Raw genomic sequence first — 70,755 nt, 5'->3', positions numbered from 1 at the left:
AATTCTGTTAATTAATGTCCATAATGTCACCTTGAACCATGAATGTAGTGTTTCAGTGGGAGGGAATTTTTATACCAGATGATGTGTAATGAAAAGAACTCAGTATATTCATTTCTGGATCACAGTAAGATTTATCCTGTCTTAAAGAATAGCTATTGGAAGTAAACAGTTTAGCACACACTCACCAGAATATAGTGACTTGAAGACTAGTTTGTATTTTCCTCTCAGTATCACAGTCTTGACTTTATTGTACTTACAACTCTCACAGTATAGGGTATTCTCAAATTGGAGCTAAAAATACATTTTCTGTACATTGCTCTTCCATCACTGTGTGAAGGGTCTTGGGAAAGGTAAAACAAGTTTCATGTAAAGATACTTGCTGGGTAAGAATATAGTCCTCACTGTGTAATCATCTAATACTGTGTATTTGTTACACAATCTCTAGCCAAATAGTAGCTTTTTCCTTAGGGAAAAATGAGCCGTATAACGTGATGTCTTCTCTTCCTTCTGATAGTCTCATTCAAAAAATAATTCTGCTTTTTATTCCAGAACCATGCTGAGGGCAAAAATCTTACAGTAATGGGTATTTGGACCTTAGAAGAAAGAAAACTAGGAATATTCATCTGCTTCCCTGAAAGTTATGTTTTCAAGCAATTAGATCTACAGTCTAATTTATCCTGGATGTGTGTATGGAACGCATAAGGGCCTATTAACATGAAAAATATATTTTCTTTATTGAGTAATAAGCTTCATACTCTATAGTGGAAAAACTTAAGTTTTGAAAACACAGTCAACACACTGTTATTAACATGGGAAAGTAAAATGGGAGCATACTAACCTTCGAAGTTTTCAAAACCTTTAGTGTTGAGAATTTTTTTGTTCTGTTGTTGTTTACTAAGTGGTTTGGTCCTGCCCCATGCAGACAGACTGTGTTACCAACTGTCATAGATGTCTAGACCTTAATCCTTGAAGTAGAGATTTGCAAGTACACAGAGGTGTAATTTTCCCTGTTTCTACACCTTTTCAGTGAACTTCACTTAATAGTTCTGAAGAAACTTAAACTGGACATGTGACTATCAACATGTATGCTGTTATATGTACTGCTGCTTAAGTAAGCTTGATGAAGTTCAAAACATAAATTTAAAAGTTTAGAAATGATTGTAAGCCTTTAAATAGGGAGAGATAAGACAAGTTCATTCATAAAGCTTACCAGTCAAGTAAATTTGTCCTGAGGGTTGCTTTAGACAGTCTCTGTTGTGCTTTGCAAATTGTAAAACATCTCTCTTCCTCCCCCACCTTGTTTCTACTACAGTATTTATGAAACTATTGCTAAAATCATAATTGTGAATGAATAGGTAAGGCTTTTAAAAATACTTTCATTGTGCTACACTGATGAAAATTCTCAGCCAAAAATTTAAATAATTAATTAGAATTAATGGAAGTAGTAGGGGGCATCTTCTTCAATCAAAAGTTTGCATCTTTCAAAATATAAATAATCTGAAAGCAATTAGTTCAAAGCTCAAAAAAGAAAAAGAGTTAAAGGTTTTTAATAAGTTTTGGTTGCATAGAAACAAAGCTACTGTTGGTAAATTTCTTAATGTTTTCATTCAGTAAACACTGACTGTTTGAAATGAACAGGCTGTAAATCTTCATGAGGGGTTAACTTTTACTTACCATAATAAACAGTACCTTTTGATTTTCCTTTTTCTCTTTTTTTTCCCTTAAATGAGCTATCACCAGCTTCCACAATCAAGAGAATGTTTTGTGTGACCTAAATTCCATGCTTTCACTGATCTCAGTTTGAAAATTCTGGAGCCACACAGCCCAGAGTTGCTGCTGTGGTAGGTGGAGCTCTAGCAAATCCCAATACAGTTGAAGCATCCTCAGAGCAAGAGTAGATACCCAACTTTGAAGACTGCAGTAGATTGAAGAGAATTGTCGTGACCTTGTTCTTTTTGCTGGCAGTGACCATGTAACTCTTATGATGACTTGCCATAATAGCTAGATGGAATTTTCATGCTTTTGCTTTCCCACTCAAATCAGTTAGGAACTAGAGGAAGATAATCTAGAAAAGATCTGGATGATCGTGTATTTAAGGAAACATGAAAGGCCTAGACACTCAGTTTTTTTAATTAGTTTGTTTACATCTAGCTATAGCACTTCCAATTATAAACTACATTGTCTCATTTTTATTGCAGGGATATTACAGTTCCCTAGCTCATAAGAATATTTCAAAGATAAGTTTAAAAATGGACGTTAAGAGTCAGCTATTAGGTCCTGATGGAGATGCAAACATTTCTGAGAAAATAACTTCATTTAAATAGTGGTTAAGTATTTGATACCACTTTTGTAAAATTCAGGCAGGTTAATCTCATGTTGTTTTTCCCTGCCCTGTCCCACAGTCTTTCCTCTCTCTAGTTGGTAAAATGGCTGTTAGCTTTTTCTTTTTTATTCTCTCTTTCTAAATGGTTCTTAAGGGGATACTGGTTATAATACAAAGAAACATTTTTTGACATCTGCTGTCACTGTCATGACACTGACAGTGTCATGCTAAACTAATAAAAACTTATTTTTCAAGCGAAGATTTTTCTGAGTCATTGTCCCTGCATGTGTGTCTCATCTGAGACACAAATACATACTCTTTGCCCATAGGTAATATTTTTTCCCTTGCTGTTCCCAATGGGTGGCATGTCAGGGTTCAGAAATGGAAGGGTGATTCTAAATACAAAGGCTCGGAGTTTGCTGTTGTCCAGTAGTGGTAGGTATAGCAGATGCTCTGGCAAAAAGTTCTGCATGCACCTTTCTAGCTCTGACGGAGTAAACACCCTTTAGCAATCTTCTTCCAGTGTCGGCGTTCTCTGACAGTGGTACAAATTCTGGTACCAAAAGTACCAGGTATATTCATTGGCCCTTCCTTTATGGAAGGTGTCTGTGGGGTTTTTGCTCCCCCTGCCCCCTTTCTGTTTTTTTTCTCCTCCAGACTCTGAGCAGTATGTTCTTCCACTTCTGGTGTGTGACTGGAACTCTGCAGGTTCTGCTTACGGACCATCAATGCATAAGCAAATTACCAAACAGTGACATGGTCAGCATAATGCTTGTGCATCTATTTGAAGGTACTGGTGCTGGTCATCTTGAAGCACCTGTGAGCCATTCAGAGCTTGCTGTTTGAAACCTGGATCTGTTCAGTAGATGCTTGGTGCTCCCAAAGTATTGAGACCTGCCCTGTGCACTCTGGCACTTTGTATTTGTCTGCGTAGCAAGCGGCACTGTCCTTAGCACAAAGACAAGGAACATCATCTTGCAGTATGTATGGAGAAATTCCAAAGATAGGAGAAATATTCTAAGATATGAAATAGATGCCAGATGTCTCTGGCAGTTTGTGTTTTTCTCCTCTGCACATACAGTTCTTGAGACAATCGCATTGATATTAACGATAGTTCAGAGGAGACAGTCTTCAGAATCACTTTTACCCTGTGCAGCCAGGTTGGGCTTGCTGTGATAATTGAGCCAAGCTGACCTAGGCTGTAATCTCAGATATTTGTCTACCTAGTTTCTTGTATCTCCTTGCTCATCTTGCTTCACCAAGCACTTTGGGGGTTAGGAGTCTCTTGCTAATAAAAGTAGCTGGTTTGGCTAGACTTGGGGGAGAAACTCATTTGGTGTTTGGAGTAAGCAGGGAGAGAACAGGCTTCATATTTATACATGAGAGATCACTAATACTGGATCTGCATTGGTGTTACTTGTTTCTGTCATATTCTTTTTCAAGTGATCCTTGTCTTGCAGAATATGTGATCTGCTACTATTCTTTTAGGTTGAGAGAAAGGTATCTTGAGATTCATCCAGCCATTTTTGTTGCATGGTTTTATACTTCTGGCCTTGCATAGTCTGTTTTTATTACAAATGTGATATGGTGTCACCTGCATTTTTAATGAGTGCCTGGCTAATTAGCTTGTAGCAGAGACTGGGATAGCTCAAGATTATATCCTTTCTGATTTTATTTTCTGAATTTGTGAAGTAATTTCTCTTACTGGCACAGGTTGGAATATCTGCAATCAGTTCTGGTTTCTCAAAAATCAAACTCCGGTGGTCAGATACTGAACTTTTCGAACAATGATAAGTTTGAGGCCAAAGCATTTTGCTTGGAGTTACTTGGCTGTATGTTGGGCACATAGACTTACTAATGAATATTGTTGTTTCCTGCAGTTCCTAAACAATGACCTTAGTCTTAAGCACAACAAATTACTTTCAGTCTCATATCAGTCCTATGAAAACTTCCTATGTGTAGATGCAGTGAATGTATAAAATGCCTGTTTTTTTCTGTTCTCGTTCACCATTCCTCTTACACATACTGCTGTCATTGGTGTCTTGGTTCAGGCTACAGTATTTAGCCCTGCCACTTGTAGATACAGGAATCCTTTTTCTGAAATACCTGGATGACCTAGAGCTCTGTCAATAAGTTTGTTTTTGAGGGGTCCTTCCCAAATCCCCTGTTCTCATACTGACAGCTAATGTGTTGATGAGTTACATGAACAAGCAGGGTGAGGCACTTGATTATCATCACTTCGTAAGAAAAAACATTGAGTCTTGTGATGAATGTCTGTCTTTGGGAACCACATTAGCTTTGCATGTCTTAGGTCCCAGCAGTGCTCTTACAGACTTCTTGAGTAAATAGAATAGAAGAGAATAAAGATGTTGACTAGCTCCTGCTACAATCAGTTTTCAACTTGGTATTCCAGTTGGTGTTTGTCACGTTTGTTTGCTACAAAAAAGGGGATACTGAATAATTAGACTTTTGCCAACATGGCAGAATGCCTCCTTTCTTTGTCTCAAGACATTTTTTTTGATTCCTCGGAATTCAGAATAGCCTAAAAAATACTGGATAGGTCTTTCATAATCACAGTTCATTCTGCAAGTATGAGAATGTTAAGTTATCAGACCTGTTTTAAAAAAAAAAAAAAAAAAAAATTGTTCCAACTCTGACTTATACCTTCTGGCTTAGTTGTTTACTTACTGGGCAGTGCTTTCATCCTGTTACTTTGCAACTGCAGTAAACTTATGCCAAGTAGGTAACTCAAATAGAAAAAAGTGTTTTCAAAATAAAAAAACCCTACAAATTGTGGGTATATGACTCTGTTTCTGAGACATGTATGGCTGGTGTTTTTCTGCAGTGTTTCAGTTTGTTGCAGATCAGTGTGTTTCAGTACAGTGTTAATTTTTCTTTCCATCTTGAAATTTCTTAAGAGGCTTATTTGTATTTGTCTTCCAATTAGCAATTTACCATTTTGCTCTGACTAGTATTACTTTTCTAATGGTTAGTTGCTTTAAAGGGACTGACAATAACCATGAAGTAGTTCTTTGAATTAGTCAGAATGATCTGTGTGCCATTAACTTCTAGCTACAGTTCTGCTGATAGCCGAGCTAGGTGGAGGATAGTGGGGTTAGTGTACTCGAATCTAAGCTCGTAAGTATGGACATCTTTTACATGTCTTTCTAGAAGGACAAAATGGTGATGAAATCAACTCCGAATTAATTTAATCAAGTTGTTTCAGAATTCGTCTTGAACCAGTTAGCCACTTTGTTGTCCTCCCACATCAGGGTTTGACACTGTAAGAAGGGCTGCATGCTTGGAACACTTACAGAGCCGTTCTTAGCTACCTCCTCTAGTCTAAGCAGTTTGTTGCTCAGCTCTTTTCAGCCTTTATGAGCCCAAGCTACTGCAGAGTGGTGGAAATGGATCAGGGAATGCATATGCAGCAGTGAACAACTACTTGGACTGCTGAGTCTCTTTCCTCTAACAGGCACAAATGATATAGTCTCTGTTTCAGAAAAGTCTAAAAAGGGTGGAGTAACTCATGAGCTTCTGCTGTGCCTTCCGTGCTTTAGGTGTTTCAGATACTAAATTCAGGAGACTGGTACTTCAGTGTTGTTTCCTGAATGTGGTTAAAATTCCTTATGTTTCTTATTGAAGGAGAGCATTACCTTGCTGGTCATCTCTGCGGGGAAGGGGTGCTATGGATCTAGCTTTTTGATTATAACTATTTACCCCATGATGAATGAGGTTCCTTGAGTTATTGTCAGTGAGGACCTGTAACCTGTTCTCTGTGGTTCCTTTGTGTTACCAACTTACTGGCTTTAAAATAATGTAAGTGTGGGTCATGTCGATTTTGGCCTTTATGCCTCTTATAGGATTTTTGAGGAGGCAAAAAGAATGTGTGCAGTTCTCCTTAGTTAATAATCCAAAGTGCACGAAGTATGTGTGTGCCTACAGGTGGGACCTGTGTTGACTGCGACATGGAATTACTGTGTTCAGACCCACAGCCAAGTTGCAGCCCATCAGTTGATTGTGGTAACTAATGGTGTGCACAACTCTTACTTGAACTTGCACAAAGCAGTTTGGGGTTCAATTTGAACTAGTTTGTATTTGTTGTAAGGAAAGTTCATGTAAATGTATAATGATTATGAATCAGTTGAAGTGTGACAGACTGAGCAAACACAGTATTTAGGTTCAGTGATTCTTACTCTGTTAAGCAGTGTCCCAAATGACTGGATATGAGGACAGAATGTTGGGTAAACTGGTTCATGAAAGGAAGAACACTGCTACTTACAGTGGCTGTTGACTAAAAGATTGCTTTAAAAAAATTGATTAATTAATTACTTGTTTCTCTTTCTTTTCTTAAGTATGTATAGAAAATATGATTCAACTAGAATAAAAGCAGAGGAAGAAGTCTTTTCAAGTAAGAGATGCTTAGAATGGTTCTATGAATACGCAGGTAAGGGTGAAACGCAAATTTCCTCCTAATAACAATTTAATGTACATCAGAATATAAAAATTGCGTTAACTGAGCTTTTCCAAGACTGAATATAGAGGCTTTTTTGTAAAAGTTTTAAAGAAGCTTATGTTCTGTGTAGTGTGAAGCTGAAGAGTTCAAGGGGCAATTTTTTCTTTGTCTCTATTCTATAAAAAGAATACAGAAGGTGTGTAACTTAAAATATTTTGGAACATGTATACTTTACTATTCAAATCTGTAGTTAAAGCTGTACTTCTGTCCAAAATGTTTTTACCTCTCTGGCTTTAGAAGTTCTGTCATCTGCTATGTCAGTGCTGAATAGTACAGAATTATGCTTCAGGAGAAGTGTATCTTTAATTTAAAAAAAAAAAAAAAAGGTGGGGGAGGTAGTAACATCAGTTTTCTCCCTGCTCAATCTTGTACTTACGGTTTCAAGCAAAGAAGTGAATAAATTCAAGTATCCCATACTAGTCTTGTGTTTATATAGTGTTCCATCACAGGGTGTAGGGAAGGCAGACTGAATTATTTGTTCTTGCCCTTGTGTATGAGAACTTTCTTCAGATCTTAACTTTCTTCATATGTTAATTACGATCTGCGGTCGCAAAAGATGATCCTTTAATAGTGAAGTTAGTCATCGTATTCATTTTTTACATGTGGTTTTCTGAAGGGGAGAACTTTAAGTATGGGGAAGAATTATCTCATGACTGTTAAGACCAAAAGGAAATGAAAGAGATGATTGACAAAGAAAAGAAGGTCATCTTGCAGTTTTCCAATGCTGTCTTGGGTGATATTGCTCACAGCTTGTTCTGTCTACTACTTACGCATAATGAAGAGTGACTTGATGTAATAAGATTTTTTTTTTTCTTCTAATAAAATTCTATAAATTAAATACTTGGAGATCTCACTTGTCTGTGGCAGTCTATGAGAGGAGGTTCAGACAAATTCAAGCCAGATCTAACCTGTTAGATTCTCTGCCTTTCTGACCAGCTTGATTTATTTTTTCACTCTAGCAACAGGGATAACTCGTTTTTGTCAAGACTTTCATGGAAAGAAGGGATGAAAGGAAGGCTGTATATGAAAGAACTTTTGGGTTTCCATTGGATGCATACACCAAGATAAAACAGAGAAAAGCGGAGAGTATGATTCTGTTTACAGTATTGAGTAACATTCTAAAAAGTGAATTTTCAAAGAATAATCTCTTTTGTGTTCTTGCTTCATGAGTCTTCTCCTTTATATATGCAGAGGGCTGACACTACGTTTGTTTGTTTTTTTTTTTCCCTAGTGTGTCTTTACATTACAGAATGAGGTTTTTTTTAAGGACTGTTGTGTACACTCGGAGAACTGTGAGAGGATGTCATGAGAAGATGGGAAAAGATATAATTAAACCTTGTTATTTCTAGAATAGTAGGTCATGTAATAATAAAACATAGATTGATCTTCTGTTTATAAAACCTTTTTCTTGCACATGTGATCTTTATATTGGATGAAAGTAGACATTTCAGTCTCTCATGTTTTTTTTTCCCAAATGAGCCCTTGTAAATATGAGTAAAATAATTCTAAAAAAATAGTCCAAATACTTAAACAAGTACTTAAAAAAAAATAGAATTGCACAGTACAATCCTTAATGCCTGTATAATTTTTTCAACAGTGTATTGTAGAAGTTACAAATACTTTGATTTGACAGCATCTTTTAATAGTGCATTTTAATAGCTTCTATATGTTGAATCTTTCTTCCTGTTAAGGCGGCAAACAAATAGCTGTAATTCATGTCTTCCTTCCCCCTGCGGTTACTAAAATTCAGATAATGTGTGGGCATGGTATAGGAATATGAATAAACAGGAGCACAAGATTTTTATTTTAGGGTCTTTTTTGTAGATAACATTATATAAAGATAATATATGAGACAATAAGGAATGAGATTCTGGGAATGATAATGTCTTGTTTCCTGTATACCTATCCATCAGTGAGGACTTGGTAATGTTAGGTTAATGGTTGGACTGCATGACCTTAAAGGTCTTTTCCAACCTAAATGATTCTATGATTCTATGATCACATTTTTATGTGATATGATCGTATGGTAACAGTAGAGATTCAAGCCAAGAAATGAGTTTCACTAACCATTGTCCACTCATTTAACCATGGTAATATTACATGGATGTTCTGCTAGTCTTAAGTGCACTCTTAAAGAACTCACTAATTTACTCTTCTAAGATTATCTTGGTAAATGGGTAGAATAGAGAATATTGTCAGGAATGAAAAGTTGTTTTACAGTTTCTTCTGTCTCTGTTTCCAAAGGTGAGATAAAGATTTAAGTGTATCCAGGTCTGATAGTAAGTGTAGAAATACTTACTGCGTGTCAAAACAAACAAACAAACAAAAAAAACCTGTATGGAAGTTCAAGTTGTACTGCGTGATTGCATTTCTCTTGTGCTGTAAAGTCAGGCTGTTTTAATTTTCAGAGATAAGTAAAATGCATTTTGTTTGCAGGCACTGATGATATTGTAGGGCCGGAAGGTATGGAGAAATTTTGTGAAGACATTGGAGTTGAACCAGAAAATGTAAGTTCAAAGTCCATTCAAAAGGTGCCTAATCTGTTGTGATGTACATGAGCCAGTCTTATCTCTCTTATTTTTCCATCAAGAATTTAAAAATTTTTGGTAGTTTTTTTAAAAATTAAAGAAATATAAACCAGGGAGGTTTATGTACACATTCGGAAACAACTTGCCTTTATTTTAAACCCCAAACTGTCAACCTGTAAAAACTCAATTTGTCTTTCACTTTACCACCCCCTCAAAAAAGAGAGAGGTTTTTTTTTTAAAAAAAAAAAAAAAAAGGCTGATGGTTGCCTTTTCTGAAACAATGAGACAACACTGGAGATTTAATGTAGCAACTACAAAACTACAAAGTAATGTTTTCCTTGGTTTTCTGGGAGAGAAAGGGATTTCAAATATTGTAAGCTATATTAGCACTCCCATTATGCCATTTCAAAACACAAATAAGGGAGATATATATATAATTACATATATATTTTTTATATGTATGTATATATAGAAGTAAAATTTAAAAAGGAATAGTTGTGCCTTTTAGAGGCTTTTTCCTAGTGCCTAATTTTTGCTGTTTATATGCAAGTCACATCTTTTGCAGGATTCATAAAGCATCATCTCTAAGTAAAATGAGAACTGTGGTTTTGAAAGATTTACTGAAAATATAAGATGTAATTTGGTTTTTTTGGAGTTTATTAGTATAATAAACCCTTGAGATGTATGCAGACATTTGGGTATATAAGTAGGTATTCTGATTTCGCATTAAAAACCGTATAGCGCTGCACTAACATTAGCTAATTAATGGCTGAGTTGCAAATTTAAATGACGTGATTATTTTTTTCTTCTAGTCTGCAGGGTCAGTTGTCCTGCAAGGTTTTCCCTGTATATATCAGAAGTGGTTTCTTAAGTTCCTGAATAAGATAGTAATCTTATGGTATCACTTCAACTAAATTCTTTATTGCTTCAGTCTTCTGTGTGAGATGTGAAAAGGACTTGTTTCATTTTGGGGAAAACTGAAGTATTTGTGTATCAGCCTGTGTTTTGGTGTGTGTTAATGTTAGTTCACCCAGCTTTACTCAACATCTACTTGAATTATACTGCATGTTCAGACCTGCAAAATTAGGTAGGCTGAGGGTACCCTGGGGTGGCTGAATTCAGGTGGGATCATTATTAGCTTTAGAATAACTGGATTTCACAGAGCTCATGGATTGCAACTGATGTTCATCTAGATGAGAGTTTAACAAATGTCAAATGTAACTTGTCATCAAATCGGTACTTAAATTTTGTAGTTGTTTTGGGGAACCTTTTCTGTAGCTTTTGCATCATCTCATCTTCCTCATTGTACTGCTCAATAGATGACCGTGCACACTGTTTAGAAGTAAGGTGACTACTGGTAACTTGGGTGGGTGTTCACTCTGTAACTTTGCACTGTTGTCTTCTCTTTGTTTGGATTATGTACAGGTTTGAAACTGTCAAGTTTTTTAACTTTTAAAATAGTGTGGCAAAGATCTGAACATCCCATTTACATGAGTAAAGCATTTGTAGCCTACGAAACAATAGCTATTTGAAAAATGTTGGAGCTTTTTGTTAATTCTTTTCAGTCTTCTTTTTTCTTTTTAAAACAGGTAGTTATGCTTGTACTAGCATGGAAGTTGGATGCACAAAACATGGGCTACTTTACATTACAAGAATGGTTAAAAGGAATGACATCACTACAGTAAGTACTTCGAAAAACCTCTCGAGTTTGTTAGAGTAAACCCAGTTTTATAGAAAAAACACACTTTGTTTTGACTCTTAACACCTAAAACAGAGAGCTCTACTGTGGAGTAGAAGCCATACACTTTTGGTCCTGTTTATGGTGATATGACCACTTAGAGACAACTTGAAACCTGACAGCTGCATGTTTAAATACAGTTGGATTAAACTGTTTGCAGTCTCAAGAAAGCAGAAATGTCATGAGGTTCAACACTGTTGCTGTCCCCAAAGACATCTATGTTTGTCACTGGATTGGACCTATCTATTAGATGCTAGTATGTTGTTAGAGCATGTGTAGTTTAAAATGCTAAATAATACAAACCCTTTCTGTGACTCTGCATTGTCATGTTCTTTCTAAGAGATGCTTTCTCCAGTTGAGAGCTTATCTTCATGGCATAATTAACATAAATGTAGTTGCATAATCATGTTTCATAGAGAGTTGTAGAAAGAACTGTGTTTTGACTTATCTTCCACAACAGAATCAATAAAACTGTGTAGGAAGTTCTATAGTTTCAGCAAAATTACGGAAGTATTGTTTCACTACTGTGGTTTGCTGGTTGTTTGCCATGTGTAGACAAGCTCTTAGTTTAATCTGTTGGAGTGTGCATTTTCTACAAAGCCAAACAAATTTTTATCAGAGTACCAGTGTAAGACTTTGCTATTTTATCTAAATCCATTTCATGCTGTGGGTTTAATCAAGGCATTTTATGCAGACAAACTCATAAACGTGCCTTTGTACAGAGTGATGTATTTTGAACATATTGGTGGGGATACATGTTAGAGATTCTTTTTTAAAACATCAGGCATCTGTGTAAGAATGCAGACTCTAAATTCTCTTTGTGCTTTTCTTCTAGATGTGATACTACAGAAAAATTGAGAAATTCTCTGGATTACTTGAGATCTTTATTAAATGAGCCTACCAATTTTAAACTTATTTATAGATACGCATTTGACTTTGCACGGGTAAGTACTGTGGAAGACCAGCATCTGAAATTAAAACTTTACTTTCATAAGTAATAATTGAAAGACTGTACGCTTCTAAGTATGTTTCTCTTAAGATACCACTCAAGGTTGCTTCTAACAAATGGAACTGTGTTCTAAAAAAATAGATGCAAAATGCCAGAACTGGAGAAGAAAAGTATATAGGATGCTTGATGTTCAGTGGTTTGGTGTTTTGACATGTTTTGTTACCTCTCTGCTTCAAGCTATTTTGTGACTTCAAGGAAATAATTTAGGCCCTATTCAGTTGCATATCGGAGCTTTGCCACTTAGTTCCACTGGCTTTAGAATTACCCTGTTTTTTCTTCTTATTTGAATTTTGTGAGCATAAACATATTTAAAACAGGAAGGCACTTCAGGCATTTCTGCAGGTGGTAAAAATAACTAATATGATAAAAGCTGGATATGATCCAACATAAGTACTGGTTCAGAAGACTGTTGAAAGGTCATTGATGATGATCTCAGTATTTATTTAAAAATATCCTGATATCAGTCTTCCTACTATAAAATACATATTGATAAAATTACACCTGGTACTGGAACCCATAATATGCATAAGACAATTCCTACTTAAAGGGAGCAATAAAAGAACTTTAATTTTCCGAATTAACATTTTGACATGGAATTTGGACATCCATCTTGCTAATATGATGGAATGTACAGAGGATTTAATATAAAAATTACCACAGGCAAAACTGAAGCTCAGATTTCAGTGTAGGAGAACCAAAAGCACCAAGAAAATTTGCAGCAAAAAAACTAACATGGGAAATACAAGAAGAAGAAATTTAATTAATAACAACTCTGATAGTTAAGTCTGTCAAAAGTAACTCGGATTTGTGGTACATCAGTGCTTTCTGCATGTCAGCATGCAGAGATTCATGGTAGTTCACTTTTAACCAAGGAAACCTACAGCTGAATATGACAGAATGCATGGTATTAGTATGAGAGGAAAGAAAGCTGTATCAACATCTTAATTCCTTCTCTGCTGTGTGAAGATTTATTCTGCCAGTTTTGCTCAACATAAAATGCAAAGGCTAGAAATAACTAACATTGCCAAAGAAGTTCAAGATACTGATGAAATATTTGGAATAGGTTAACAAACATTTTACTAGTAGCAGATCTGCGCCAGCCGATTTGCCAGCCGTCAAAAGTGAGTGCAGAAACTTAAAAAGAGGATAGTGGGTGGATTTTTTTCAAGAGGTACCAAATTGATGCAACAAACAGTGGTCTTGAAAAATAATTTAAACATTGAGACACAGATGCTGTTACATGATTTGTGACAAAAAAAAACCCCAGATTGTAGAACTACAAGTCAAAAGCATATCAGCAGGGGAATTGTCAAAACGATATTAGATGAATAGTCTTATTGAACTTTTAATACTGTGGAGCCAGAGGAAGTCTATAGGAAAATGGCATACAGTAGGAACAGAAATGAATGCTGACAAAGGCTGATACATTTATCTAGATGTGTCAGATGAATCTGTATCAGAAGATATTGGAATATCATAATAATTGAAGTGATTGATAGAAAAAAGCTGATGGGAGCAGTTTTGGGTTTTGATTCAGAAGATCGTGTAATTTCCATGCGAAGGGTAATCATTTCAGGGAAGTGCTCCATGGCACTTGTCTAAACTTCTGAGGTTTCAAGAGAGAATTTTTGAAAGTGTCTGTTGTGATTTGGTATTTGGAGTTAGTTTTTCAAGAAAAAATAAGTATCATCAAGGTTTTATGCAGCATGCACAGTTTTAAGTCAGCATGGTTTTGAGGAAATAATTTAAATCGCCGTATGTTGGTATTAAGCACAAATACATTCCTCACTCCCTGTTTGCCATTGTCATTGCCAAGTCGGAGAACATACAGATGCATGTATTAAATAGGTCTTTTATGTGAGATGTTGGGGGGAAAAATATCTCCGGCTGTCTATCATCAATGTAAAACAAATGCTGAAATTCATCAGAGTTTGTCAATATATTCTTTCCACTGTATCCAAGAAAGAGAATGTAAGTATTTGGAATGTATGTTAAGAATGAAATCAGAGCATCTGTCATGGCAGATGTGCCATTAGGCAGTTGGAGGTGGGTATAAAGGACTTATCTGAACAATTTGTTCTGAACAGTAGTTGGAGAGGGAGAATGGTCGTGCTGTTTCTACATGCCTTACATTGTTAAATTTCTACAAAGTAAAGCAACAGAGGCTGATTTCATTAACACTTGAGTGTGTGGGAAGAATTGAGAGTATAAACAGTATGGAAAACAAAATGTATTCTCACAGCAGTATGATTTCAGCTTAAAGGTGTTTGTGACAGAGGTGTAAATGGGCTTTGGAAAGAGGATTAGTTTTCAGAACGATTTGATGTTGGAAATAAGTGAAAGAATTGTAACATATTAATACAGAAATCCCTTTGCAGGTTTGTTTTTCAGCTTTATTACTAATTTAAAAGCTTTGTTCATCCCGGAATTTACCTTTTTCCTCTAGATCAGATTGAGTGAAGTCCCTCTTGGATTTAGTGACCAGAATGTAAAACAGCTTCTGATGTTTTCAGAGTTGCTGGCCTCCCCACTTGCTTATCAAAACAAATCTGCATTAAATTCTGTCTATATAATTTTAGAATTGAGATGTATTTTGTATGAAATGGGTTTCGAGAAGAGAGGATAACCTTGTGGCTAAGGCATTCAGTTGTTGTCTGAGAACTGGGATCTCGCTCTCCCACATGCTTCCTACATGATAGAAGACAGCTCAGTTATGTTTTGAGCTTGTTTTTTTAATAAAGATGTATATTCTGTAATACATGCAGCTGCACTTGTACAGGTGAGGCATAGGGCTCAATTCCCTTTGTCTTGGGTAGTTGTCTTGCACTGTTCTGTTAGGCGCTCCCTGTATCCTGGATATCCCTATATCCCTGTTTTTTTCTTGATTTAGACTTTGCAGTCTGCAATCATGAGTACATATAGAGAGATCAAGTTCTAACAGTAGCTAATATGGAACTTTATTTTTTGTGATTTCATTAATTTCTGAATTTGTAGCTTATTGCTATAACCAAGGCATAAAAGGAGGGTGGGGTTTTACCTCCCATCTTTCACCAAAAGTTGTTTAATTTCAAGACAACAAATGTAGATGGATGAACTACTTAAAATAACAACATGGAATCTTACACGTACACACATTACTTTTGAGATGTGCAGAAGTTGTGTTATCAAATATATTAACTTCCCCGCTGATTAGATGTAATGAATCTACTAGGTACAGATGATGCTTCTTTTTATTAGCAGAAACAAAAAAATCACCCCCTAAGCCTTAATATACTACTGCTACATTGAACTAAAACTGGGACAGTTCTGAGTGGGGTCTCCATGTGCTAGTGTATTATGTTCCCTCTGCTCATTTGATAATTAATTTAATCATGTAAGCAGTAGAATAGCAGAACAAAGAACCTCCTTGGCTCACTCTTGCGTAGTCAGTGTTACTTGATAGCTACTTAACTATCTACTGACAGTTCATGTAGTTGTAATAATAGCAGAGGAAATATGTGCAGCGATACTATTTTGAGACGTATGGCTATGCAGAAGCATACGTGCAAACATGGGTATGAGTCTGATGGCTGTTGCTTTCTAGAAAGGTCTGAAGTCACAAACAGGAGCGTATGCCTCATCTGCGATAGCGGTGAAAGTCTATAGAGAGCAGCATCTCTGTATAGCAAGCCAGTAGCTATGAGGAAGGAAATTTTACTAGGAAGTTGTGTTTTATTAAAAACTACTGTTAGGTACTGTTATTTATTATTTATTTGTTAATTTATTTTATGTATAAGTGAGCTGTAGTACAAGCAGTGGGGGAAGTAAAAAATCCTGAAATCGTGCTCTTTTTTCCTTTTCCTTTTTATGCAGGAAAAGGACCAGCGCAGCCTAGATATCAATACTGCCAAGTGTATGTTGGGCCTTCTTTTAGGAAAAACATGGTCCCTTTTTCCAGTATTTCACCAGTTTCTAGAGGTATGAAGTTTGAAACTAAACTACACTTTTTTATCTGTCTTCTCTGATACTTTAACTAGAGGTAGAATGAACAGCTAAGAATTTATTGTTCTGATTTAGAATATACTAACCCCCAAAGCAGCACTTGTAACTGGTTGTCTTTCCTTTCTTCCTTTTCCCCAAATCCCTATGCTGTTAAGTTTATTTAATGCAGGATATTATAGTGTAGAATGTCTTTGATTTGCTTTTGGACTTTCCTTTTATTGCTGTATGGTTACCCACTAAAGGATGTCTTAATCGGAAACATGAATTATTCAACACTAGTTTGACTGCTTAGTGATTTCTTTAATCCTGTTTAGTTTTAGATGGCATAAAGATTAAAATAATAATTCATCACAAGGTTTAAGTTTTCTGTAAGAAAATCTGAATTTGAGGGAGTTGGAAAATGTTTTTTAGTAACTTCTGTTTCTTGCCTTAAGCAGCAATCAAAATACAAAGTTATCAATAAGGACCAATGGTGTAATGTTCTTGAATTCAGCAGAACAATTAACCTTGACCTCAGTAACTATGATGAAGATGGAGCCTGTAAGTACTACCATATGTCGGTGTTCTAAAATAATTTATTTCTCTGAGCTTAATCTTTCACTGTGCTTTTACAAAGTTTTGTAAAATACAGTTATTTGATCTCTCTACAGGGCCAGTATTGTTGGATGAGTTTGTGGAATGGTATAAAGGAAAACAGATGACATAGGAGTTTAACTATGCACAGCCACTCAAGAGTCACTGTTACCACAGTTACGTCAACCATTAGCCATAAACTGCTATTTGTATGAAAGTGCATGCTGCTTTTCTTGCACTGCATCCCTTTTACAGGGAACTTTCGATGTTTGCTATTTAACAAGCTAGCTATGCTTGCTGTGTAGCATTGTTCTCTTTGAAGGCTGCTTTGCATTTTGTATTTACACTACAAATTGGTGAACTTGCCAGCGTCTTCACTGTGATTATGTGTATATTGCTGTCTAAATTTTGTATATGTGTATAAAAAAAAAAGCTTCACCTAGGGATTATTTCTGCAGAAATGTATTGTAAAAATAATTTTGTGGCATATTTCTAGTCATCACTTACATGTTTGTTTGAAACCTTAGTTACTTTGTTTTTCTTCTGGTCTCAAATGTAGCATTTCAGAAAATGAAATTAACAGACTGCTTGGACATAGTTATGTGAAGAACTATTGTCAATTTTAATGTTACAATTTGAGATGCCAATTTCTGAGGGGATAAGACATGCTGTGACTTTCTTCACCGGAATTCGCTAAACCTGACCTATTGCTTAATAGGAATGAAACTTTGGTGTCTTAAAAAAAAATATATATACATATAAATATTAAAACACTGTAATAGTTGTACATGCCACAGATGATTTCCATTTGAAGAAAAAAGTACTGACTTTTTAATGTTAAAACTGCAGTAGTCATTACAGGTACAAATGAACAAATTAAAGTACCTTTTAAAAATGGGTTTTAGACTTCCGTAAATTGCCTTTGGCATACTCCTTTTAATTTTTGGTGTACCAAGAGTGTTTGGTCTATGTTGCAATCTAGTGAAAGTTCTAGCTAAAATTAGTGGTTTGGGGAATAAAGTCTGCTCACCCCTAGCACACAGATGATACAGATTTGGGGGGGGGGAGGGGGGGGGGTGTTTTGTTTGTTTGTAACATTAGGCCTTCCCAGGGTCTCTAACTTTGTGTTTCTAAGTAATTAAAAATATGATATCGAATAGCCAAAACATTACTTTTTCTTTCATGCTGGGAATTGGAATTTCCTAGCAGAATGTCCATTGCAGGCAATGGACATGTTAAACACCAGCATTAAATGACAGTACTTTTTAGTAGGGACCACTGCCTGTTTCACTCATTTCTTTATCTGTATAGGGCAGTTCTAGTGATTATTTTGGGGAAAACGGAGTGATGTTTAAGTTCTGTAATTTTGTCATGTTGTCTTTGCCTTACCCTTCTTCATTAAGTAATTTTAGCATTGATTTTTATAAATAGGTCCTTGAAGTATCCGGTGCTATTAAACTTTGATCCCTAAGAGTTTATTAAAATGCTCCATATTGATTCAGGGAGCATTTAACAAAAAAGGGCCAGCGGACATTTTGGGAAGAAGAATAACATTACTTTTCTGTAGAAATATTTTTACAAGGCATTGGCAGTTTTGATACTTCTCTAGAATGCAATCCAGGGGAAGAGGGGGAAAGCATTTTAGGTTGAATGTGAAATTTTCAGCTGTATTGAAGGTCCTATTCTGCCATCACTGAAGTCAGGAGCAACTGTCATTAAGTTGACTACTTTCAGGATTAAGCCTAGTTTAGCAAAAGCACATTAGTTTGCTGCCCTGGACCAGGAGGTTGTAATTGTGGTGCTACAGGTGGTCAATTGTGTTCAAATCTGTTTGTTGTTGTTGGGTTTTGTTTGTCAAACTCAGCTGCCAAAGACAAAAATTGTTTGTGTGTGTTTGTGTATATTTGTATATACATAAATATACAATATGAATGCATATACAAAACCTAGAATTTCATGATGCTAAGAAGAAAATACTACCTTTCCCTGTGAAATAGTCATGTTTGAATTTCCATGACACTGAATAGCGCTCTTTAAAGTTAGTAGTGGTAAAACATACATAATCATTGCTTTCTCATGTATTAATACGCATAACCTTAATTCCATGTTTGATGCCAGTTTGCACAAGAAATTAATTCAGTGGAGTGTGGTATTTAATGTTTACAATAAGGCTCTTACTAAAACACACACGTTTTATTAAGACTTCTGATGTAAATGTGTATATTACCATAGTATAACCGTAAGGAAATATCAGTGGAGCTGCTGGTTTAGTTCTTAAAAGAATGAACTTAGAAGCAATATAACTTTTACCATTAGGCTAAATTGTGGTTGCTAAGATTTTAAGTGAAATACTGTAATTGTTCTTAAATGTTGAGCTAGTTACGACTCTAGAAAACTGTTCAGCACAAATTGGCATGAATCCTGCAACAAATACAAGGTTTGCATAAAAGGTTTTGTATGTCACAAATAATTTGGCTTCCGCTAATGGAAGCAAGAGCCAAAGACACTTTTAATCTATTACTGTTATAGATATAACTTTCATATAACAGGGTCAACAGAAATCTGTTCAGCTCAACCAGGTGCTCTTTTTCCAAGTTTTGCTAACGTTTAGCAGAATACAAAATTTAATTAAAAGCAAAGAACACAGAGGAAAAGAAACCTCAGAAAGTACTCACACTGTGTAAGTAAACAAACTCTTTGTTTTTTCTTTGGGTAAAAGAAATCAGGATTGATGGAAAGGAAGAATGTGTTTGGAAATGAATTGGATAGATGCTTCAAATTTTTTTTTTCTTCTGCTTGCAAGCTGGATGAATCTGTAGTCTTCAGCTGGTTTATAAACATTCATCTTTATAAAATAAACCACAAATTCAATTACAGCTAGTAGACAGCTTTACTGACATTTATAGAGAACAAATGGACTAAAATGGACCTGTATGGCTTGATAAGCTTCCCTGTGCTATTCATCCTTCTGTTTCTGCTATATATGCTGATAAGTAGAGGATCCTAACATTGCCAGCTTTTGTATTTTGGAGAAATTCCCTCTGATTTTTAAATAATTGTGGAAACTTAACTAAACTGCTCAGTTTACCTTGTATTTAGTGCAAGTTTGGTGTTTGTTTTTTTTGTTTGTTAGGCCATCATATAGTTGATGTAGGGTTGGGTTTTTTTCTTTCCCTTTTGAAAAGTAATATACAGAATATGCTGACTTCTTGGACAAGACACTGAGAGGTCATTCTGGCAGAAGTGTCACGGGTCTTATACTGATCTTTCTGGTGTACTATTACTGTCCTTATAGCAGAAACTTGATGATCTATGTGCAATTCATGCTTTGTATTTGGGAGATGTGAAGTGGAAAGCCAGTTAGCGAAAGGAAAACGGCATCCGGAGACTATAGGAGTGGACATTCTGAGTTGATAGATGACAAATATTTGGAGCTCTCTGCACTCAATGGTCTTAAAGGTCTTTTCCAACCTAAATGATTCTATGAATATTAGTAACTGATCCACAAATTAAATTTCATTCTACAGCAAAATAATAATATTTAAAATATAATTCTGTGTTACTGTTGTTTTTTCAATTTTTATCTTTTTCAAGGAAAGCAAGCTGAAGAGGATGGAATTTATTGGAATCCTTTATGTACTTGAGTTTTCAGTTAAAACCCGTTTAAGGTTGTCTTTAAGCTACAATAAATATTTGGGTTACCTTTGTGTAGCCTTTTCTAACATCTGTAGAGGACTAGAGGCTTCTCCCATTTTAGCACAAATACATGCATTTTATTTCCACACAAATATGGTCACACAATCAAAATTAGTTACAGCTTATTGCTACTTGGTTAAGGTTCCCAGGTTACTTTTCTGGAGGGCAAGAAATGGACTTCAGTTTTGTTAAGGTTTTCCCAGATTTCTGTTGACCCTTGGTCACAAGCCTAACAAATTGTTTAATACTCCTGAAATTCATATAGACAGCTTTAAATGTTAGCTTGTGCCCTGGTTTTAATTATAACTGCTAAAATACCTCTTTCTAGGCCTTATATTTTGTCCTTTCATATTGCTGTAAAAGTGTATAGAATCCATCCACCAACTAAATAGTTTGTTGTCTGTAGTTGAGACCAAAACTTGGCTTGATTTTTTTTTTTTGTTTGGTTTTTATTTTTTAAATTTTCCCCCCCCTCTGTGTGTGTGTGTATGTGTACATGTGTTGTCACAAACTAGTACCTACTGACACTGCTGTTGCAGGAACAGCAGTTAACCTGTAACTGTGAATGCTTTATGTCTTAGTTGATTTGGATACTATATAAATAAGGTGTGCTAAACTCCTGTGACTCACGACCTGACAAAAATACTGTTATGCCACCTAACATGAGTTCATCTGGTTGATTTTTAGGTCTTTTGCTGGTGTTGATGTAAAATGGCATCCCACAAATAAACAGTATTTGTGTTGGTTTCAGTAACTGACTTCAGATTTTTCTGTGGTTCATACTTGAACGTGCATCATGTCAGCTGGCAACCTTTATCATTTAGTAGCAGAGAACTTGTATGTGCTATCTTATCATTCTTATTCCTAATAGTAAGGCCAATCAGTCTTTAAAACTGAAAAAGATATGTTTCAAATGGAGTGTGTGGATGTGAAACAGCATTGTAATACAAAAGTTTTCAGCAAAAAGAATCAATTTGAGCAGGAATGTTTCTTAAGACAAAATTTTACAAGAAGCATGATCATTACCCGCTCATCTCGACACAGGCTTTCGGCCCGTGAGGTCCTCATAGAAAAGCTGTTGATGTATGGGCTGGATGAGCAGACAGTGAGGTAGACTGAAAAGTGGCTGAATGGCAGGGCCCAGAGGGTGGTGGTCAGCAATGCAAAGTCTAGTTGGAGACAAGTGGCTAGCGGTGTACCCCAGGGTCAATGCTGGGTCCAGTCCTGTTCAACATCTTCAATAATGATCTGGATGATGGAGCAGAGCATACCCTCAGCAAGTTTGCTGATGACAACAAACTGGGAGGAGTGGCTGCTGTGCCAGAGGGTCATGCTGCCATCCAGAGGGACCTCAAGAGGCTGGAGAAATGGGCTGACAGGAGTGTCATGAACCTCAACCAGGAGAAGTGCAGCAAAGTCCTGCACCTGGAAAGGAACCACCCCATGCACAAATACATGCTGGGGGCCACCCAGCTGGAAAGCAGCTTGGCAGAAAAGGAACTGAGGTTCCTGGTGGACACCAAGTCGAACACGAGACAGCAACATGCCCTTGCCACAAAGAAGGCTAATGGTACCCTGGTCTGCGTGAGACAAAGTATTGCCAGCAGGTTGAGGGAGATGATCCTTCCCCTCTGCTCAGCCCTGGTAAGACTACACCTGGAGTACTGTGTCCTCTTCTGGGCTCCCCAGTACCAGAGACACCTGACATATTGGAGAGAGTCCAGCAAAGGGCCATGAAGATGATGAAGGCACTGGAGCGTCTCGCCTATAGGAAAGGCTGAGAGAGCTGGGACTGTTTAGCCTATAGAAGAGAAGATGCTGGGGGGGGGGGGAATCTTATGAATGTATATAAATATCTGAAGGGAGGGTGTAAAGAAGATAGAGCCAGACACTCTTCAGCAGTGCCCAGTGACAGGACCAGAGGCAGTGGGCACAAACTGAAACAGGAGGTTGTGTCTGAACATCAGGAAACACTTTTTGACTGTGAGGGTGACCAAGCACTGGCACAGGTTGCCCAGGTAGGTTGTGGAGTCTCCATCCTTGGAGATATTTAAAAGCCATCTGGACATGGTCCTGGGCAACTGGCTCTAGGTGGCCCTGCTTGAGCAGGAGGGTTGGACCAGATGACCTCCAGACGTCACTTCCAACCTCAGTCTTTCTGTGATTCTGTGATTTCTAAAAGCATACACTAAAGAAAATTCTCTTAAGTTACTCAAATGTAATGCTGGAAGAGAAGACCAGTCTAGTAATATTTAAATGTGATATTTTGATCTAAGGGTCTGTTCGTGACCTTAAACACTTGTGTTTTTCTTACTTTTTAGAAGAGTTTTTCAATTATTTGTCTTGTAATGAGCTGTTGCGTTGATCTTTTTAAAGCAAAAGTGATAGTATCTAAGCAGAGCAGTAGAAAAGCTGCTAGCAATAAGACATGAAAATTGCAGCCTAAATGTCCATAATACATTCACAAATTTCATTTTTAAGGGAGCCATTAGTTAATGTTACTACTTTGTATTGCTTGCAGAGTTACAAATCTGTTTTTGAATAGGAAACAGACTTAAAAGCTGGCAAAGAGAATAAAGAACACATGTAAAAGATTTCACAAGAATTTTTTTTTATATTTTGCACTATTTGAGGTACCAGTCCTAAGGCTCTTGACTATTATTTAAAGTTGAATGTATTTACGTTACAATTAGAATATTGTAAAGTAGACCCCATTCTAGAGAAGCAGTTCTTCATTGTGTTCACATTGGTGAAGAAGGCTGGGATTGCCTTCCCCAATTCTTAGAATGTAGTCTGCTGCTTGTATTTATCAGAGGGGGTGAGTCACAGTCTTCTGTAGCACGAAAACTTTAATATTGCTATCCAAATAGTTTCTGATGTTAATCATATGTAGGTTAAATGTGAGTGTCATTTCTTTGTATTCAAGGGTTATTTTCCAGCCCAGTTATCGGTGTACTCTGGAAAGATTGAAAAGCCTTGTACCTACAGCAAACAACTTGATAATTATCAAAGTATCATAAATACGTGTTTGAAAATGAGAGCTTTGCTTCATTTTGATTACTGTATCTGAAGTTCTCAATCTACCCTTAAGACTTTGGTACTTTTTTCATATACTGATTCATTGCATGAGGGATATTATGTCCTGTCAACCCCGGAGCTCAGCATGCTGTTGCCCTGCAAGAAGGGTGTGCTCAGACTATTACCAACATCCTCTTGGCTGCCTCCTCGTGCTTCATTTATGAATTCATACAGCATATGCTCAGCCACCTTTTTTATCGAGCCTATTCTGTGGCTTGGTCTGTTTACCCACTGTCAACTGTGATAGTAATGTAAGTCTTCCCTGAACATGAGTTTTGCTACCTGAAGTTACTGATGAAGCTAAAGAAGTTTCAACATCCCTGGAGGAGTTGCAGTTACACCTCTCTGCAACTGTAACTTCTATACAGAAGAAAAAAAATGTGTCTGTATAACGTACACTTATACCCCTATAACTGCAACTGGTTTTGTTCTAGTATAGGTGTTCTAGAAAATTCTGAGTGACCAAACCAGCTAAACTTGTGAAGTTTTCAATGTGAACAAGGTATAGTGGATTGATATCCTCTGAAATATAATGAATAGTGAGTGGATAAACTCTGAGAGGGAGTCAGTGGATGGGGGACTTTGTAGCTATTGTATATGGAAGGGCACGGAGAAATAAGATGGATAGAGAGGAGTAGAGTATGAAGAGTACTGCTTGGAAGCCACAGAAAATATAAAACGTTTTGGATTTAAGAGCAATTGCTAATGAAGTGAGGAACTAAAATGAAGGAGAAGCAGCTGAGTGTTTGGGTTTGAATGAACAAGCGATAATAAGAGTGTCTGGAGTGATCAGTAGCAATGGAAAGGTGCAAGATTAGGCAGGAATCTGAAGGTAAGTTTGAGACAGAACAACAATATTCTGACAGTAGAATGAAATACTCTGTCACATGTTAAAAATCCCTTGATGAAGGAACAAATTTATTTTTTCTGATGAGAACAGCAGATAACCTTTTTCTGTAATTTTATGGCATAAAGGGAGGCTTAGAAAATTCGCAGCTTCTCACAAGTACTGTCTTGTGAGACTGTCTCGCTGCCTGCATCGCCACTGCAGCATTCCCATTGTCAGAAAAAAGATGAGAAAATAATTTTCCAATATATATTTTGAAAGCCTGCTGAACTGTAGCAGAAGCAAATGACAAAACATTGCTGTGTATGAGACATCAATAGAGCCACTCAAGTGTCCTTTTGATCCATGAAATTGGCTTGCTTATGTAGTTAGATTTCTTGTTAGCAGCTGGTACAGCCAAAAGGTGACAGACCTTGGAGAGGTCTGTCAACACAGTGTTTGAAGACTGTTGCGTCAAGAGAGGCTTTGGAAGGTACCCAATTTATCGTTGTAAGTCCGGTCGCGTTCAGTGCACTGAACTATCACTATTACGGATTCACAAATAACATAGGCACCTTTCGTCTAGTCGTGCTGCATGAACTATCATGGCCACACTTAAAGCATCTGGTCGCGTTCAATGACCACTATCACGGCTAGACCAATAAATCAAAGCAATTTACTAAAGCAACAGACACACAGGTTCTTTGGATTACCGGTGATAAATTCACTGACTGCAAGGCACATGCAAATACCAAAGCTTTGGACATTACAGATGCATCAAAAGACATAAAAGTGACTCTATAGAGGTTTCTAAGTTTCCCAGGGAGGTGCTTGGTATAACCAAGTGTTAGATTCTTACCCAAAGGCGTCCCCATGGGGGGGAAGAGAGGCTCAGCCCGTCAGCTGATCCCAGAGGTCAGAGGTAGTACACGATGGTATCTTCCCTAACATCCCCTCTCTCTTTAGGCTAATTTATGTTATTTTTTACCTTTCAGGTGGAGCTTGAGGGACTCTAGTCATACATACTTTGTTACAATTGGTGTAAAGTTTTCTCACTTCGTTTTAAAGGTATAGGCTCAGAAAAACTCAGAGCGCAGGCTCAGTGAGGAGCGGTCTCACCTTGGAGGTGGGTAGGTTTTGGGATGGAGGTGTGTTTTGGTATTATAATGGCATTATAATGAGTAAAGGTTACTAAAGGACAGCATTTTGTCAACCTCATGCTAGTTTGTTGCCTCCGGGTATCACTTATGCAGCTTATCAGTGCCATGGTGCCCCTCCAAGTTCCCTTATCACAGGGCTTGGCCGTGATGTCTCCACACCACTCCACCCCCTGGGCAGTTCCTCTTCGAATCAGCACACCAGGCTCCCCTGGGTTGCAACATCCAAGATTACAGGCTTAGGGAACTTCCTGTGGGATCAATTCCAGCTGCATACCACCCACGTTGCTTCTTCAAATGCTGTGCCTTTCTTGAAATTGTAAATCTAAGTCTATTGTCCAAGTCACCTCCAGCAATTACTCCACAAAGACTCATATGCACCATACAGAGCAAGTCTGCACTTTTTTATGTATTCCATTTTTAAAGTTGCTTTGACCACAAGTAACTTCTGTGTATAATGAGCTTTACTGAAAGCTGTTATGGGTGCGAAGAAAAGCGCTGGTGGTGAGGAAATGCTGTTCTGTTTTGTGCTTCTAGTAGCTACGTAGCTGTTCTATGAGGAATCACACTCAAATTACACAGTTCTTTCCTTCTAGACAGCCTCTAAAAACACAACTGGTTTTTATCTCACACACTGTTCTCTGAGAGCAGCAGCCTTAAATTCAGTAGAAGCCAAGGCATTACATGAGTATTGAGACTGTGGGGATTAGGAGAGAAAAATTGCAGTAGAACAGGGTATAACATTTATAGACACACAATTGAGGAAGGAGTTGTATTGGGAAACACTTTATTGTAAAGTTACTGTATTTTTAACATTTCTGGGAATGCTGTGATTTTTGCAGATTTGAGTGTTTTGTCATTTACTACTTGTCTAACTCAGACTGTGTGAACAATTCTGGACAGTTAAATGTGTAAAATTTTTTCCTGTGTTTGGAAAACAGAAAACAAAATCAGACCCTTAAACTCATGAATAATTTAATGACAATTATCGATTTCTTCAGAAAATTATTTCATCCTTGGTTCCTGAGCAGACTCCTACTGAAGGAATGAAGCCAGTATCTGCTCTTAAAAAAATTTCTTAGTTATCCGTTTAGATATCACTGAGTACTGGAGCAAAACAGAAATCTTCCAAGAACTAATTGGAAAGCAAGAAGATCTGCATGAATGACAGCAGATTCATTGCTTAGAATTGAATTACAGATGTTATTGAGTGCAGTTATTTGCAGATACTGTGGTGACCTAAATCTAATCCATGCAACACCTCCCTGAAACTGCCATATAATCTGTTCTGAGTTATGTTAGAGATTTTGAGAAAATCAGCCAGAAAAAAAACCCAAAACAAACCAATAGGAGATCTAAGCATAGGTGACTTGGCTCAGTAAATATATAACTGATAATTGTGATGCTGGATGTGTAAAACAATTATTTAAAAGGAACTCAAGGCACTAAAGAAAATAATTTTCAAAAGATCAAATAATATGAGTACTGGTCTCCTTCAATTGCTTTTATGCCTCTTAAGTTTTTTGCAATACTTTCTGTTTTTTAGTTCCAAGTACGTGACGCTAACAATAATTATTAGCTTCTGTCAGCATCTCTTTGTTCTTTCCTAGCTTACTCTTTAAAGATAGTTTCAAAGATGTACTGTGCCATTGGACTTGCTCCTCATCTGATGGAACTGAAGTGCGTTCCTTCTGTTTGGAGTTTTTAGTGAATTAATTTTGTCTTCATAACAGAGTTTTCCTGGAGTTGCTGGCCAGCCTTCTGCATTTTCTGGGAACCTGGTCCTGTTGCCCTTCGTGAGGACATTCCCCTTCAAGGACTACATCAATGATACTGTGTATGTTAAGAGGGCCTTGGGCCATATTCAGAGAAAATTTTGTCTTACATTTGCTATCTTTTGGCTTAGAAAAAGTTACTGTATATCAAGCTATTGGTATTCTAATACGGCAGTTTTGAGCTGCTCTTGATTTGGCCCTCTCCGTAAAATTCTGAAGTGGGTATAGGATCCTTTTTTATAGGGAATTATGGCTTAGTAATAGTAGGATGTCTTTTTTTAAATTACCCTGCCCATGTCATTACATCTGCAAACTACAGGTGATCTCCATAGATCTCCATAACTGATTTCTCTGCAAGGTTTGAATTCTCTTCTGTTTCTTTGAGAAAGAAGGGTTTCATTACTCTGTCTTGCCAAGGTAAAAAGTAATTTTGAAAATGTAATTGAATACTGCTTGGACTTTACCTATCTTTGCAAAACTGTGGGAATTCAGATGCTTAATCCACAAATTTGGTTCAAAAAGCAGAAGAGGGTAATATGTACTATTTCACTGTATAGGGTGAGTTCCACATGATAACACAGTAATAGTAATAATGTAATGATAATTTCAGCATTACATTTATTTTAGACAAAGAGAAACAAACCAGTGCATATCAGAGGCAAATTCTAAGGGAAACATATCTTAGCACCAACAATAATAAGAAATTAAATATATATTATTATTATTACTCAACAAAAGCTGATGACACCCAAACCAAAACCAACCCATGGTATTTAACAGTTATTAAAAGCTACACACTTCATTTTAAGACACAATCATTTTTGCACCTACTATATGACATAAACACTGGGAGCTTAGTATTACACTTTTGTGTCTCAACTATTGAAGTTTGTTCTCCTGCTTTGCAAAACATTAACAAATCCATCAAACGCTCTTTTCTTCTTAACAAAAACCTGGCCCTTTCCTAAATTGGTCTGACTCTTTTGACTGAAGTTTTCACTTGAATTTTGGAGGTCAACAACTGTTGTAGGATTGTTCTCCAGTCCTGCCAAAGTAGTGTCCTCTTCCGCCTTGCTGGAATCAGTGCTTTCGGAAATTTTATTTCCTGTAGTCTTTTGTGGGAATGAACATAAACTGTATCGTGTGCTTTCACTGAAGAAGTCTTGTGGGACTGAGAAGGAATATGCATCCTTGTCACTCTGATCCAGTTGGAAATGATCCTCTGTGTTGAAGACTGATGGTGTTTTCCCAGAGGAGTGAAGATGCAGCAAATCTGCCGTAAGATTGCAAGACTGTGTTTCTTCGGGGAGGCTACAGTTGATGGTATCCTGTAATTCTGTGTATTCATCACAGTCTTTCTCATTAAAACCTCTTTGCATTTTATCTGCACAAGCCTTAGTTGTGTTCAGCTGCGTCCCCTGTGGTAGCAAGTTGTCTTTCTCTGTAATAACTGTAAAATGTTTTTCAGCTGTGTGTTCAGGCAGAGATTGAAGAGATGATTCGCTGCTGGAATGCGGTAGCGATGTTCTAATAATTTCATTCAAATCAATATCAATGGGAGCAAAAATAAAATCATTGTCCTCAGATGTACTCATGTTTCTTCTTAAGGCAGTGTCCCCTTCACCATGATTCTTCTCGGAGGAGTTGCTACCTATGTGCTCGTCTGCACTTCCATCTGGTGCATTTTCTTTTTGTTCAGTGGGACTGAAGCTGAGGGAATGCTGTGGTTCGATGGGAAACCGATACAGCTGCAGTTCAGCCTCTTCAGGAGTATTTTCTGCATCTGTGTCATACGTGGGAGAATGTTTTAATGAAAGTAACGTATAGCCAAAATCTGTACTTTGATTGTGGAGAGAATCAGAAATAGAGTTTTGTGCTGTTGACTCTGCATTAGGAAAATAATCAAACGTATCAGGAACTTCTTGACTTGAAGAACTAACTGTGTCTGAATCTGTCATGCTTGCATGGTCACCAAATTTATCAGCGTAAGGTGATGCTGTTTCAGGCGTGATGGTACCTGATCCATAGTTAATAGTGGGGTCAAAATACGCATTGTTCTCATCTTCATTTTTCCCAATATGCTGAAGTTCAGCAGCAATGTTTGGAGACTCTGGCAGCGTTGCGAACTTCTCAGTTCCGCTGTTCTTATCGGCTTCCTCTAGTGACGACTGACAGACTGGCAGGTTGTCACTGACATCGGGTTGTTCCAGTTCAAAGTCTGCTAAAGAACTACAGTCACTCATTGTGAATGGAGTCCCTTCATCTGAAGAACTATCAACACATATATCTGCTGAAGCATCTTTTTTATTTGTACACTCCGTTTTACAGTCATACTCTGTAAGAGGAGAGTTTTCTATTGCTTGGTAGGCACTTAAATTCTCAATATTTGTATCTCTCTTGCAGCTACTGGGTAAAATAAAATCTCCCACATCACTGGTTGTATTTATGTTGCTGTTTAGACCAAGTTGTTCATCGCAGCTTTGCCTTCCAGGCAGAAATTTTGTAGTGCTCATGGGTTCATTATGTGAAATGATATCTTTTCTTTCGGGAGAATCTGGTGTAGCCTTCGCGATTTCAGACTGCAGCAGACCAGAGTTGTTGCTTACCTTGCTGTTCCTAGAATCTTGTTCAACTGTATGTGTTTGTATTGTGGAAAACGGAAAGCCAGTTTCTCCCGTGAAGGATAAATCCGAATCCGAAGAGTCAGTGTGATTTGAGTAAGAGTCAGCATTCGATCTCCTGGCTACGGGAGGGAACCTGCTCTTCTCTGAGTCTTTATTTGTGTATTTTGAATGTTTCCGTAATGAAATGTTACTACTCATTAATTTTCTTGGCTTTACTTCATTGCTGTTATTGTAATCTGTCCCTACTGAAAATAGTCCATTATCATCAACACTTACGTTTCTATCATTGCCGATACTAGTTTTGATGCCTGAAAACACTGTTGTTTTCTTCACATTAATCTCATTATTGCTTTGTTTCTGGTACTCTTCTTCAGTATTTGGTGCATGTACACTGCTACCAATGACATTTTCATGTGAAGTAGAAGTTTCTGTAGGAAAAACGCATGTGTTTCTTGAAGAATTCTCATCACAAATGAACAAATTATGCTGCGTATTTGTTGGTTTGCTTGCAGAGCACTCTCTGCTCAAGGTTTCATCTGAAAAAGCTTGATTAGAATAAGTATGTTCTGAACCTGAATTTTTGTTCTTGCACATGAGTCTCCACAGGCTCACAAGGTAGGGTCTAGCAAAAGCACCCAGACAAAAAGCACAAACAAACGTAATGAGCACCGAGAGGCAGACAGCTAATGTAAGGTCCTGCTCTGTTCTTCCTTGTCTAAAAACAGTGTTAGTGTCCCGGGCTTTTCTAACCAGAGATGTTGATACCCTTTCTTTCACCTGTATGTTGTAGATGAGATATTTCTTCTTTGTTGTATTAAAAATACACAAATATAACCCTCCAGCAGTTTTCTCAGCATTGTGTATCACTAAGTTATTCATTTTATCCAGTGTCATATGAGGAAGACTGTTATCTTTTGAAATTCTGCCTTTAGGTGTCCACCAAGAGACTCCATTACCTGAAATAAAAAAAAATACAAACTAAATCTTTCTTAAAAGTATAGGATACTTGGTTTGCAGGGTCAAGTTATTTCTATAAGAACATACTCTGATCTATCCTTGACAGTTTTAACTACTTATTATAAAATCAGTTTTCTTTTTATCTATCTGTAGTAATTTTACATGGTACCAAGTATCTGTTAAACCATCATATATTTCCCCCCACATTTAAAACACAGTATGTATGGGGTCTTAATAGCAGACTTTGCAAGAAAAATGGTGTGGCTGAGGGAGGAGGTCACTGAAATTATCTAGGTATGTTCTGGGTCATACTAGAAACACCTGCTGATCTCCCTCGTGGAAGACCATGTGTATAGCCAGCCGTTCTCCAGCGTTGCCATTGCCACCACATGCAGTTATGAGATAAAACTTCACTAGTTAACTGTTGATGTTTCAACCACTGTGATTTTCCTGTAGTTACTGCTTTGGCTGCAGCAAAAAGGTTTGAAAACCAAGGATATTTGTATCTACCGAGCAATTGTTCCAAACTTAAGCCTAGTGGAGGCCATGGCTGGTTGTTGGCTTTTGGAATATGTTTCAAGGTCGTATGTATACCTTTGCCTTTGGATCTGCTCGTGTTCCCAGCTGAGTTCTGGTGCAATCCAGTGTGTTGAATTTAATCCCATGACCAGAGTTTCCATGACTTTCCTTGTTAATAGACAAATCAGGTGGCATTTCTGATAGACCCTACATATTTTCATTTGGGGATAAAGTGTTCCAAAGGGAAAGCCTTACCACCTCGCAGCGCTATTAGTCCATTAGAGTTAAACCATTTTGCCTTATGGCACATGACAAATACACCTTCTACTCTAAGTTTGGTCTTAGTTTTCCTTCTGCGTGGGAAGTCTTAGTTCTGTAGATTTTGTCACTTGGACTTGAAGTGCTCTGTATTAATTGTAAATGCTGAATTCATTTCCTAAGCAAACTGTGCTACGGTAGCTATACTTTTTTAGAAGAAATATAAATCCTTTCCCTTGCAAATAAACTTTGATTTCATTTTGTTATAACCGAATACTGGAAACACTATTATGTCCTCAGTTTTCTATGTGCCCTGGAAGTGCCACCCCACTATTTAGTCCTTTGTTTGCATTCCAAAATTAACTGATAAATTTGCAATGTACTACTTATTGAAATGTATTTGTGTGTAATTTGGCATCGCTTATTAGTTTAATGTAAGGAAGGAGATGAAGAGTCTTTTTAAGAAACATGACTTTCAAACATTCTAACCAGTATCCTACTTTCTAATGAAATAATTTGCACATTTAAGTTGTTGTTCAGTTATTTTTAAACAGTATCTTCAGAAATCTGCTTTTAAAACCAGATTTCTTTGATCGTTCTGCATGCATTTGGATTTTAGCAGCATATGGAGACCGTCCCTGGTTTACATACCTCTTGTGTTGTCCACGTCACAGTTTAGCACCAATGTCTTCCCTGCTGGGATTACAGCCCTCTTGAGCAAAACGCTGTTGCTGCAGTTTAAATGGAAACTTGAAAGATACAGCAGAGGTTTCTGTGAGTTGTTGGCAGATTTCTTGTATGAAATACTCCATTTTTTCTTCGTGGAGTCAAAAAGAAAATTAAATAAATGTTTGAAAGCATTTAGTCTGCAGTTAAAGATCCAGGCGTTATTTGACAAACCCACTTCAAGCTGAAAGAAGTTCATACTGATTAATATCTGTGGTAAAGGGGTTGTCAGAGCATTTTCACGGAGATCCACGACCTGTTTGGAAATAATTCAGAATTCGTTTGATAAGCCTTACAATGGAATCCTAATTGCAATATCAACAATAACATTTATTTAGTATACAAGCACTTCTGCAGTTACTGGAAAATGCATCTGGTTAGGATGTCAAGAATATTGTTCTAAGCTTTTTAATTTAAATGAAAAACTTAAATTGTGGTATACTTAGAATTGTCCCGTTGTAGACTACCTCTGTGCGAATGGGAAGCCGCAGGGCTCTTGCCATGGAAGATATGGGGTAGTAAAGGACGCGTGTCTGTTTAAGGCAGTTATAAATTGCTTTGTGGCATAGAAAAATGGTGAATTTATGGTTATATTTTGTCTATTTACAACTCTGTGTGTGTGTTTCTACATATGAAAAGCAAATCTATATTTTATAAAAATAATGATTATTTTCACCATTTGCTTTAGTTTTTATAATTGTATACTAATATAATAATCAAAGACCAATATAATCATGCTGAGTAGTTGATAATTAATATCTTTAATGGTGATTAACACAAAACATTGAAACAGTTGTAGTACTGCTTTACAACCTGTAATTTGTTGAGATCCCTGAAGGCGTCTGGATGAATTTTAGTTATCTTGTTGTTTTGCAAGTCGATGTCCTTCAGCTGTGAACAGTTTTGAAAATCATTCATACCAATCTGTCGTATGCCATTGGATGACAAACGGACAGTTTGTAAAGATTGCAGCAGGCCTAGTCCTAGGAAGAACAAAACTATTTTACATTTCATGTTCTTGTTTTCCCGCTTGCGTCAAGTGGCTTTTTAAAATTCTTTGCAACAAAATTCCTTCCATTCCTATCTACTACAACAAGTGGCTGCAGGCTTTGAGTTATTATGCCTTTCCTATTCAGTGGTTGTGCCATTCTAAAAGTCATGTAGCATCAACAGCAGGCACGTTAATACATTCACAATCAATGCATGTTTTAAAAATTCATGTCTCCATAAAAGCAGTAACATTCCTTTGTGCTATCAAAATTATTCTGACTGCGATCTCTGTACTTTGAGCACACTTCTCTGGAGAGCTGGAGGTAGGAAAGGAGGAGTGTGAAAAGGGTGGAATATACTCAGTTTATAAAATCCAAATATATTAATTGTAAATAAAAGATGGAGATGCAAAAGGTGATACAATATCTCCTATTGATTGCCATCCACAAGTTCATGGGAGTTTTTCATATGTGGAATTATTTGAACCATGTTCATAGGATGTAAACCTGATGGAAAACAAAAACATGTTGTTGCTTATGCCTGTCTGCCTGTGAATTAGCAAGCATGACAGTATGTTCTTCAGCATATCCTAGTTACAACAGCATCTGCCTTGCACAAGTAGCCCTTTTGAATGCTGGAGATGATACCTCATTTTTCCTAGGTGCTGTGCAGGCAGCCCCCAAAGCTTCAGCCTGCAAGTTCCAGTGGGAAGGCAGGCACTTGAACACTCAGCATCACCACAGTTTGTAACACCTCGAAAGTGGCACTCAAAGTGATTTTTGATTACAAAGCATTGTTGAGAAGCTCCTAGTTCTCCTTAAAAATTCTGCCCTTTGTGTCATCTGGTTTATTGGAAATCTCTTATATTCCAGTTTGCTGTTCTGTTTGCTGAGTAATTGATCTTTGGGTTTATTGTGAAAAGCAGAGAGAATGATTCATTCCTGCTGTAAAACTAGAGGTAGCTGATTGATAGGAAAGGCATTCAGAACTTCTGGCAGTTCATAAATTCTTCCTTGCACCTGCACGAAGAATTGTAGTTCGGATGCTTCCATGAAGCTAAATTTGTGCCAAAAATTTACGCTGGTATGGCAACAGCCTAACACCGGGGATCGCGGTTGCGAGGAGGGTTTCGCTGTGGCCAAACCCCTCTGCTTTAGAACTTCAGGTTGTGTTTTCTTACCAGAGCTTAAAACCAAGAATGTTAGTGAAGTATTTTGGAGAAGGCAAATAAAGTTCTGAGCATGTATTTAAATTAACCTGGGATTTAAGTATAACTTGAAGTGTGGTGGTACGATGCACAGCAATCTGACCGCTAACGGCTAAAAATTGAGTCTCTTATAGAAAAGGGTTGATCTGTTTGACATACTGAGGCATCCTACAATGTGTAGTTATATTTATCTATCAAAAAAATCAAATCTGCATCAATGTATTTTATAATGTAAGCTTTTCTATACTGTCTATATGGGAACCTTACAGATACTACAAAACAATTAAGCAAAATGGTTTCCTGCATGCCAGAGAATTATTTAGCATCAAAAAGGACAAAAATAGAACTTTGAGGACCCTGCGTAGGTGCAAAATTATTTCCTTTGTCTGACTTTGTGAGATAAGTGGGTTTTTGGTTTGCTCCCCCCAGTATTTTCAAAATCTGGAGCTAAGGAATCTGATGATGTTATTGGAGTTCAGTTAAATTCAGCAAACAATATATAGGATAGTGTTGCTCATACTGCTGCTTCTGCTTCATTTAAACACTGTTGGGACAACGTGAAGCATCTGTTTACGAGGATAGAGGCTGTCATAAAGGCTACAATGCCTAGCATAGTTCAGTGACTAGCAAACACTTCCTAAAAGTCTATCGAAACCTTACAGCCCTCTCTTGTTACTAGGTGGTGCCACTTTGGTTGGGTGTCAGGTGGCATACAGCAACATTGTTTTGACTGAACAAAATGTATTTTTCTGTCTTGGTGAAATACTGAAGTTGGAGCAAGTTTTATTTAAAAGAGTACTGACTTTCTTCTGAATAGTAGTATGAAATTCATTATCCATAATTTCCTTGATGTTAAGGGTCATGAGTGGGTTGTGGAGGCTGGTGTTTTTCCAAAGATCCCTACTTCCCTTTCTATACAACAAGGAAAAATACTGCTTGGGCTCTCAGAGCTACTCTCAGTTTGGTTATATTTGACTGACATTAAGGCATTACGATTGCAAAGACTGTATAAAAAAGCCAACCTAATCCGAAACAACCCGTTTGCTTCAGGCTCTGTATTTGCATGCAGGTGGAACTTGCCCTCACCTCGAGCATCACTAAACGAGATTGTCGCATTCTGAATTCAGCAAGATGTACCGAATCATATCCCAAACCAACTGACCCCTTGGGAGCGAGGTCCTTAAAGATTTTGAAATGCTTACCTCTTGGAACTGTATTAAGATTATTTCTTTCAACTGACAGTACTTTCAAAGCAGGCAGGAGACGACAGCATTTTCCATACTTTTTAGAGCCATGCGCAGGTGTAGGTATGTCCAGCGTGAGGGTGTGGATGGCGTTATCATTGAGGTTCAGAGTTTCTAAAACGGGTAGATTTCTAAAAGTAGCTAAGGAGAGTTCAGAAATCAGGTTGTTGCTAAGATTCAGGTGTTTTAGCATCCATTCTTCGTTTCTTCCGTCAAAAGTTTTAATATTATTGCCACTAAAATCAGCTGTTGTTGCTGTTTGTGATACATCTTCTGGAATAGCAGATATTCCGGTAAAAGAACAATTCAGTGAGAACTCCCCATCCCACCGGCAGTCTGAACGGTGACGTGTATCAAGAAGAATCCGCTGTGACTTGGTTCCCACTGATCCAGGAAGATTAAAGTAAAGGACCACAGCTATGACACTCAAGTGAAGGTTATCCATAGTATCTATATGTAAAACGTAAAATTATGGTAAGTGCAGCATAACAGGAGTTAAATAGAAAACGGAAATACTTTGACGTTAAAAAAAAATCAACACCAAATAGCCAAACGTTGCCAATGTTTTGCCTTAAACATACAGTTTTGGACTCTTAGGCATGTTTCAAAAAGAACATTCATAAACTGGTAACTTTCCCCCTCCCTCCACCTCTCCCAAAAGACAATACGAACCTTTTTGTTCTTTTCCGGCCCTTCGGTCGAGAAACACAGCTTCTCAGGAACTCGTGAACTAACAACAGTGGGGACTTTTGAACTCTGCTTCAGGTATTGTACACAATTACCACTGAGCAAAGTCTACCAGATACAATCCATGACGAATAGTTGTGGAATGATTTTCATACTTAGTTAATAAAATGCTAGTTTCCCTTTCAATAACGCAACAATGTATTTTTAATGAAAAACTATATTCTTATACAAATAACACTTCTGAGCCACAGCTGCATCTTAGAATTTATTGTTTCATTTCAAAACGGAAGATTAGAAATTCAATTGTCTTTCACCTATTGAAACAACCACCAGCTTTACATATGCTGAGAACATGTAAGTTGTTTCAATGTACCCAGTACAGTATTTTACACAGAGGCATGTAGAATGTACTTTAAAAATGCACAGAATCTTAAGCGCATCTGTGGGATTGAAATAAATAATGTGCCACACAATGTTTTAAATACATACAGAAAAATGTACCTTAGGCAGTTAGAAGATAAAACAACAAATAAATGCACAACACAAGGCATGTGTGGTGCCAACATTTCTCAAACTGTGTAGTGAAGGCAACAAAATGTATTAACAATACAAAAATAGTGGCTAACAAATTGAGAATTTATTTCATTTGGTATTTGTATGATCAGTTTTGCTACGTTCTGATGAAAAAGCCACACCTCAAAACAAATTCTCCAGACCATGATTTAAGAGTACCTTTGTGACAAATCTTTCAGCTATGTTGCATACAGTATTTTAAAAAGAACTCTTAATAATTACAAGAGTCCAGTACTAGCGCGTAGGCATGTCAGTATTAACCAGAGAAGAGCTTTAATATGCTCTTCATGTCTAATCTACTTGACTGAGGCAGTATTCGTCATTTTCAAGATCTATTTCAGCTTTGGGGATACTGCTGCTTATATTTTTTTGTGTGTGTGTGTGTGTATTTATGTATATAAAAATAAAGTGACAAACTTCCATTAGCATGAGAGTGAAAATTCTAAAAATGTTACAGTTTAATTCCTCCTCTTAATTGTAACATGTTAATTGAGGCACTACTTAGCAGCAAAGATGTGTGCATGTTTTCAACAAAATGTGTGTTGAAGTGGTTAATAAATATTAACTCTAGTAAAACTATGAAGTTCATGAAGGTAGAATGCAAAATGTTAGTACTTGCCCATAATCTTTAATGTGAGCAATTCAATGGCTTTTGCTACTTTTTATCCTGTTTATTCCGTTTTTGTTAGAACAGCTCCACTGCTGTCTGCCCCCCAAAATCCCAACAACTAGAGAGCCTCGAAGTCTGGCTCTGCCTTTGAGTAACGAGGGAAACGTGACCCCTCTGACCTCCCGTGTGGCGTAATACCTGACCTAACAATCCCCCTCTAGAAATCACTTCCACCCATACACACCCTGCATGAGGACTTACTGACTGGTAGTAAATACAGCAGTGGGGACCTTAGGTAGGAAGTTCTTGTTGCAGCAGGAGCTGATTCGTATTTTGTGGAAGTTCTATGTACTCTGAGAGCTATAAAACAAGGGTAGATAGTTTATCTTCCTTTAACAAATGACCAATTCTGAAGTTAACGTGTAACATTTGCACAACTTTTAGGAAGAGAAGTGTGTGCTTATCTAGACAAACTTGTCAAAAAGGTACTTGCAAAGTCACCTTTGTGGCCTCCATTATTAAGGTTACTTGATGCTACTGCAGAACAGAACTATTTTAAACTGAAGAAATACATGGGGCAGGGAAAGGAGGAATCTTATAATGAGCTGGTCTATTTTTAATACAGAACACCTTACCTCTGCAAAAGCAGTTACAAGGGTATAATAGTTTCTAAGGCCCCACTTCACCACAGACACAGTTTCACTGCTGACAAATTCAGATACACACATATTTACTCTGCTGTCATAGGATCCAATACCATCACATTTAGAATTATAGACCAGCAGTTTAACTTTAGAATTTAATTCTGAGTCTCTCAGAAATGCATCAGTACTGACATTTATGACAAAAAAGAGATCTGATCTCAGACACTGCTGCAACAGTCATGCTTTAGATTATTACCTGTTGAATAATGGATTCATACACCATTCACATTAAAGCACCCAGGAAAACACTTTTTTTTGGGTAGTAAGCAAGTTATAAGTACATCTTTAAAAACACACTTCTAATATAAACATGTTTTATAAATACTTTACATAAATTAAGCAACTGTAGAATGCCTAAACTGCACAGATAGAAAGGGAGCTCAAGCAACACTTCAATAATTGCAAGACTCTTTCAAAACTGAAGTTACATTTCCAAACTCAATACTGCTTTGCAAATATTATTTACGCTAGTGTGGTTTTTTTTAACTACATGAGAATATATGGCAGAAATAATGCAGTATTTTAAACTGAATCTGTCATTACCCGTCTCTTAGTACACATATGGTAAACCACGCAATTTTGGGGGAAATCATTCTATCAGCCTTTGGCAAGAAATGAAGAGAGGACAAAATTCTGCCACTTCAGCCATCCTAGGCAAATGCGCTTCCAACAACAAATCGACATTCCTGTTGAAGTACTTCAGATCACAGCTGTGTTCTCAGCAGCCCTCAAGGTCTTGGGATGTAGGACAAAAACCTCTTCTAAAGGCAACTGAAGGCAGTCAGGATTGTTGCTAGGATCATGTTCTTTAAATATATTCTACTGATCCCAATTCAGGAAGGTACTTCAGTATGCATGTAGACTGAAAGCTGACTAAATCAGTGCTGCTATTACGGCTAACAGGATGATGACATAATACTGCTGAATGTAACGCCCTTTCCTTAAAAATATTATGTAATAAATGTTAGTATAAACTGCTGTAAAAACAAAAATCCTGGAAGGCATGCAATTACTTCATACAAATATATGTAAACACAAAAGAGAACTCTGCTGGTAGTGGTTTGTGTTTTAGTGCGTGGCTCCGCACGGATTGACAGAAGTCTGACAACCCATGTTATAACCTGTCACCTGAACCTTGAACAGAGTCCCATCCGCACACATGCAGAGCTTGAAACGCAGCCAGTTGCCATTATTAAATTGTTCCCCGTAAGAAGAACTTGGCAGTCGCGATGGGCTGACCATCACAGTTCCATTCAGAATGATGCTGTTTTCCTATTAAGAGGGAGAAAAAAAAGTACAACTTCTGATTTAAACAAGGCAGGTTGGTTTTTGAAAAGGGCAAGCTGGTTTAATGAATAAATGACATCTTTAGGATGGTTGTAGAAATCAACAGAATAAAAAAAGTACATATGACAAGGTTTCATTTTTTAATTAAATTTAGGAATAATGCCCATGAATTTCTCAATTATAGTCAGCAATGTACTTTGCTATTCCAGTGGTAGATCGATATTGAGGAAGACAGCAGTAGTGTGGCTTTTCACTTTACGGACCTATTAGCAAATGCAGTAAGTCTAAAAATATGGACGTGAAATAGGAATCAGTGTTTGAATTCATACATGAAATTCATTCACACATGAAATAAAAGTGCATATATCTCTATTTTTTTACCTTCCTTTAACCGTTTCCATCATTCCATATGCCCTGCAATCTTAACAAACTCCAAAAATCTTAAATGAATGCTGGCGTGTCTTACTGCGGCAGCACAGAAGGTAGTGCTCGTAACTGTACACTCTGCTCCTCTGTCAAAGGTTGCTGACCCCAGTAAAGCCTCCAGAAGAGAAGATGAATTCCCTTTGGTATTTGTTTCAGTGCAGAGGCCGATAGCTTAGCTTTAACTGCATTGTGGGTTTTTAGCGTCTTAACAGTAGTAAATCATTGTTACCTGAAAACTATCGAACAACTAATGAACAGCAAAGTAATAAACCACCTTTTAAAATCCTACTAAATACACTGACTGCAACTAACCTTTTATGCATGACTACTTTATATAAAATGTGAAACCACATAAAGCTACATCAGTTTATTATCAGCCTGAATTTGAAACTAAGCTGTTCAAAAAATGCTGATTTGAAATACTTACTGCTTTAAGTTCCATGTTACCCCCCATTCGAAACTCAATGGTCTTGCCTGTGATGAAAACACCTTCATTTCCACGGACAATAGCACGGCCATCGACCTTTATGTTTAGATCACTGGTTGCATTGCTGGTAATCTAAGAACATAAACAAAAAAAGTCTAATACAGATCAACGAAAATGTGTCACTTGGATTTGTCTGAGTAACTTTAATTACCTTAAAAATATTGCCACACAATTTAAGAAAAAATTTCAATGTACTTGTTGCCCTTCTGCCATTATGCCTACGAAGCTTCTGTCCATTTGTTATTTTCCACATTCACATTTAAAAAACAAGGGTTACTTCATTTTGGAAGGTAAGTAAAATAGTTCATTTTTGTGATAAAAATAATGATTTGTACGACAATTTTACGGGATACACTGTTAACACTCGTAGCAAATATAGGCTTCCTGTTAGGACTGATTATGCAAACTTACTCCTCTGTTTTCATTTAATCTGTTCCTTCTACGTATTTATAGGTTTGGGTTTTTTTTTTCTGGAACATCTAATTGTTAGCCTTGCAGAGGACACATGAAGAGTCCTTAACATGATTTCTCAGTGCTTCCTAAGGCACACTCAACCCTCTATAAAACCACTGATACTACTCTACTAATGTTCTACAAAAGAACTATGCACTCTATCTGTAAACCCTTTATTATGAGTGATGATATGCAAGAAACAAGTTTTAGTATGACATTACGGTCAACATTTTAAATGTACACATACTGACATTTAGGTTTTTTAGTTTTCTGATAAATAAAGCATATTTAACATAGAAACCAAACTAAGAACTTGTTTAACCTAGAAGCCATGAACTGACACAACTCCTATAACGCTGTGATTGTTCTCTATGCTTTTACTCAGACTTCTGAAATTCTGATTGTATTAACATTTACCTCCAATAGAAGGAAAATGATACATGAAGATCTGGTAATTATTTTTGTAAGATCTTAGTAAAAACAGAGAAGTTTTTCAGAGAAATTTTATTTCTGAAACAGTTATCCATGCACAAATGGATAAATGCTTAATAAAAAGACACACAGGCCTAGTTGGCATGGTATTCCTGATACTACACTCATTTAATGATGTCAATTTTCATTTCTGTTCTAATTTTTAGGGTGATTTACATTTTCAGAGCTGCATTTTTAGCTACATTTAGTCAAATTTCTAAATATGCTTCAAAGATCGAATTAGTAAACTTTTTTCCTTATTCTAAACTAAGGTGATTCTGTAATGAGCTTTTACAAGAAGCAAGAGGTAGTTAGAAGAGACATACCCTCTCTGTAGAGGCCTTTTGTACATTCAAGATTTTAACTCCATTTGGCAGATGAAACTCATGAGTTTCATAGTCTGTGCTGAACAAGGTATTTTGTGTCCGTGGGTCAACAAACTCCATGCCAATATCACTGGTAATAGAAGTTTTGTCTTTTTCCACACTAAGCTTGGTTGTTCCTTGCTGAAATACAATCTTCAGAAACAAAGTCATGAAGTTAATGATGTTTCAAATACAGTGTTTATTAATAATGTGAGTGTAATTCCACAGCGTTGCTCACAAACTTTCAATTCACGGTGTAACTTACAGGCTGATTATTTCCAGTGATCACCAAATCTTCATTACGTCTGCCTCCTACAGTGCTTTTATACAACGGATGTATAACTCCCATGTCAGAAACTTGCTTAAACCGCAACAAGCCACTCTCATGGAACTCCATACTGTCACAACCATTGGGACCGATTCGAATCACTGCCCAGATAACTAGCGTAATCTGAAAGAAAAACACACATTTTCAAAGATTACTTTGATCGTTTGAATCTTCCCACAACCAAGTACTGTATTAACTAGATGTTTTATTTGAAATAATTATTAGCGCTAGGTTCCTTGCTGGGACCATGATAACTGAAATAATCATGACTGAACTTATAAGATTCTTCCATCTAATCTTGCTCAGAGTACAAAAGAACAAAAAAAAAAAAAGGAGAAAAAAGCGAGAAATCTCCTCCACTACATTTTAACTCCTTCTCAGCCATACTGGAATAAGTTTTATTTCTCTAATAAACCATCAAAATGAAATACGTCCAAATGTTGCTTACAGCCTAAGTATTATACTCACAATCAGATTGATGACAGCCAAAATAAAAAGAAGAACAATCACACAAATGGCCAAGTTGCCTTTCCTGCCACGTAACCCTGTCTTATGGAGCCGGTCTTCATCAATTGGAATGTATCCCGCTTTAAAGTTACTGTTGTGCTCCTTATTAATGTTCCTGCGTTCCACAGCCTTCTCTCGCATAGACTTCTTCACCGGGCCATTAGAACTTTGCTACAATACAAAGCATGGATTAGCTGTTATAAGGCATGTAAATCCACCAAAATGACAAAACATGTATGTATGCAAAAAATATAAATTTGAATTGACTAGTGGAATATATTAGATATTATGTTCAATATATATTTCAGTCTGGCACTCTGTACTTAGAATACACATATACAACCAGCGTAATTTCTGCTAATGCAATGACTGAAATTAAAATCCAGATATTTTCAGGCAATATATGTTTTTATATCTCATTTTTATCATGGCAGATAGGAATTATTAATGACATTGTTGCAGTAAAAAAAAACCAGCTGTAAAGAACTTTATCAAGTTTTTACCTCTTGGGGATGATACAGGACATAACCTTGCAGGTCATTTACCAGTACACAAGATTTTAGTTCCCTCCATGCTAATGCGGGATAGACTCTCAATGAGTCTATCGAAAAGGAGTGTGGTGGATAGAGTTTTTAGGTTAGTTTGATAGCAAAGGGTTTGCATTCAATTTCTATTGCTTGCATGCAGCATTAAGAAAAATACTGTGAGGCTTCAAACCTGGCATGGGGAACCTGGCCAGCCTAGCTTTACCTGTATCATTTGAAGTTACTAGATTGCAAGGGATATCCCATCAATGTAACAAATTAACAGGTAGAGGAAACTCTTGTAGATATTAATAGAGAAAATAAACCTTTGACGTATTTTTGTAACTTTGTTCCTTGAATGGAACAGGTTGCTATTTCAGGGTTCAGTTCTTCAAAGAAGGGGCTTGATCTTTTTGACGGGATTAAGTCTGTTCATCTGAAATGAATCCTGAAGCTGCACCTTAAGCTTACTGCACTTGTACGTGTCTATACTGATGTAATGGGTAAAAATGTCTTGTTTTCTTCTGTTGCCAAAGAACAAGGAAATGGTGTTGAGGAAGGTGCTTGACCTGAACCAGTTCACGGAGGCTTCCTTGATGATGTTCTGGAAGCCACTCTAACCCTGCACAAACTCAGAACTGGCTAGGCAGGGAAATGGAGAGAAGAGGTCTGTGCACAAACTCAGAACTGGCTAGGCAGGGAAACGGAGAGAACAGGTCTGTGCTCTGGGGAAAAGGAAACAGAACTATCTTGTACAACGGGACAGTCGGTATCTTGTCCTGAGGATAGTGTGCTCTCGAAAGGACGTGACGCTAAGATAAAACTCCGATGTAGTTTTTTCACCTGATAAGGCAGCACAACAGAAGACAGCACCAGGACTGGGAGAACACGGCTGAAATGGTGATTGCTGGAACAAGCGCTGGAGCATCCATTCGGAAGTAGGCAGTGCTTCCTCCAGCACCCGAGACGAGGCTGGCACCGGACCCCTCCGGAATCTGGGGCTTCCTACCCACTGCTGCCACCGGCGCACAGGCACCGACACAGGCTCGCTCTGATTAAAAGCCCCGTGGAGGGGCAGGAGCTCCCGCAAGACGAGCCCTCGGCCCGCTGTCCTTTCCCCTCGGCTGGGTGACAGTGACACCCCTGCAGACAAATTTAGCTTTCACTCCCCTGCGAGACCTCGGATGCGGAGCCCGAATCTGAGCTTCAGTCTTATTTATACACTGCCGCTGGGCTACCACGCTCGGGCCGGCCTAACACGGCGACTGACGGCGCAGTCCTATAAATACCAGCAGCGCCGACCAGCTGCTTCCCGCGTCACCGATTAGCGGCAAGCGCCTATTGACGCAAGGCAGCGACATTCCCCTGCAGAAACGCCAGAACACTTTTATTTCGAAAACAGAAGGCGGTTTTCTTTGCCAGAGATTCTGCGTCTGCGGGCTGGGCGGCGCAAGGCCGGGCTGTAACGCGTCCCGCCCCGACCGCGGGCTGCGGCCGCCTCTCCCCCGCTGAGGCGGCGGCCCCCGCCCGGCAAAGGCCGTCCCTCCCGGACAGCGCCGGGCACCGGCCGGGAACGCCGGCCGAGCGCCGCTTCTCCCCTCCCCGGCTGGCGCAGGCGGTGGGGAGCCCGGGGGAGCGGGGCGGCCCGCCGCGGCCCCGCACGCCCCCGGGGGGGCTCCGGCACCAAACCGGCCTCGGCCACCGCCGCGAAAATGGCGCCCCCGCCCGAGCGCCCCCTCCACAAGCAGCGCCCCTCGGCCGGAGCGGCGGCTCGCCGCGGCCCCGCGGGCGGCGGGGCGGGCCTCGCTCTCCCCTCGCCCCGGCGGGGACGGCCCCGCCGCCTCCCCGCGCCTGCGTCTCGGCGGGGACAGACCTGCTCGGAGGCGGCCGCCGCCATCTTCCTCCGCCGCTGCTGCCGCCGCTGCGGCGGGGCCGGTGGGCGCCCCCTTGCGGCGCGGCGAGGGGGCGAGCCCGGTGCCGCTCGGCGGGGCGGGTCCTGGCCGCCGGGGCGGAAACGCCGTTACCTGGCGGCGCCACCTGGCGGCCGAGGGGGTGTCCGCGCCCCGCCGGGCCGGGCCGGGCGGCGGGGCCGCGGGCAGGCGGGGGCGGCCGCCGCGTTACCACAACGGAGGCGCGCCCTGCCTGCGTCGCCGTGGCACCCGCCGCCGCGCCGGGCCCGGCCCACGTTACAATCGCGACTATAAAGGCGGCGCAAGGCGGCGCCGCCCAGAGCAGCGGGCCAGGGCCGGCGGTACCAGCACCCCCGCCCGCGCCGCCCGCCCGCGGAGGGCTCCCGGGGTGGGTGGGGGGGGGGCACAGGACGGGACGGGGGGGGGGCGGACGGACCAGCGCAGCCCATCCCAAGCCCGGGAGCGAGCCGACAGCCGGCCATGGCCGACGGCTTGAGGAGGCTGATCAGCGCGGAGAGCGGCCGGGTGCTGCAGGAGAAACTGGAGAGCTGGTACCGGGACTACGAGGTGGGCCGCGGCCGGCGGCGGCGGCGGGGGATCCGCGGCTGCTGGGGGCCCTCCCGGGGCCGGAGGCCGGCGGCGGCGCGGTTGCCGCCGTGCCCGGGCCGTGCGGCCGTTTCCGCGGTGACGGCGGGACGCGGAGCGTCGGCCGGCCTGGCCCTGGGGAGCTGAGGGGGCGGAGGCTTGGAAATTGGGAATTTTTTCAGCAGAGACAGGCTTGACATGGCTGTCACTCCTGTGTCGCCGGGTGTCCTTAGCTTCGGGACACTGAGGGTTGATTTGGTCGTGATTTGGTTGGTGAGGAAAGGTGCTGCGCGGAGACGCAGCCTTTTCAAGGGAAGCCAGCTCCTTTTTTTACTTTGTGTTCTGTAGGAGTTACAGCATATTAATGGCCCGTCAAACTCTGCAGGATTCATGGCAAAGGACGGTTTTGAGGAGGAGTTTGAGGGCAGCTTGTGAAGCCGCCACAGAGTGCGGGAAGAACAGAGGCACTCGTTTTCAAAATTTTCCGAATGGATGGTGGAGGTAGACCCCGGGGGGGCTGAGCAATAGCGGGAGCTGAACTCTCCGTAATAAGTGAGTTGAGCGTAGTCTGTGAGGTCTTGGGAAATTAAGATGAGTAGCTTCAGGCTGCCATTGCGGAAAAGGAGGAACTGGCAGATGGAAGCACCATGGGTGCTGTGTCGGTGTAATGAGCTGGAAAAACGCACCACTGCACAAGCGGTGTTCTGGTGGAGGTTAGCAGGGTGCGACTGTGCTCCTTGAGGGCAGAGGAAAGCATGTTGCAGCAATCAAAATGCAAGCCGACAGGGGCGTGGGTGGGAATTTTAGCTGTTTTGGAAGCTTGTAAAAACCATATGGAGCCATTAAAGCCTGAAGACCTAGAAGGTGATCTACACTGAAGATGATACACAGGTTATGCATAAAAATTAAGGAAGCAGGTACAAAGTATGTGTAGTCCTGGCAGGTGCAGTAGCATCCTGGACAGATTAACTCCATCATCTCCTTTTCAGAGTTGCATTTGCTGAAAGTAGTGTAGTTTGCTGTTCTGTTTTTTCCTAGGCATAATGCTGGATTTTGCCTGTTCTTCAGTAGTGTTTGTTTCAGTTGGTAACTCTTAAAAATCACATGAAATTGCATGGAGGCCTCGTGTGGCTGTTGACAAAGCCTTATATGTATTATTTCAGCTAATATGGAAAATGAAATTTTGGACTGATGCATTTTTTCATCCAACAATCTTCTATCTTACTGTTTTAAAAACTCTGTATTGAAAGATTTTAAAACAGACCCACAATTACTATGATTCTTACTTGAGAGAGAGAGATTTGTGGTTGCATCCCCTTTATGAATGGGGAAAGGAGTAAGTTTTCTCAAGTAGTGAATTAACTGGGTGATAGAAGTCCTGATATCTTATTCGTTTGCCTTTTAACAATGTGAACCTTTTAAAGATGAGCACTCTAGTGGATGCAGTAAGAAAAGGCTGTAAAGATGTAATTGGGGGGGGGGGGGGGGGGGGGGAAGTCATGATCATAAGAGGAACCATTTTAAGTAAGAAAGCCCAGGCAGATGTATTAATATACATTAATTTACAGATTAATTCCTGTGATCAGAATCTGAACCGATGCTGTGAAGTAATAGAATTGAACTCTCAGATTCAAGGGCAGCTCTTCACAATCCTCAATGAAACATCTCGAGAAGGTAAATCAGTGCCTTGTCTTATTACTAATGCATTTCACGTGTCATCTTTTCAAACTCTGTCTCTTTCTGTAAGTGTTCCCACAATTTCTTAATCTATGTATTTTCTTAGGTGGCCATTATGCAGGTGTGGAAACAATAAAAACTCGTCTCCTGCCATGGCTAGGGACTTGTTTTTCCTGTGCTACTTCAGGGAGGCTCTCTGAAACCAACCTCTCTCTCACTCAGGTATGTAGGAAATTTTTTTAAAGGAAATAGAATGGAGTGAATTTATACCTGCAGGAGAGCTTTAATGACTTTCTGTAATAATAGCCTCCCTCCCTGATTTTGCTTAATGAAATATGTCTTAGTTGCTCATGGAGACAACTGTGCTATTCCTCTGTTTCCTCTTACATTTCCTTTGAAAGGGAAATCAAAGAGGTCATTAAAGTTACTTTTGGCCTTCTGGGGCTTATGCTGTTTCACAACAGTGAGTGACAGTATGGAGGAATCTGCTTTGTAAGAGAAGCTATGTTCTTGTACTGCTTTCCTTTTCTAGGTAAAGAATTATGCTACATTTACACTTGCAAAGACATCATAGAAGTATTTATGTCATATCTCTATTAGTAAAAACCTAACACTACGTGAAAATACGTGTGTAAGCTGAGGATGTGTATAAACTCCATGCATTTATTTGTGAGCTCCTTTTCTTTTTTTGAAGAAAAAGATCTTTGTTTAGTATCTGAGCATTATAGTATCTCTAGAAGGGAGGGGAGAAAGTAAGTGCTAATGTCCGTCATGATACCACCACGTGCCTGACTTGGTGTTTGGAGTTAGCATGTATTTGATATTTACTGAAGGGCTTGTAGTACTGACAGTTTGGCAGGCAAGACAGATCTGCTGTGGCTTTGTGCTTCGAAAGAAAACGAGCATTGGTTGTGGCAGACTAGGGGAAAATATTGAAGATCTTGAGACTTGACAGTGATGTCTCCATGTTCTCTGGCTTCCCATTTTTACACCTCTTCTGTCAAAATTTTTCTCATTTAAAATAAGGACAAATGAAAAGTGATATCCCTTAAGAGTCAGATTCTAATGTATTGCAGGAGTAGGGTTCTGCCAAAACCCCCCCAAATGTAAAATAATGATGCTGTTAAATGACAGTACACCTGATACACCAGTTACGGATTTGTCATTGCACATGACTTTCAAAATTTAAAGAAAGGCGTGCTGCACAGTTATTTACTTAATTCTGGTAGTATCAGGCAAATCTATAGGTTGTTAAAGACAGAGCTGCATGTGTAGTAGTGTGCTTTCTGGAATGACAATAGTTGCCTCCACTGTTCTAATAACTTTTTCTGTTATTTTGTGTACATGAATTCTCCAAAACTACTTGAGTTGGTGATATAGTCAGTCAGAAGATGACTGACTGGAAAAAAACCCATGCAACACATTTGCAAGAACGCTTTGTTCAGATGATATGTATACAGGTAGTAAATCTGCATATGCAGACCTTCCATTTTCTTTATCATCTCTCTGAGGTGTAAATGAAGTGAATATTTTTCCTGATATAATTGAGTCTTCGTTTTGTGTGCCTGGAAGGTATTGCTTATGTCTCTAGAAGGTAGGCAGTTGCTTTTGTTTTCAGCTACTTTAGAAATCGTCTTTACTGAAACGTTTAGAAATATATCTGCTACTAATTCTATACTACGTTGCTGAAGGATTCTGTAAGGTAGAACATTCAAGCAGTGTGATTTTGTGTTTTGTTGTAGGATTCAGTTGAGAAAGAGAGGCAGCTGAGAGAGCTAGCCAGCAATCAGACTTTTCAACTGCAAGAGCTGCAGGAAGAACTGACTTCAACTCGTCTACAGCTCAGCCATGTGCAACAAGAGTAGGGGAATTAACTGTGATTCTTTTTGTTTGTGTTTTAACTGGCCATATATTTCTCTTGACATCTAAATACTGATGCAGACTTGTAAAATGTTTCATTTCCACCTTAAATCAGAGCTTCAGACTCTGGATTGGCTCTGGATTGTCCGTGTGTGTCCGAAGTGGGGCACAAATGATACAGTCATACCCACATTCATAGATTGACTCTATAGGTTTTGCTTCTGGCAGAGGAGTTGGAAAACGTGCAGGTATTCTAGACAAGAGTGTTTTGTATAGTACATGACCATCCCAGTGGAATTATAGTCAATGAACTCTTGCATGCTGAGCAAACTTTGATAAAAATCAGTTGAGTAGTTATAGTGCAACACTTATTGAAGGACCTACAACATGTCATAATTAGTTATGGTATGTAATTGGTATGTGAACATCTAAGATGATCAAAACCCACTGGTAAGATGGAGGAAGAAAGACAGATTTTCAAATAAGTGACTAGGACTGAACAGTTTTTGTCCATTTGCATAAAACACATTTTGTGGAGCACTGTAGACTCAAAATGACTTAATTGCTTCAGAAACAAATTTGCACAGTTAGTGCCACTTCCAGAGCCATTTCAGAGGTAGCTCCAAGTGACAGACACTTTCTCATGCATCCTATTAGCATGAGAACAATGAATGTTCACAGTCCTTGGGGCAACACAGTAAGTGATAAAATTTAATGCTGTTACTAAGCAATTCCAAGAATATCAAATTCTCAGAAGTGCAAACTGTATTAGCTAGATTAAAGAGCTTCCATAGAATATTTCATCCTGTATCCTAATCTTGCAGATATCTCCTGCTTTCATAGAGCTGTAGAATCACAGAATGGTTTGGGTTGGAAGGGACTGTCAAAGATCATCTAGTCCAACACCTCTACTGTTGGCAGGTATATCTTCCACTAGATTAGGTTGCTCAAATCCCCATCCAGCCTGACCTTGAACGCTTCCAAGAATGGGACACCCACAATTTCTCAGGGCAACCTGTTCCAGTGTCTTGCCACCTTCATTGTAAAAAATTTCTTCCTTATATCCAATCTAAATCTTCTCTCTTTCAGTTTAAAACTATTGCCCCTTTCCCTATTGCTAGGACGGGGGCGGGAGGCGGGGGAAAGTAAAGTCTCTCTCCATCTTTCTTATAAGCCCCTGTTGTGGTTTAACCCCAGCCAGCAACTAAGCACCATGCAGCCACTCGCTCACTCCCCTTGCCCCAGTGGGATGGGGGAGAGGCTCAGAAGAGTAAAAGTGAGAAAACTTGTGGGTTGAGATAAGAACAGTTTAATAATTGAAATAAAATGAAGTAAAATAGTAGTAGTAATAACAATATAATAGTAATGATAATATACAAAGCAAGTGATGCACAATGCAATTGCTCACCAGTCACTGATGGATGCCCAGCCAGTCCCCAAGCAGTGATTGCTGCCCCCCGGTCAGCTCCCTGCAGCTTATACACTGAGCATGACGTCATATGGTATGGAACAGCCCTTTGGCCAGTTTGGGTCAGCTATCCTGGCTGTGCCCCCTCCCAGCTTCTTGCTGACAGGACATGAGAAGCTGAAAAGTCCTTGACTGGTGTAAGCACTACTTAGCAACAACTAAAACATCAGTGTGTTATTAACATTATTCTCATACTAAATCCAAAACACCACACTACGCCAGCTACTAGGAAGAAAATTAACTCTATCCCAGCTGAAACCAGGACAGTCCCCTTTAAGTACTGAAAGACTACAATAAGGTCTCTCTGAAGACTTTTCTTCTCCAAGCTAAACAATCCCAACTCTCTCAGCCTTTCTTTGTAGGAGAGGTGTTCCAACCCTCTGATCGTTTTTGTGGCCCTCCTCTGGACCTGATTGAACAGGTCCATGTCTGTCTTGTACTGGGGACCCCAGAGCTGGACACAGTACTCCAGGTGGGGTCCCATGAAAGGGGAGAAGAGGGAGGGAATTGCCTTTCTTGACCTGCTGGCCATACTTCTTTTGATGCAGCCCAGGATATGGTTGGCTTTTTGGGCTGTGAAGGCACATTGTCAACTCATTTTTAATTTTTCATCTAGCACTGTCTCCAAGTCCTTCTCCACAGGGCTGCTCTTAATCCATTTTTTCTCCCAGTCTGTACTGATACTGGTGAGTGCCCTGACCCAGGTGCATCACCTTGCACTTGGCCTTGTTGAACTTCATGAGGTTCACATGGGCCTACTCCTCAAGCCCATCAAGGTCCATCTGGATGGCATCTGTTCCCTCAAGAGTATGAACTGCACCACTCAGCTTGGTGTCATCCACAAACTTGCTTAGGGTGCACTCAATCCTGCTGTCGATGTCATTAATAAAGATATTGAACAGTACCAGTCCCAGTTCAGACCCGTGAGGGACACTGCTTGTCACTGATCTCCCTTTGGACGTTGAGCTGTTGACTGCACCTCTTTGGGCATGGCTATCTAGCCAATTCCTTATCCATCAATTAGTCCATCCATCAAATCCATATCTCACCAATTTAGAGACAAGGATGTTGTTGTGTGGCACCATGTGAAAGGCCTTACAGAAGACAAGGGAGATGACAACAGTTGCTCTTCCCTTATTCACCAATGCATATTAGTATCTGTTACATCTCATCTTGGATGAATGGAGACATTCTAATTTTTCACTATCAGAAAAGTCTCTCAGTCAACTCTGGGTGAGTTAATGATCAGTGAATCCCCTTGAAAAGAAGATAAGAGCACAAAAAAATCTGGTGATCTCACAGTATGCATTAAATATCAAAAGTGACAAGGTGGGACAGAGAAGGACCCCACAGCATTTAGAAGAAGAGAGAGGTTTTTTGTTCTTCGCATTTCAACTGGTTTGCCAGAATTAGGTGATCTTGCAAAATATTTCCAGCATGGAAGGTTTAATAAGCAAAGGAGTTGTTTTCTGTTGATAACTCTTCTCTATGGTTAAGAGATATGGGAGATTGGTGGATGTTATTAATATATAAGCCTGAAGGCAGGGTGTAAAGAAGGCAGAGCCAGGCTATTTCCAGCAGTGCCCAGTGACAGGACTAGAGATAGTGGGCACAAACTGAAACACAGGAGGTTCCCTCTAAACATCAGAAAGCCCTTTTTTACTGTGAGCGTGACCAAGCACTGGCACAGGTTGCCCAGGGAGGTTGTGGAGTCTCCATCCTTGGAGATACTCAAAAGCCATCTGGACATGGTCCTGGGCAAGCAGCTCTAAGTGGCTCTGCTTGAGCAGGGGGGTTGGACCAGATGACCTCCAGAGGTCCTTTCCAACCTCAACCATTCCTGTGGCTCAGGTATATATATAGGTTGGTTTAGGGGTGAGGCATTTCATCCTATGCTCCTGGGTGGATAGAAAGAAGTTATTTGATGAGCTGGAGAGAAGTGTTGGATGGTCAAGGTGAGAAGTACAAGGCAAGTTATTCATTAATACAGATTGGAGTGAGTGTGTGGCAGTTTGCAGTACAAGAAAAAGTCATTTTGGGCTCCCTCCTGGAAGAAGTGGGAAATCAGTGGTAAAGCTTTTGTACAGTTTTGTGGGTTGCATTTCTCTGTGCAGTTAGGTCAGAGGTTTGTGGTTTGCAAAGGTAGAAGTCTGGAAGGTGGAGGGCTGGGAAGATTGTCATGCATGACAGTTTCAGAACTGATCCTTTCAAGGTGATGCAGTATGGAGTTGTGATTGTGTAGTTATTGGCAGGCAGGGGACAGGTGCAGGAGAAAGAGAATTCATGTCCTAAGATACTCCATCTGTGGACAGTGAAGTCATTCTGAACGCTGTAAATTGTTGAAATCAATGGAGAAACTGGAATTGAGTATTAATGAAAATAATGGGTTGCAGCAAAACAATTCTGTTATTGCATAGTTAGATACGACTTTTTATAAGCTATGTGTGTGCTGATTGTCCGCACAAAACCCACTGTGATTGTTTTCATATGTTAAATTGGTATGGACTTGGTCTGCTTAAACAGTCAGTTAGTTTGTCATATTAATTGTCTGGTAGAATCTCTGCCTTTACCATGAAGGTTATTAATTCTTCTTGCAGTCTGGCAAAAACTCAGTTGGCTCTTGAAGACACAAAGACCAAATCAGCCACCACTCTTTCGGCAGCAGAAGATGAAATTGTTCAGCTAAAAGCAGTGTAAGAAAAATTGAATCTTGGAGTACTTGTGGCAGAAAGTCAGCATGCAGAGACACAGTCTGTCATTTACCTGAGTGGGTTCTGTTTATTCCACACTGTCCTATGCTATAGCAAAAAATAGGTCTAGCTCCTTAACATCCTGTAACTTTGTTTCTTGGTGTTAGAGAGAGAATTAGTATAACTAGATCCATGTGAGAAGAACCCTTATGGCTGAACGTCTATCCTTTTTTCTTTACGATAGAGGAAGAATTACTTTGAAACAAGCAGCTTGATAGCATTTGAATCTTGTAGATGAAGTTAAATAGGAGAGAACCATATTCTGAAAATAGCTGGAAACTGTTGTTTACAATTTGCTATGATGCTCTTGGGAGTAGTGTGTGTGTTAAATACAAGACACTTCAGTCTGTCTTAAGATAAAATTCTTTATACACCTTTTTCTTTTAGACCATTTTTACCAAATCCTTTTGGCTGTCTGCACAATTAATGGCTATCAGTAATATCAATGTCTCTGGTTTAAAAATTTTTTTTTTTTTAGTTTCTAAGTGTGTTGGTCACATCTGGGAATTTAAGCTGGATCAGTAACAGTGCAGCTGGAGGACCTACCTTTCCATTTCAATACAGAGGTCCTTAAAAATAATTTCATTTTGTGGCTTGACCTACAGGCAGTTCTAGAAGCAGTAATAACTATTTGCTGTTATGAAATATAGACCATGTCTCTGGTGGTTTTGGGGGGTTTTTTTGGTGTGTTGTATTATCAGAAAAGAATACAAAGGTAGTTAAAATTAATTCCAACAGCATGTGAGTTCTTGTGGTAACTGACATTTCAACAACAGAAATATGTTTATAGTTGTTAAATGCTTGCAGTCTTTCAGTTAAACAACATTGCTCCTCCTAAAAATGGAGGAATCTTGACTTTGCTGCTTACGCTGTAGGAAAGGATGTAACCGTCCATGAGTTTATATTTCCTTTTAGGGCATCTGAGAGGATGAGTTACTCCTGAGAAAGATCAGCAAACAAAGAAACCTCAGGCCATTAGAGTTTCTACTTCCAATATCAAGTTGAATATCACTTGTTCATTTCTGGACATTCATCATTGCTTCTAGAATAATGTTAATTGTCAGATTTCATCCATGGACTTTCCTAGCAAGTGTTGATCACTTTGGATTTCCATTTTTTGGCTGGCTACCTGGGGTATAAACTCACATTCCCATAAAATGGGCCCTTTTGATTTGTTGGATGAAAAGTAGCTCATATAACACCTTGATTCTTAGAGATAACCTGACTGCTGTCTTCCCAATTAGAACTATTAGTATGGAATAAAGCATCTCACAATTCCCATGTGCAGGTCTTAATGCAGACTGGACAGAAATTCATGTTGCCATTTGTACTAATGACAGAAGAATAAAACATTCCTGTTTTCCCATGAATTCAGGAATTCCGTAATCTCCACATACTTATGGTTTATGTTCACTCTCAGTTTAGTTGGCACTCTACATTTGCATCTTCTGCCTGGGTGTTCAATTTTTGATTGAAGCAGAGGTGCTATTTTTCATGTTGTGTGAAACATCTTTTCAAAATTTGAACCCTTTTAGTTGGGTGAAATCAGATTTGTCTCTTCTTCACCTGCCTGTCAAAACCAGAATCCTTCTAAAGTAGAGGAAGTGAGGTCAGGACTGGTCTGTGACACTTGGGGCGGGATTTTTTTTTTTTTTAAACAAGGAACAGTTTGCCAGGAGTGTCCTTTGCATCTTTGTCTGTAAACTTGTTTTTTGAGACTTTTGGAATAGCTGTTAATCTCATTCCTCTTGTCTATAGTCTGTCTGTTTTGCATGCTTAAATCAAAGCATGTTTTACAAGACATCTTGGTCTCCTGGGCTGTTAAAGCAAATGTGGTTTAGACTCAATATCGAATCATAGAATCGTTTAGGTTGGAAAAGACCTTCAAGATCATACAGTCCAACCATTAACCTATGCTACCAAGTCCACACTAAACCAGTCAAGGGTAGACTAGACTAAACCATGTCCTGAAGTGCCACATCTACCCATTTTTTGAACACTTCCAGGGATGGTGACTCCACCACCTCTCTGGGCAGCCTGTTCCAATGCTTGACTACCCTTTCTGTGAAGAAATTTTTCCTAATATCCAACCTAAACCTCCCCTGGTGCGGCTTGAGCCCAGTTAAATTCTATAGCCAGTGTAAGCTTTTGTTATATCAAGATATTAATTATAACAGGATTTAGCTATTTGCTGCAGAATTATGAAGGAAAATACAGATTTCTTTAAATGACTAATGATCAACATTTAAAAGGAATTAAAGGTTCTTCAGGGGAAGAAAAATAATAAAGTGTACTAAAAACTGTTGTTACATGCAGACTGAACAAAAACCTATTAGTACTATTATAAATGGAAGCTTACTACTAGGGTGCTTAGACTCATGCCAATGTCTAATCAAACTTAACAAAGCCAGATGACTCACTTTGAAGTAAATGAGGTCAAGAGGACTTTTCTTTCTTGATCTGCTGTACGGAGGACCTGTTATATAGCTCGGCAGGAAGAAGTTTTGATAAACATGGTTGTAATTAATAACAGCCAATATGGTAGCTTAAACCAGTTACCTCAAGACCTTGTAGTGTCACTGGTGCAGGGAGTTCTTAAAAGTAGGTTAAAGAGGGATCTGACCAAAAATTACATAGGTGGAGTTGCTGTTAACTTGATTTTCAAGGCAATCTGACTGACTGAGTCAGGCTTAGCCCAAGGACTGGGGGAACTGTGAGGGAATTTATCATTAATGAATCATTTGAAACTGGAGGGTAGCAGTTTGCTTTATTCAAACAGCATTAAGCAGATACTTCACATGAATTCTCAAGGCTGTTGTATTTTCTCCTGAGAAACTGGTTGAAGTTACCTATTTTATTTTTAAATGGTCAGATAGTGGAGTTTAAAACACTTAAAATAACAGCCTTAAAATAAAAGCGAGTTATAAAAACCATTCTAATTTTTCTAAGAACTATATTTTGCCTTGTTTGTTCCCCTTATTTTTTTTTGTAGCATCTACAGCTCTTTAACCTTAACAAGAAAGGTGATAATACTCTCTTCATTTCAGATTAATATTTAGCAGTAGAGTGAATGAACAATAAAACAGGGAAACTCTGAATAGATTGAATAGATTTAATTAGCATATAAAGGATTAGTGTTAAGGCTTACAAAAGTCAGTATTGGTAATTCGTAAATGTGTCTGTCTTAAAGTTGTGTTTTTCCTTTTGGTATTTAGTTTTTCTTACAAAGAAAGAAACACTCATTTTCAGTGGTGGCTTTTCTTATGCTTGTGTGACTTACCATGTGACTTGTGATGAACAATGAAAGATGCAGGTATTTCTGCTGGTTTCAGTCTGTCATGTGCTCTCCTGCAGCAGACCTATAATTAAGCATCTGTATTTGTAATCATTATCTGCAGCCATGATGAAGCTTTGTGGATCTCACAGTAGTGAGATAAAGACCATCAAAAATTGCTTTAAAACTTTCTGAAAAATCCCCATGTGAATAGGGGTAAATAACAAAAAGAAAATAATACAGAAGTGAAATGATTACTTCTTATTTATCCTTTCTGTTGGATAGTTATTAACACTGCATTATCTGTCTGCATTGTCTATCATGGCAATTTAAGGAAAGCCTGACTAGTGTGTTGTATATTATATAGGGCTTTTTTTCACCTTTTTTTTTTTTTTTTTTGGTACATAATGATTTCCCCCCATCTCTATCTCTAGAACTCGTCTTCCCAAATCTACTTTCCTTTCCCAGTTGTTCTTTATATTAGAATTCTTTGGTCCTCTTTTACTGCTGCTCTGCTGGAAGTCCTTGCTGGAGGAGCTGACTAAGGATGTTCATGGGATTGTAGTAGTATTTGCAGCTTTTCCTACCCAGGTTAGAAGGACAGTCTTTCCTCTTAGTAGATGTGCTGGCCTTATTACCTGTGGTCCTCTGTCAGCCTGCTCCTTAAAAAGTCCGAACAGGAAGCTTGTCAATTCATAGATGTTACAGCTTTCATTGGTTCAGATCCTCAAAAATCTCACCAGCGTCCTTCAGTAAAGAAAAAGAAGGACAGACTGAATGCCTCCAAAATTAATAGAAAGCATCCAGTTCTTTTGGTGGTTTTTTTGGGTTTTTTTTGCTAGAGGGAAACAACAGTAATATCTATGTTAGGAGGGAGAGCAGAGATGTTGGGATACTTTCTAACATTAAGTAAGAGTAAAGGACAGAAGATAAACTGTTTGTCTGCCAATGTTTAAGAAAGAAACACTGCTTCTCTTGGGGACAGCAGGGGAGAAATCATTAGCTTTTGATATTACTTGAGTAACATCATTGGTGATATCCTTTGACTGACTAATATATTCCAGCAAATAAAAGAACCTGAGGCCCTGATATAAGAAAATACCTAGAGTCTTAAACTGTAGGGAATAAAACTGAGCTGGTTTAGTTAACATCTTAAATATGAGAAAGAAACCAGTTTCTTTCTCAGACCCTATCATCTGATCTAGTGCAAGGACACCAAATATTAACCAGTGATCTCTCCTGTAACATGAAGTGTAGTGTATCCAGTCTCCTGCCACAGTACCCTTTTACATTTTGAAGCGTAATTAAGGGTATGCTTTTCTTAAACCCTTGATTTCCCTGTATTTCAGCATAAGGAGCTTACTCAATATTTCTCCTTTTTTTTGTTTTTTGTTTGATGATGAGGATCAATTGATAGATGGTTTGCATTGGTAGAAGGACATCTTGTGACTGACTTTATTCTGTGTGGTTAAGTCTGAAGGCTTCCCGTGCCCAAGAGAAGGATGCCCTGAGGAAGTTAGATCGTCTGAATGACTATGAGCAGCAGATTCAAATACTGCGGGATGAGATTTCTATCCTGGATGCCCAAAAGTCTGTTCTCCAGAGCAGGTAGAGGCATTATTCAGAGAAGTCACTGAATCAGAGAAATTGTTCATGTTAGTTAGCATGAATTCCCTCCTCATTTTAAAGTATAAACAAAAGCTAAGCTTTTGTACTCTGTTATGAAGGAACATAAACTCTTTTACTGGTTTCTCCTAGTGCTCAAATATTTTAATTTCAGTCAACTATGCTAAGTTTCTGGCAAAACAGCAAAGAGAGCAACTTAACAAAATACATTGAGAGCTACTGTACAGGATAAAAAGAGATGGTTAGGGTTTTTTTGTTTATACGTCCTCTTTGAATACTGTACCATTACAGGGCAGAACTTGTTGCTATATTCTCACTTGTTTGACTTTACAGCTCTTCAGCGGTACTGAAAGCGGAACAAATCTCTGAAGTATTACTAGTTAAAAGTGTGTTTCCCCAGAACAAAGTGCTTGTCTGTACACACTTTAGGAATTACTTTAACTTTACTGTTCAGGCTCTAGCCTATAAAATGTATTGACACAAATGCCTTCATATTAGACTAAGCATCTGCAGCTTTACTTCTTTAATTATGTTGGCTCAAAATCTCAGCTTACCCTGGTAATAATTAAATTGACACAAAACACTGTGCACTAGGCAAAAGCATCTGAGGGTGGTAAAGTGACCTTATGTGTCTTTACATGTCTGTCACAGGCTTGCACGGAGCCGTTCTCCTTCCCCAAGGCGCATGGAGAGCAAGTCACCTAGTCCACTTCCTCTGAGGAGCTGCTCACCTGGCCGAGCCAGACGTACAAATGCTTCACGTCGCGCATGCCTGGTAGCTCGCTTTGGTGACATTTATGCTCAGGAACGCTTGGATGCAGAGAACCTTTTGAGGACATACATCAGTGACATGGAGATGGTGCAGAGGATAATATACATTGCAGCTGTGGTAAGAAAAACAAAATATTTCTTGTTTTATAGGCAAAAAGTGTTTTGTAAAATATTATGGCTGGATTGGATTAAATTGTGTGTAAATTAGCATTTCTGTGAAGTACTGAGAAGAAAACTTCTCTTTTTTCCCTTTTGATTTACTTTTTTCCCCTCACACTTTTACATCAAACTCTCAGTTTAGTGTCCTTTTCTGACTGTCCTGTCCCAACATTAGAACACGGTCAGTGGTCAGTGATCTACAGTACAGGTGCTAAAAGGGGCACGTAAGAAGACTGAATGGCTCTGAAAGGTAGATGATTCCTGCACTGAAAAACACCGCCTCATTTAGATGAATTCTTTTGGGAATACTACATTTTAGAAAGCTAAAAATCTTTCTATGTCATGCTTCCCTCTTGCCTGTAGCTATGTGCTTTTCTAGTTTTATTGGGTCCCTTGAAAATACCTAGATACCTCATGCTTACTGTGAGCTCAGTCTGAAGAAATTTGTTTCATTTTTCTGTACTTAATCTTCTTTTCTATAAAATTAATGTAGTACATATCTGTACTACAGGTACAGAGAGGTGGTGTGTCTTTTACTGTGTGTGATCCCAAGCACATTTAACTTAAACTTTTTTTTTCCCACAACTGTCATTCAGTTTACACTCTCCAATTCAACCTTTCTTCCCAACAGACAAGAGGTGCTCATGTCTGACATGATTCTGTGGCACATAAAATGCTATTACTGAATTCTGCTCTTGATATCTTTGAATGCGATTCCATTGATCGTGGATGTGTGATGGAATCCTACATAAAAATAGAAGGTTAGGTGGGAAGCTTTTCAGTCCTGTCTTCTGCAAATAAATGACACTTGATTTAATCAGAGAAGTCCTCCCAGATGAGTACTATTTTTACCTTTCACTTTTACAGCAGCGTTTTATATTTCTCCTTACAATGATGATACTGGGTGAAGTTCATCCTCTGAGGTAATTGATAAAAAAATTAATCTCAGTCTCCTGGATTTAACTAGATGTTCTTTATGTTTGCAGGAGTCTTTTCATGCAGCAAAGATGGCCTACAGGCAGTTCAAAATACGTGTAAGAGAGACTCTGTCTCTAGGTCACTCGGGGCCTGAGTCACTTGAAGACACTGTCCTGGATTATATAGTTCGCCATGAGGATCTGTATGATGTTCAAGGCAGTGTCAATGTAAGTCAAGGGCAGTGGGGAAGTGATGTGTTGATCCATTTCAGTAGCTAATAAATTCAGAGTGTGTAAACTAGAAACGCACTGTAACCTGAAGAAGGAAAAGAGTTTATTGCATGGATTTTACGTCTTGTAGCAGTTGATTTTCCAAAATAATATTGTGGTATAGCACAGTAATCACTTGTTTTATTTGCCTGTGACTAGAATATCTCTGTCTGCCAGAATAATATTTTTGGCAAGATACAGTGTAACTGTATTAATCAAATAAATGTAAGCTAAATTTCATATTTTTCTTAAATTCTGTGTTCTACTGAAAAACTGCATCTCCCTCCTAAGATTGATGTCAACAATGTAGCTCACACTTTATTTCTGAAATAGCAGCACATTCTTTCTGAAGCTAATATTTTCTGAAATAGCCTGAGACAACAATGCTGGGAGCTTCTTATTCTGAGTTTTAAATGTAGAAAGCTGAGAGGCATATTTAGGAGGTATTTCCATACTTGCCCATGAATAAAAGTGTTAGTGAGCTCAAATTATTCAATTATGTTTATTTTCAGGAAGTAATTCGCTCCATGAACATCAACCCAAAGATTTCATTTCCACCAGAAATTGATTTCATTGTGATCAGCACTTTGATTCGAGAGTTGTGCCGTGTGGCTTTTTCAATGCAGACACTCGTTCCTCCTCTTGATATTGCCTTTGGTACTGATGGAGAACTTTTCAGTGAGACCAAGTAAGAACTCTTTATTTTCAGTCAGATTCTTACTATTAAAAAAATGCATCAGGTTGTATAATCTACTTCATTCCTAATTAATACGAAGGTTTAAAATTGATGCTGAACATTAATTTGGGGCAAATATTCGTGATCTGTAGTAAATTTGGTATGTCTTTAAGGTTTATGATGGTATATAAATGGTAGAATGTAGACCAGTGTTAACAGCTTTTTTTTTTAATGAACAGCAGAGCAATTTTCTGGATAAACTTCGGTCTCTAGAGCATATTTAATTTATCCTTTAAGAGGAAAATTATCATCAACTTTCCTTTCCCTGTTTAGTCTCTATCTGCCTCCAGTGTTTATAAAGTATGTGCACCTTTGTTCCTCCTTTCTGGCCCATTTTGTAAAAGTCATGCTTACTGAGATCTGGCAGTTGGTGCCTGATACCAAGATCATCAACACGTGTGCTGTGACCTCCAGGCTGTGTCTGCTGTACAATGTATGGATCTTAATACACTCCTGTCTCTTCCGGTTTAGAGCTGAGCAAAAAGAAAAATACCTTTTAAAAATGGGAATTTTGTTTAAAAAATGCATACCATAACACGGTTTTTCTTTTTTCTGTAGGGTCAGGGCTGGCTGCTTTGTTAGGTGGCAGAGAACTGTAGGGTACTTCCATACCTTCAAGAAAACTAATGGGATTGATAGCTCAAAAAAAATTGCTCTCAAAAGCAAGAAAAGCCACACCAATAAGGAGGTTTCTAATAATAATTTGAAATAGAATGCAACCCAGATAGGGAAGAGCTTGAGAAGCCAAGAAGAGAAATAGGGAAGATAAAACTAGCCCTTCAACAGGAGAGTGCAAAGTCATACATGACTACTTAATGATCCTGTCCAAATACTGGGCAGTTAGCTACCTGATACCCACAGCTATTGGCTGAATTATGAAGGCAGCAATGCTATGGTATAGCCTTGGGATGCTTTCTCCACCTACTTGATGTGTGTGGCCTTCAAAAAACAGGTGTAATGTGTTTATACGTACTGCTGCAGGAGACATATATACATGCATCTTCCCATCTATGTAGATAAATATGTGGCATATATATGTTTACATGTATAGCATACATATGTGATACACAGAGATGGAGCAAAATTTGGAGAAATTAAAATAGCTTTGTTAGTTATGTGTGATACCGTTCTATAAAAGGACTGGCCAAAACTCATCGTGCCCTATACCTTCCTCCATGCAGAGCTTCATGCCTCTGTTTACGACATTGTTTTATATAAGTAGCTGTTGTATATACATTACTAATGTATAGATGCATTGCTATTTTTTATTTCAGTTATTTGGTATTTGTTTTGAGTTTGAATCCACAGAACCAGACATGTATTATTCAGCCAATATTGCAGACATAGGGAGGTAATATATATCTGTTACGTTAATACAGGCCTTCAAAATAATTTTTCTTAGCTAAAAAGTCACTGTTTCATTATCAGTATGTGGCGATCTTGCTAATAAAATTGCCTTATGTCTTATAAGATACTAGGATGTAACTTCATAGTTGAGAGAGAGTATCTGTAATATCCTTTATAGGGGTCTTGTTTTAGCAAGATGTGTCAGGAAGAAGAGATGGCTATGCCTGCCAAAATGCTGCTCAGGAGATTTAACCTGTCAGTGGACCCAAGGACCCTGGCTTGTGTGGGGCTTATGCAAGAATATGGTCTAGTAGCCTTCTGAAGTGTGAGATGGCTTTATTGGAGTGTCTCACAGTACAAGTAGACAGCATATTCTGCTACGTCTGTCTTACAAATGCATTTCTTTTACAGGTTCACTTAAAGAATAAATATTTTTGCGATATGGAAGTATTGTCAAGAAGATGTGTATGAGCTGTAACTAGTATTCTGCATTTTATCAGCATTGATGACTTGAAGCATCGTGTTTATCTTCGGGCACTTATATGCAGACATTTCTTGTACTCTGTGTTTCAACAGGTACCATCGTAGCTTTGACTCTGATTTCACAGCTGTCTTGGTGGCCTATCATGTATGGCCTGCTCTGATGGAAAATGACATTGTAATTGTGAAGGGAGAGGCAGTCACAAAAAGAGGAGCTCTGGTACGTACTTTTGTTAAGGAACATGTTAAGGGAAGTCATTAGATTTAAACACTTTTAAAATTTAAAAAGATAAATTCTTGATTGTTCCCTATGTGGCTGGAGTTGTGTATATCAAATATCAGGGTTTTGTGCCTCATCCTGTATTTAGGATGAATAGTTCCATTTGCCTTAATGTATTCATTATGCAGATGTATGATTGTCAGCAGAGCCTGTTCTAAGGAGAAAGTTGCTGTGTTTACTCTCTGTCCTCAAGCCTTGTCTCCAGCATGGCAAGTCTGCTTGCCGAGTCTGTCTTTATTAAGTGCCCTCTCTCAAAAGAAGTTTGTCAAACTCTTCTCTTGTAGTGGTCTCGCAGAAGTAGAAGTAGAAGCAGAAACAGAAACCGCAGCCGTAGCACCAGTCCTCTTCTATCTCGTCATGTAAGCCCCAGTTGAATGCTTGTAGTATAAACAGCATTGCGTATTTTGAACTCAGAAGCTAGGCAACCTTTTAAAAATGCTGATGTTCACGTACATTTTAACATTGGGAATAAATGCCTTTGCTGAGTTTGGAATGAAGTGTAGCTGAACTGACAGACAGTTATTGCCTGGTATAATTATCAGTGGAGATACTGTATGAGAAGCAGATCACAGTTAAATTCTCAGAAGTATCAACTGTGGATCTCAGAATGCTTTCCCCCTACTCCTCCTTGCTTCAGTACCCTTCTGAATAACTAATTGCATCATCTGGAAGTGTTTCAGTCATCTTGCAGTGCATATACAGCACATGGTCCCTGCCTCCTGGAATTAGTAATCTAAATTTACCCTCTAATTCCTCAAAGGAGCAGAAAATCGGTGTAGGGTGGGCAGGAGAGGAAGAACTGAGGCAGTACTAATAAGATATGTGAAACCGTAGCAGAGTTCTGCGTATGGTATAGTTACACAATATTTTTAATTATTTCTGTAAAAATCATGTATATTTTTCTAATTGTTAGCCCATCTTATTAAATTGACATAGGTGCCCTCAACTTAAAATGTGAATATTGAAAATGTGAGAGGCTTTGAGTAAGACTCACTCTTCTGTGTACGTGCAGGGTGTGAAAGAGCAACTAGCAAGCTGTTGAATTTTACTTTGTAGCAGTGGAGCTGCACCGATAGAGTAACATGTGCAAATTTTCTGACTGTTGATGGCTCCCCAGGTGCCTTTCTTGGGTATGGTTCTTTAGCACACGTGAGTTTCATTTTCTGCTTGTCTTGCAGTTGTCTCGAAGCCGCAGTCCTTCACCACTGAGGAGCGGAAGCCCAAGTAAGTGGGCATATTAGTTCATAATGACTCATGGTTTTCACATTAAGCCCTTGAATGATTGAACAAAGAGACAAAATAACATGCTGAAGGTCTTTGACTCTAAAATACTTGTCCAAGTCTTATTTTTAAAGTGGGTAGCCCCTTTCTTTCCTGTGTGTGGAAAAAGGCTGAAATTTCTGACTTGGAGGAGAGCTTGTTTTTCACTCTACTGTCATGAGTTCTCTCTGCTGGTTGCCTTTATGGTGGCCAGTTCTATAGTAAGTAAAACTTGTTCTCTTCCCCACATGAGAGACAGTTAGCTGCATGCCTGCTGGCTCCACGCCTTTCAAAATCCAAAGAGATAGCTAAGTGGTGATGGTGAATTGAGGGATTTCAAACAGTATGAATGTGTGCCCATCTTGAAGCCAAGCCAATTTAGAGATTTAGAAAAAAATAGTTGTACTGAAGTGTGTCTTTTTCTTCAATAGGGCGTTAACTGAACATGTTCCTGTGATTCAGTACATCCAGATCCAAAAACTTCACTGGTGCCTTTTCTCTTCAAGAATACCTCAAATCTCGCAATAATGTGAATGGCAATTGTCACTCCAAAAGGAGTTTGTGTTCAGTGTGGTTTTGAGAATTATAGAAGGCTTATTTATAGTTTTAGAAACTAATTCAACCCTTCTGATTTAAAAAAAAAAGTGCATGCAATACAGGATCCTACTCATTTGGCAAAATTGCAGAGCACCAAGGAACCCATGCTGTAATCCTGCAGATGGAGATAGGATTATTGCATCTAGATGTTTTCCACAGATACAAAATGATGCAGTTTATCTTGATAAGATGTTTAATATAACCTAATTGGTGAATGTTGAGGTTAGCTGTTACTTGAAAACAATTTCATTAATTGGTGCTTATTTACAATTTTAGAAAACAGCAATAATCTTAAGATGTGCCAGTCTCGCACAGCATCCTTTTAAATACATCCGTGCCGTAAACTGAATTTTCTAACTACAATGCAAAAGTTTCACAGAACAGTCAAAAACTACCAAAACTCCAGAAATCCCCAGGACTTTATTGACATTTACTTATGAAAGCACAGGTGTGTACTTTAGCAAGGCAGTAATAGTCCTTGTTAAATGCATTGTTACTTAGAAATGAGTGTCAGAAAAATTTGTAGTTTGGAACTTAAAGTATTTTGAAAGTGTGTCACTGGCTATTTGTAGGCTTGAAGTATTTGCTTGTGGTGGCCTATTTGGTACCACTTTTAATGGGCTTTCATATGAGACTGATAGATTAGTAATTCTTGTGAACACAGTGAAAAAAAACCTGTCCAGTTATCTCTTACTGTGGGCGTTTATTATGTTTGAAGTTTGAAAATGAGAGACCTGAAGAGATTTTATTCTGGCACTTTAAACAGTTTGTTCCCCTTGTAAACATTTATTTTAATATCAGCATTTTTGTTTTCGAGACAACTGATACTGTCTTTCCCTCAGAACCTCATCTGTAGGGCCAGCCTTAAATACAAGGCACACAAGTGACTGCTTGGGGCCTTGTGCCCCAAGAAGAAACATAGGATTTGTCATAATGGAGCTGACGTGTAATTCACCAACTCCACTGTCCCATTCCAGTCAATACCTGATGCTTCAAAGGTACGTGGTGCTTTCCCCAAATTCATCTCCACAATTTTGGAATAAAAACAATCAGAAGGAGGAAAAATTCCTTTCTGCCTCCTCTTTTAATCAGCCTATAACCTGGAACATGACGTTTCGTTAGTACTACTGTAATAACATGAGCAAAACCATTTTTATTAGTTCTGAAACTATTTAGTAATTAAAATAAAATTTATGGTGGGTTGACCTTGGCTGGATGCCAGGTGCCCACCAAGCCGCTCTATCACTCCCCTCCTCAGCAGGACAGGCAGGGAGAAAATGAGATGGAAAACAACCCTCGTGGGTCAAGATAAAGGCAGTTTAATGAAAAGCAAAAGCAAAGGCCATGCACAGAAACAAAAGGAAAACAAAGATTTTATTCTCTACTTCCCATCAGCAGGTGATATCCAGCCACTTCCCAGGAAGCATGGCTTTGGTACCTGTACCAGTTGCTCTGGAAGATAAATGTAGATAACGAATGCCGCCCCTTCCTTCTCCTTAGCTTTTATTGCTGAGCTGACATCATATGGTATGCAATATCCCTTTGGTCAGCTTGGGTCAGCTGTCCTGGCTATGCCCCCTCCCAAGATCTTGCCCACCCCCAGCCTGCTGGTGGTGGGGGGGGGAATGTTGGAGAGAGAGCCTTGATGCTGTGCGAGCACTGCTTAGCAGTAGCCAAAACCAATGTTGTGTTATCAACACCTTTCTAGCTACAAATACAAAGCACAGTACTGAGGGCTGCTGCGGGGAAGATTAACTCCATCTCAGCCAGACCCAATACAAAATTACAGGAGCAAATGTTGTGATCGCTTTCCAGTGATCTTATGCAGATTTACACAGCCATGCTTTCTCTCTACTTCTTGTGTGGCTTAAGACTTTGGCACAAGATCAGATTTCAGGCAGACTTTAGCATTGGTGCCCATGAGCCATGGATCAGCTGTGACTCTAGTTATACAGATGTATTTTCATTGGAATTAGGCCCATTAGTAACCAACAAGGGCAAAATGACGTCCTGTACGTGGAGTGTCATTCACAGAGCCACTCTGAATGACTAAGGGGACACAAAGGCACATGCACATTATGTGATGTACTTTCTTGTTATCTAAGAAAGTCACAAGAGAAAATGCAAAGCAATATGTTTCCTCTTTTAAGAGCCTGATTGTTGGTCACAGCTATGGATCTGGGCTTGAAGTAAACCTGCGTATTTCTGTACTGATCTCATGACTAAAACCACCACAGTTCTGGAAAAACGGAGCACCTGCAACTTGTGTGGCAACAGAAGGTAGTTAGATATCCCGAGTATGGTTTTGAGCAGAAAAATGAAGAATTTTGAGAAATCTTGTAGTTACCAAGGGCTAAGGAGAGGTAGGGTTTTCTTAAAATCAGGTATTTTATGTTTGTCTTCTGCACGTAATTACCAAGACATTTCTGTGTTATTATTTTGAATTGAAGTAAGTTTCCATACCAACTGTGAGAAAACTAAGACTATGTCAAGAAAGTATGTTTTTCTTGACAAGCATGAGAGGCAGGGTAGTTCCAGACTTGCATACACCTGTGATGCCACTATGAACTAGTATTCCCAAAGATCTAAAAATGCCATAAAAGACAAATTCTCAGTGCTTGGTGGACCATCTCATCTTGCTCCCCCAGCAGGTACCTAGAGAGGTAGTTTCAAAGTAAAAGAGAAAACTAATGAAATGACAGCCAATGACTTGTTTTGGTAGTGCGAAAGTAGCTCTAGAGGTTTTTTTGGTTTTGTTTTTACATAATGTTTCAGAGTGGAGCAAAACATTTTCAGCAAAATAGGAAGTCAGTCCACAGCATGGTAACACTTAATTAGTTAAACAAATGTAACTCTACTCAGTTGTATTCTGCAGCCCATAGTCTTTTTATAGGAATATACTGTTTTGTACTGGTTGCTTGTGCAGCTTATTTATAGCCAATTAAATCTATAGGTCAGAAGATTGCTTTTGGTGTCAAGTTAGACACTAATAGCTCCTGTGCTTCTTTTTATCCACAACAACAGTGCAGAGAATGCATACCAATAAAAGCTATATGGAATTAACCAGCAAATACAAAGTAACATGTGAAAAGAGACTTCTGTAATTGCTTTTAGACCCTGTGAAAGAACAGATCATGAATGTGAAATTGATGACTTGATATTTTAATAAGAGTTTTTAAAATCTTAAGTAAGATTTTTTATTTTCTTTTTTTTCTCTAAATCACAAGCCTGGATAATGCCACACTTGTAAATACAGCACCATAGAAACAGTAAGGGTGGATTCTAATAGGTGACAATTGAAAAAAAAAAAAAAAGCTGGTAAGACTTCTATTACAGGATAGTTTTAGAACAGTATGATCATGATTAAAGTGTTAATACCAGGAAAAAGAAGGCTAGATTTTGAGCTAATTTAAGCTCTTTGCAGATGGACTGATGGCAGTGAGACTGCACGGGATGTAAAAAAGCACCACCTTTGGGCCAAGGTGTTAATGTAGAACAGCACACGTTTGTGAGGGATTTTGAGATTGCCGGAGAATTTCTCCGGCACGTCAGCTCTTTGAAGGCTCATTACGTTTGTCTCAATTCAAAGGCTGTCCTGGAGTCAGTCTAAACGTGTGGATGTTTTATCACCTATTTCTGGGAAAATACAATGTCATCAAAATATCTTCAGTCTCCCTTCTTCAATGTTTGCAGCTCAATAACATAGAGACTCAGGCAGAGCTAACAGATACTGAGGGTAGATGGCTCAGCTAAGTTTGCTACTGCACGATGAAGATTTAAATTCAGAAATTACCTTAGATTCTGCCAGCATCCTGTTAGGAGAAAGAAAGTTGGGAGCAGGAGGTTGGTGGAGGCCTCCCATCTAATCTGGTTGGCAGTGAGCTGCAGTGCTGATTCAGTCTTGTAGGAGGCTGTGGAGATGAGTGGTAAGTTAAAGCAAAAATACTCTACAGCCTGAAAAAAGTAAATGTGATGGCCAAAAATTATCAAAATGCTCCCTGGAAAACATATGCCTGTACATCCTCCAGGATTTGAGCCTTTTAACTTTCCTTTTATATTGCATGTATGTACTGCAAAAGTTTGTCATCCCATAAAAGTGCCATCAGAATTAAATACTGTCTTTCAGCTTTATGAAACCTTTGTTAGCTGCTTTTGATTGGTGTTAACTACACAATGATTTTCTTACTGTAGCATTAAATAGTCAAGCTTTGTATTAAAGAAATGAAAATGTGTTTGTTATGGCTCGCAACTATACTAGCATGTGTGCAGACTGAATGTGTTAAGTTTCAGTACTGTATTTCTTTTAGCCATGCAGCATACTGATTAAGTATACTAAAGAAATGTACATTTCATTTTATGGTTGAAAAGTTGGAAACAGGTTTTTGGTAGTTTAAAACAACACATGCACCTGTCAGGCTCTTGCTGATACACAGGTGTGTTTATGTGGAAGCTGTACCTTTCACTTGGTAGATGGAGCACAAACGTGGAGTGCTTGGTGTCGTTGTACTGTTAACAGACAACAGCATGAACACAAATGAAGTGGGTGGTGTGTTTATACTTTTAAGGCTTTGAGAAGGCAACACTTCTGCCTGGCAAAAACACAGGTTTCAAAGTCATGTTACCCGTTCAAAAGTAAAATGTCAGCATAAAGATGCTGTTTACCACTGTTAGAATTGCTTCCTGTGAAATTGTTTTTTTCCTAAATGGCTTTGGCCTGCATTCAAAGTTCTGTGTGTTAAAAGAAAAATTTTATAAAGAGATCTCACTTTAGGCTAATTCCTTCTCTTCACAGTAGCTGGCATTCAGCCTTTTACATCGATCACATAAAGCAGGTATAACACTTAACCTTTATAAACTGCATTCATAACCTTCAGTGAAAGCCTGTCTCTGTGTTGATGATACATGCACCCCCACAACAGCATGGACAAGGCAAACACCTATTATTTGGAAGCATCATCTTCTAGTCACAGAAACTATTTTTCCCTGTGACCTTTTATACAGTTTGCACTTTTAATGGCTGAATTGTTTTAGTTAATAAAAAATAAATGTAGTTTTAAAAAAGTGACAAGTATTTTTCCAAGTTTTGTCTATCTTCTGGTAAAATGTGGTTCTTGGGTACTTAGTTGATGTAGAAAATAAGGCAAAATGTTGCCGTTTAGGAAAATCACACAAAGTTTATTGTATAAAATTATTAAATTTTTAAAAATATTACAATATGCAGTTTTCATGTTAACTAGGTTACAATAAAGATTTATCAGAATCTCTTGTTGTGCAAATGTAAAATTAAGACAATCTGAAGGGCTATTTTATATATTTTTTTTTTTTCTGTTTCCTAGGGCTAAGCTTTTACGACTGCTTTCAGGGTAACTTGTTCATATTGTAACATTGCTTTTAGTGAGTGTTGTGTAGACAGACTTCATTTTCCCTGAATCTTTATGTAAGCTTTATGGTTTTATGTGTCAATCAGAAATTGAATGTTTTCTTCTTTAAAAGCACTTTACATGCTGCAAGTAATTGAATGATTACTACTCAGGCTTGAGGTGAGTTGCTTAGATGAGGGCATGTGAAGTATTATCTGGTTCAGTGCAAAGTCCTCCCCAAGGCACACTGTCGCTGCTTTCAACTTTACCATGAACATCAA

The 70,755-nt window shown here is 38.7% G+C and overlaps 4 protein-coding genes across 13 annotated transcripts in view; 2 read left to right on the top strand and 2 right to left on the bottom strand.

The window, feature by feature from the left end:
• DCUN1D4 (defective in cullin neddylation 1 domain containing 4) overlaps positions 1–17,593 on the top strand; it is a 38,918-nt gene extending 21,325 nt beyond the window's left edge. For 4 of the 7 annotated variants that reach the window (XM_075708885.1, XM_075708882.1, XM_075708888.1 and 1 more), the window contains 7 exons: positions 6,679–6,770; positions 9,276–9,346; positions 10,957–11,048; positions 11,941–12,049; positions 15,967–16,071; positions 16,530–16,635; positions 16,746–17,593. In XM_075708885.1, the coding sequence (XP_075565000.1) occupies positions 6,679–6,770; positions 9,276–9,346; positions 10,957–11,048; positions 11,941–12,049; positions 15,967–16,071; positions 16,530–16,635; positions 16,746–16,801 (631 nt within the window). In that variant the 3' untranslated portion in view covers positions 16,802–17,593. The remainder of the gene's footprint in view (positions 1–6,678; positions 6,771–9,275; positions 9,347–10,956; positions 11,049–11,940; positions 12,050–15,966; positions 16,072–16,529; positions 16,636–16,745) is intronic. The other 3 variants (XM_075708886.1, XM_075708883.1, XM_075708887.1) reach the window with 2 other exon arrangements.
• A 10,310-nt stretch (positions 17,594–27,903) lies between these two features.
• Positions 27,904–36,170, bottom strand: LRRC66 (leucine rich repeat containing 66). The gene is made up of 4 exons (XM_075709349.1): positions 35,684–36,170; positions 33,098–33,267; positions 32,210–32,540; positions 27,904–30,780 (listed from the first exon to the last, which is right to left on the bottom strand). The coding sequence occupies exons 1-4, from the start codon at positions 36,168–36,170 to the stop codon at positions 28,076–28,078; spliced, it is 3,693 nt and encodes a 1,230-aa protein (XP_075565464.1). The 3' UTR covers positions 27,904–28,075.
• A 494-nt stretch (positions 36,171–36,664) lies between these two features.
• On the bottom strand, positions 36,665–45,050 carry SGCB (sarcoglycan beta). Of its 3 annotated transcripts, none has more exons than XM_075709449.1 (6): positions 45,021–45,050; positions 42,585–42,794; positions 42,054–42,239; positions 41,750–41,941; positions 40,440–40,571; positions 36,665–39,571 (listed from the first exon to the last, which is right to left on the bottom strand). In XM_075709449.1, the coding sequence occupies exons 1-6, from the start codon at positions 45,042–45,044 to the stop codon at positions 39,368–39,370; spliced, it is 948 nt and encodes a 315-aa protein (XP_075565564.1). In that variant the 5' UTR covers positions 45,045–45,050; the 3' UTR covers positions 36,665–39,367. The 3 variants fall into 3 exon arrangements, with proteins under 3 accessions (XP_075565564.1, XP_075565566.1, XP_075565565.1); XM_075709450.1 differs by lacking the exon at positions 36,665–39,571 and adding an exon at positions 40,189–40,248; XM_075709451.1 differs by lacking the exon at positions 42,585–42,794 and having other exon boundaries at positions 45,021–45,044.
• A 487-nt stretch (positions 45,051–45,537) lies between these two features.
• On the top strand, positions 45,538–64,974 carry SPATA18 (spermatogenesis associated 18). 2 transcript variants are annotated; one of them, XM_075709605.1, is made up of 13 exons: positions 45,538–45,624; positions 47,211–47,316; positions 47,426–47,541; positions 49,062–49,180; positions 53,245–53,340; positions 58,145–58,279; positions 58,949–59,186; positions 60,214–60,372; positions 60,927–61,102; positions 63,074–63,197; positions 63,542–63,616; positions 64,436–64,481; positions 64,949–64,974. In XM_075709605.1, exons 1-13 carry the CDS (start codon positions 45,538–45,540, stop codon positions 64,954–64,956), a joined length of 1,485 nt encoding a protein of 494 aa, XP_075565720.1. In that variant the 3' UTR covers positions 64,957–64,974. The 2 variants fall into 2 exon arrangements, with proteins under 2 accessions (XP_075565720.1, XP_075565721.1); XM_075709606.1 differs by lacking the exons at positions 53,245–53,340; positions 64,949–64,974 and having other exon boundaries at positions 64,436–64,498.
• Positions 64,975–70,755: the final 5,781 nt, after the last annotated feature.

Source organism: Pelecanus crispus, chromosome 4 (assembly GCF_030463565.1).
Source record: "Pelecanus crispus isolate bPelCri1 chromosome 4, bPelCri1.pri, whole genome shotgun sequence".
NCBI lineage: Eukaryota > Metazoa > Chordata > Aves > Pelecaniformes > Pelecanidae > Pelecanus > Pelecanus crispus.
The sequence above is the reverse complement of the archived record's forward strand: the minus strand, read 5'-3'. Positions and strand labels throughout refer to the sequence as shown.

Bases quoted from the DNA above. Each gene is read 5' to 3' on its own strand.
- LRRC66 (XM_075709349.1), bottom strand. From the start codon at position 36,170: ATGGATAACCTTCACTTGAGTGTCATAGCTGTGGTCCTTTACTTTAAT. The intron at 32,541-33,097 runs GTTGTAAAGCAG...ATTTCCAAACAG, and splicing joins GGGATCTCAACAAATTACAG to GTCGTGGATCTCCGTGAAAA. The intron at 30,781-32,209 runs GTATGTAAACCA...TTTTTATTTCAG, and splicing joins TGACGTGGACAACACAAGAG to GTAATGGAGTCTCTTGGTGG.
- SGCB (XM_075709449.1), bottom strand. From the start codon at position 45,044: ATGGCGGCGGCCGCCTCCGAGCAG. The intron at 42,240-42,584 runs GTGAGTATAATA...TTTTTCTTTCAG, and splicing joins TGGCTGTCATCAATCTGATT to ATTACGCTAGTTATCTGGGC. The intron at 39,572-40,439 runs GTAAGTATTTCA...CCCTCTTAATAG, and splicing joins GTAACATGGAACTTAAAGCA to GAAAACAGCATCATTCTGAA.
- SPATA18 (XM_075709605.1), top strand. From the start codon at position 45,538: ATGGCCGACGGCTTGAGGAGGCTGATCAGCGCGGAGAGCGGCCGGGTG. The intron at 47,542-49,061 runs GTATGTAGGAAA...GTTTTGTTGTAG, and splicing joins CCAACCTCTCTCTCACTCAG to GATTCAGTTGAGAAAGAGAG. The intron at 49,181-53,244 runs GTAGGGGAATTA...TTCTTCTTGCAG, and splicing joins CTCAGCCATGTGCAACAAGA to TCTGGCAAAAACTCAGTTGG.